The sequence below is a fragment of the Odontesthes bonariensis genome, chromosome 15 (genome assembly GCF_027942865.1).
Source record: "Odontesthes bonariensis isolate fOdoBon6 chromosome 15, fOdoBon6.hap1, whole genome shotgun sequence".
NCBI classification, from domain to species: Eukaryota; Metazoa; Chordata; class Actinopteri; order Atheriniformes; family Atherinopsidae; genus Odontesthes; species Odontesthes bonariensis.
In genome coordinates, this window is record NC_134520.1 from 34,022,950 (window position 1) to 34,093,724 (window position 70,775).

A 70,775-nucleotide genomic window follows, 5' to 3' on the forward strand; every position below is an offset into this window, starting at 1 on the left:
CTGTGAGCAGCAGACTTTTACAAAATAAAAGCCTGTGAGCAGCAGACTTTTACAAAATAAAAGCCTGTGAGCAACAGACTTTTACAAAATAAAAGCCTGTGAGCAACAGACTTTTACAATAATAAAAAATATATAATTTAAAAAAAACTGCGTTAATGCTCGATAAAATATTGATCGGCGTTAAATAATTAACGAGTTAACTCGCCCAGCCCTATTTTTTTGAGAGGAGAAAATTGCTGTTTTTTTGTTATTATCACATATATTATTCACAGAATCTGCAAAGTTAGCGTGACCCAAAGACAAATCTGAGACATTAAAGGAAAATCTGAGAAGATCTGTAGTTCAGGGGAGGATAAAATGTTAGGTTCTTCCTGTCATTAAAGGGATAGTTCGCCTCTTTTGACATGAAGCTGTGTAACATCCCATATCAGCAACATCATTTCTGAACATCTTCTTACCCCCTGCTGCGTCCTGTGAGCAGAGTTCCAGCCTCGTTTTGGTGTTGATGAAGGTAGTCCGGCTAGTTGGCTGGGGTTTAAAAAATAAAGCGTTTTGCTTCTCAAAACAATATGCGTTCAACAGAGTAATACATTTGCATCACAAAATGGTTCTCCAGGAAAAAGTCAGACCTCACAATCGCTTGGCACTATTTTCTCTCCCTTCATATCACTGCCTGCTGCCGCCTGCCGACAGCCGCGCCTGTTACGGTGTTTGCTGCTCGGTCTACACAGCAGGCAGTGATACGAAGGGAGAGAAAATAGTGCCAAGTGATTGTGAGGTCTGACTCTTTCCTGGAGAACGATTTTGTGATGCAAATGTATTACTCTTTTGAACGCATATTGTTTTGAGAAGCAAAACGCTTTATTTTTTAAACCCCAGCCAACTAGCCGGACTACCTTCATCAACACCAAAACGAGGCTGGAACTCGGCTCACAGGACGCAGCAGGGGGTAAGAAGATGTTCATAAATGATGTTGCTGATATGGGATGTCATACAGCTTCATGTCAAAAGAGGCGAACTGTTCCTTTAAACTGGGAGAAAATAACCCGGTCAGGTATGCAACAGGTGGTGCTTAATGAAACTATTTCCCGGAACTCATCACCTCGTCTTTCTTCCTGTTTTTCAGTCGGTCAGATAGCAGCAGCAGAGGAAGACGAGGAGTCTCAGTGAAGAAGAGGAAGGGACGGCGAGGACTTTCCTCCCCATCGAGACGGATCCCAACAGAAAAAGCTCCTTCCACCAAAGGGACTGATGTCATTCCTCCATCCCGTGTGTGTTATGTTTCTGTGACTGACAACAGTCTCTTCATTTCTCTGTATTTATATTTATGATTTGGGGATCGCTGGTTTGTTTCTTTAGACGTGAGGCTCAGACAAACTTATCACTTCCCCGACCCGTCACAGATGTGGTGCCTGTTCTCTGATCCATGATCTGAATCTCACCTCCACTTCAGGACGTAAGAGTCGCTTAAAGTTCTCTTTTTCCTGACCAAATCCTTTCTCTGGAGTGTTCTTTGTGTGTATCGGACGCTGGTGGAGGAACTGAGCGGTCTTACCGTTTTTGTTTAATTTAATTTAATTCAATTTATTTATTTGAATAGGGACAATGCGCATTAATGAACATCAGTATAAAAACAAATGTAAATATGCCGGATTGTAGCTACAAAGCTAGTTTTCATCCGTAGTCCCTAGGCAGGCAAATACACAAGAAAGAAAATACATAAGAAAAAAATATAATATATGTTGATGTTGAATAATATGTTGATGATTTTGCTATGGTGTGTGATTTTCAGACGTGGCAGGTGCAATTCAGTCCGTCAGAGCAGCCTCCTTCCTGCCCCGGCCGACCAATCCCGCCCCAAGAAGTGGTGATGACATCATCCCCTCTGTGTAGTGTCCAGATGCTCGAGTATGGAAGTCTTTCTGTGCCATCAGAGTTTGAATTTGAATTTGTAATATTGAATTTTTACAGCATCAAAATCAGACTTTGAATTTGAAAAACCAAGTGTAAAAAAAAAAATCAATTTCTAAAAACAAAAATCAGTGTAAAAAAATTAACATCTAAAAATTCAACTTAAAAAAATTCAGTTTTGAAGTTGAAGTTTTTTTCCACAGAATTTTTTTAAGTTTATTTTTTTTTTTACACTGTTGGTTTTTCAGTCTGATTTTGATGCTATAAAAATTCAATATTACAAATTCGTATTCAAACTCTGATGGCACAGAAAAACTTCCATACTCGAACCATAAATATTGTCCTTGTTCTAATCAAGTATTTTTGGAGAGTAAACCTAACCAAACAGAAAACAAAAGGGATAAAATCTCCGGTTAAAAGTGCTGCATTCGTTCATTTTCCACCACTGTCCCCTTCGTCTTTCTAAGGCAGATTTCTTGCTTCTGTTCTTCCTCAGTTGGAAGAAGGAATCCATGTATCCACCACAACAAATCAACAAACATCACATTCTTAGTCCCACGTCTCATCACATTCTGCCACTTGGCCGAGACAAAAAGTTTGGGAGATGCTCTTTTTCTACCCGACCCTCTCGGCCTCAGCCGTCACCGTTTAACCCACTGACTGTGGAACCTTCCACAACACTGTTACGTCTCAAACTTTTCCGTCTTTCTTTGCTTCTCCCTCAACTTTTTTTGAACATGTTGCTGGGATAGAATTTTAAATCTGTTTGTATTTTCTTAATGAAGGGAAGTTAGTCAACGAAGGCACTGAAAATCACTTCTCTGGACTCGAGTCTGTTCAATAAAGGATCAAATGAATTAACAAATCTGAGATTAAAGTTTTTATTGCTTTGGTCGCAGCAGTACACCTTTTCTTTCATTCTTAACTTGTTTGTGCTGATTAAAGTCCTGCTGAACTCCAGCTTACACTTGGTTTTATCACACTGAATGGCCAAAGAGCTCTATGGTTTCTTCTGTTTATAGAATATTATCACAGACGACTGTTGTGCATCATTAGTTTTGTTTTTGTACCTTTCTGTCAGTTCCAATGTCCTCCTTGGCATTTGTCCACGGAGACCTACTTGGTTCAATTCAATTCAATTCATTTTTATTTATATAGCGCCAAATACAACAAATGTCATCTCAAGGCACTTAGATAATAAAGTCCAATTCAAGCCAATTGGAATTCAATTAATTGTAATTATAATTATTAAAAAAATAATCCAATTCGTTCATATAAAGCCAATTCAAAAACAATTTCCTAGCTAAGGAAACCAACAGATTGCACTGAAACTTCACTGCTTCACTGGTTCAGTGTGAAGTAAACATCACTTGTCTCTGTGCATATCTTAAAAGTTCTTAAAGAACAAGATAGATTAAAGGAAAAAAACAGGGAAATGTGGTAGAAATGAGTTTAAAATGTGTTTCAAATTGAGCATGCAAAGACAAAGACACTCCAACACTGTAGGTGGCGATAATGCGCCCTCACGCTGGTTGTAACCCATGATTAAAAACATATAGCGTACGTACTTACATGGGATTAATGAAAATGATTTAATATATATATGTATTTTTTTATTATTATTTATTTTTTATTATTTTGTTTTATTTTATTTTATTTTATGTTTTAGTTTTTTATTTTATTTTATTATTGTTTATTTGTTGGTTTTGTTTTGTTATTACTTATTATCTCAAGCTTTATTTTGCACCCTCTTGACTGATCAGATAAAATCGCCATACTCTACACACTTCTGTACAGAAGGTGGCGGTATACAACAACCAAAAGATGTAATTTGCCAATAAACGAAAGAAGAAGAAGAAGAACTTACGTGGCATGTGACGCATTGACGTACGATTGTTCGGTTGCGTCTGGCCGTGTTTGCTGACAGCGGTCGCTTTATCCACCAGGATCGGGACACTTTCTGTCCGTTACTTCAGTTTATGTCGGAGCAGATAGATTGAACTGCAGCTGAGACCCACCGGAAGCCTTACCGAGACGATTCAAGTTGGGTAAGATGCGAAGAAAAAGAGCAGCAGCTAATGATTAGCTGCTAATCGTTGTGACATCTTTGTAAACAAAGTGCCGAACTTCGTTCAAACAGTCCGTAAAATGAGATTGTAATCGGTTGCTAGCTAAATGAACACCAGTCACTAGCTTCAAAACATACCTCAGAGCAATCTTTATGGCTTTTTAAAAAGTTCGGCACAGAAATATTTAATTGGGCTGCAACGATTTTCTTTCGTTCAGACTGATTTAGCCAGATGTTGACGCTGACAGGGAAGACAGCTTCATTAGTAATGCAAGTTGAATTTGTATGGATGCATACTTATTTGTTAATTTGACATATGCCGAATTGTAGAAATGTTTTTTAATATATATCCACCAACTGTGGACAATCACTGCCATATAACTGTAATTTTTATTAATGAATAAATGAACAAGGATTCCTGGCCGGTGAATTTGCCTGTTTCCCACTCAAACTTGCCCTGATTTGTGCTTCAGGTGGAGGAGGTGGAGCTGTCTCCAGCAAAATGAATATTGTCTCTAAAAGTAAGAAACGGGTGGTGCTTCCGAGCCGCCCTGAACTCCCTACAGTGGAGCAGATCCTGGAGGACATCAGCAGAGCTGCTCCCAACGACCCAGTCTTCAGTATCCTGGAGAAAACTGGACAAGGTGAGTCCACACAGGTGCTCAGAACCCATGAAATGATCACCGGCTGCACAGGCGGTCCTGGCTAGATTTACGCCCTGGGCGGCGAACCATCCCCCCCCCCTCCAACACAACAACATATTATATTATTTGTATTACTTTATTATATATAATCTTAAATACAAAAAGGTACATAAAGAACTGAGAAAAAACACGATAAAGAAATTAAATACAGTATATAAATATCAATCACAAATCCTTAAATAACATCCTAATAAATAAAGGCTACTCTATGGAGCATTAAAAAAAGATTTCTTTAGTTATGATAACATCAGAGCTCAGACTGTAGCAGCTGTTTTCACCCTGTTTACAGCTGGCATTAACATTAACTTGTTGTGTTTCAAACACAAACCAGAGCAGGTTGCCTTTGGGTGAAATTAGCTGCATGACATGATGCCTCAATTCTAATTCTAGTTCAGCAAAACTAAAAATCAAATACAATCGTGGCTAATAGCAACATATTAGCAAGAGGCTAACAGATAGCCTTTAGCTTACGCCACTAACGTCCCTCATAGAAATCTGCATCCCTTTATCTTTTGCCCTTCTCTCCTCTTCTTCTTCTTCTCTGTCTAAACTGGGCACCTGATGGCTTCTTTGGTCTTTCACCATGATGATGATCCATGATGACTCCACATTATTACCTTTGCTTTCCCCATTAACGCCGTCCGTTCACCCGTCAATCAACCGGAGTCACGTGACGTAAACAAAATCACGTAGATGACTGCACAGATTTTTTTATTTTACATTTTTCACATAACCCAATTAATTACTTGAAGGTATATGGGTCTATGTTAATTTTATGAATGAAATACAGTTTATTTGGATAGCTATTTAAGGTTACTGTTCCTCACGTCATGCCACACCGTTACCCTCAAATACTCAGAAACACATTTCACTACAGAACCTGAGTCTCATTTTTATGTTCAAGGTATCTGTTGCTTACTGGTTGTTGAGCCGGCTGCTGATTTCCAGTTCACTGGTTCTTTCCTCAGACCCGTCCCCAGCTGCTGACAGCGAGGTGGAGCTGCGGTTCCAGCAGTGCCGTCGGTACCTGGAGCTCAGCGAGCAGCTGGAGGAAGCTAAAGGCCGTCTGCAGCAGCAGAGGGAAGAGCTGCAGGCGGCTGGAGAGCAGCTGGACAAAGAAGTGGCCGAGGTCAAAGATCAACTTCTATGACCCGACACTTTTTCTGGCACAAACTGAACTATTCTCTTTCCCATCAAGAGCAATTGAGCATGATGCTGGTGGAGCCACAGTGTTGTTTGACCTCTGACCTCACAGCTGAGAGATGTGTGAGTCTGAGGGCCTTCAAAAGCTTTTTTAATGTGAAGCTGCAGGATGTTTTAATGATTTAAAGGAAGAACTTCGACAGAAATGACACTGTTGAATCGAGTGATGCTCGACTCAGATGTTTAGATTATATTCTTTAATCTGATGACTTTGACTCAACTTAGTCTTAGTGTGGCATCTCTGAGCATTCAGACTGTTTGCATAGCTGATGTATATACCAGTAAAAGAAGGTGAGGGAGCATTGAGTTTAACAAAACCTGCATTTTTCTTCATGTAAATTCTCTTTTGTTTTTAATTTGATGTTATTTTATTCATACAAGTGGTATGAATACCACAAGTCATCTCATATGAGACTTTTCTGATGCTTTTTGTAGACCGACATTCACTCGTTGTTCTGCACTGAGACACCAAATAAAGACCATTTCTCCAACCTGTGTGAAACACAAGCCATTTATTGGAAATGAAACAGAACTTGAATGAGATAATCTGCCTTTTGTGATCTGATTTATTTAATTTGTGATAATTATAGGGCTGTACTTACCTTTTCCTTGTTGCTGATTGTGTTTTTAACTCGTGAAAATGACTAAAACATGTCTCTGAAGCATCGTTTGGCTGAGCACATCAAAATTATTAAAAGTCATCTTTTCAAGAGAGTCAAAAGTTTGTTCAAATATGTTGAGTAGACATTAATTTTCATAGCATGTACTTACTTTTCCAGCCCTGTATGTAGATCCATATCCATATCATATGATAAAAACTGACAGAACGAACATTTAAAAGCATTAATTTAGAATATTGTTGCAACCTGTTAACAGTTAAAAGTAGGGCTGGGCGAGTTAACTCGTTAATTATTTAATGATAAAAAATAAAAATGTTATCGCGCATTAACGCAGTTTTTTTTAATTTATGTTATTATTGTAAAAGTCTGTTGCTCACAGGCTTTTATTTTGTAAAAGTCTGTTGCTGTCTGCTGTGGAACCGGAAAAGAAAGTAATCGGCGGATCCACCAAACATGGAGAAGGGTACGGAACTTTTACTCTGCCATTTTCATTTTAAAGTTCTTCCAGACGGCGGAGTCGACAGAACCAAAGTCATCTGTAAACACTGCCAAGTTGAATTATCTTCTCAGCGTAGTAGTTCCAGTCTAAAATATCACTTAAAGGCAAAACACACAACTGATAGCAGCAAGTCATTCAAGGAAACAGACAGTGGAGCGAGGCTTCTACATTAAAACTACAGAAAGATGCTGATGTTAAAAGTGTGTTTGCACAACAAATGTTATGGCACTTTCATTCATATGGCAGCACATTTAAAATAAAGCTAAATGCTAAAAGCTATACGCTACTTTTGGATTCATTTTTGGATTTTGCGTACAAATGCGATTAATCGTGATTAATCAGGGAAATCATGTGATTAATTAGATTAAACATTTTAATCGTTGCCCAGCCTTAGTTAAAACACATCAGCGTCTGTGTGAAACAAAAAGCCAACACCTCAGTTTAAGGAAACACGTCACTTTTTATTGGAAGAAGACATTTATAATGACACACGTCTGTTGTTTTGCTTATTTCACATGGCACCATGACGGCGAGAAACTGTTCTCCAGCCGGACGCGAACAAAGCCACCGATAATGATGGAGAAAAAGCCCAGGACTCTGTTTCTGCTGTACATCGTGTTTAGTGTTGAAGCGACTCTCCACCCTCAATCTGTCTTTTAAATGTCAAACACTCTAAATCCACCTGTCAGTCTACAGTTTAAGGCTCGCAATTGTTCAGAAGTTACTCAAACTCTGTGGCTGTTCCTTATAGATAGTTTGAATCACTATGACCCTGCCTCAGAGGTCATAGGTCAATTTAATACTTACTATTATGATTAATCATCTAGAACAGGGATGTTCAAAGTCGGTCCTGGAGGGCCGTTAATCCTGCAGGTTTTAGACGTTGCCCTGTTGCAACACACCTGATTCAGATGGAATGGATCACTTCTAAAGATTGTTAAGTTCTGGACAAGCCTGTCTAATGATGCCTGGACCTGAATCAGGTGTGTCAAAGCAGGGAAACGTCTAAAACCTGCAGGACAGCGGCCCTCCAGGACCGGATGTGGAACGTTAGCATGACTTGAGGAAAAAAAGATGTTAGTCCAACTAAAAAGGGATTTTTTTTTTTTTTTTTAAATTGGACGAGCACACCAAGAAAATTAGTCCAATTCCTCCTGCTGGTATATGTTCACTCAGTGGGGTCACATGGCTCTGAAAGGATCGGATAATTGGCTAAATTACAATCAGAATGAGCTGAGCGAGGGTAATTCTCCTTGGATATATGGCGGTGAATGAATGGGATCAGAGGCACAAAGCGTGTCATACCCCGGTATGATAGGTGGCGCTGTACCCATTCCAGCTGTTGCTAATAGAGCCACTTCCTGTTGACCTCTTCACCACCAACAACAACAACAAACTCAGGCATTGGAGAAAGATGGAGAACGCAGAGCCAGATGAAGCTACGTCCCTCTACATTTGGTCTGTGATGAGCTGCTTGTTGCACAAACTCGATGCCCAACGGAGCATTCTCCATCGCGTTGTTTGTTTCTTTCTGACGGCGACAACAACAGGAATATCGTCTCCTTTGACTTCCGGGTCACGACCCCGGGAAAACATCTGGAGCATGCGCAGAACGCAAAGTCTGATTCACGACGTGCTTCAGCGTCTACAAGCAGGTTTAGAGCGACTTTCAACCCAGTTATCTCGGGGTCTGAATCCGATCCGATCCAATTTATAGTCAGATTAAGGTGTCTACATGCACTTAATAACTCAGTCTGATGTAATTTAGCCAATAATCCGATCCTTTCAGTGCCATGTGACCCCACTGAGTCTGACTCAAACTGGTCTAAGCACATGCTGTGAACAGAAAAAGCCTATGACTGTAGATCAACCCAACTGTGCATGGAAATATCCAGTGATTAAAAACTGTTTTTCCTTTAAATTTGCTCCCATAAACTCCTGAATGTTTGACAGTTAAAAGACAGATTTCAGTCGCCTTCAGATCTCTAAAAGGCTTTATTCCATGCATGCTTTGGGGCTACGGCGGGGTGGTTTTTGTGAGTTGACGACCCCCTCGATGTACGTTTCAATCCATCCAGCTCTGCGGGTGCATATGAAAGAACGATGGTTTACAACTACAGAGAATAATCATTGTCTTTATATTCTTCTCCACCTATCGCTAGTTTTACAGAAACACAGTTAAGCAGATATCAACACGTTTTATAGACTTCCAGAGAACTCCTGTGAGGACACACACGTCCATCCCAGCGACACCCAGCCACCAATGATAAGATCTCGTTGATATACTCATAGCAAACGGTACCTGAATCTAGTAGCAAACACAAATATAACATCATTGTATTAACTGAGGCGTGTAGTTGCGTTTTTCAACTACGGTGACAGTTGGTGCATTTACAGGTCTTTGCGGCACAAGATTACGGATGGCGTCAGGCTTTGGGAAAATATCTCACGGCCGAATAACATCGGTGTCATTATTCGGTGCCCATGATGTTCACAGGTGTGCATAAACAGTCAGGAAATATATTAGCATGCAGTCAGGAAGCAACGCCCGCCGGGAAGCCTCTGCATACCTGCATGGTATTTACAACTGATTGACACACAGGACCGTGGAGGGCGAAAGGAGCCCGAGTTATTCACAGTTTTCAACATGACAGAGTCAGCTGTCGTATTTTCTGTGGAGGAAACAGGGTTAAAGCGTCACTTTAAATTAATATGGACTGGAAGTAAGGATCTAAACCTCAGGATCATCATCCTACAGATCGTGTTAGCAAAAATTAAAATGCAGAAGCTTACATCAAGAAATTCATGGCAACCTTTCGTTGATTTGCACTGGATCACACAATTAGGTGCCGATAAATCAATGAATGCTAATACTGTAACATTGAATTATGGATACAGTGAGATTTTATCCACAGCTCTCACTCTAAAACATTAAGGCAGTAGCTATGTCCCTAAAACGGATTTCTATACCCCCAAAATACTGGATCGGATACTGTAATAATGCATTTTTACCCTCCTGTCAATCTGTTTTACACATGACAAGAGACGTTGGGACATTAGTCCCTTTTAGACATGCAGTGTATACGTATATTGGAAATTTGAGAATAAAAGAGTAATTTCACGTGTGTTTAGCTGGAGTATTCATTGAAGAAAGAAGGATGGCATAATCGTGATGCTAATATTAACTTCCCAGACCTACTGGGCTTGTAACATTGTATTTGGTTGAGTGATGAAGCAAAGGGCTCAAAGCTTTGATGTATTTCATGTAAAAAAAAAAAAAAAGTTGAATTTGGTGAGAGTCTGTCTACAATCCACCACAGTTTGAACCTTTTTGGGCAAAAATCCAGTCGAGTAGTTTACTCAAACATTTGCATAATACGTGTGTCCAGGAAACTGATGGTGAGCCATGTGGTGAAATCGAGTTCATTGTCTTTTAGCTTCGTGTTTTCACTACATTTCTACCAGGCAATTATTATTCTACAAATACAAAAGAAAGTACAAAAAAAATGCACTTTTCAGATGAGATCTTTCTCTGAATGGCATCTCTTAAAAGTTACCGGCGGTCCGTTCTTGCCAGACCTGTCTGGAGGTGTACATCCAACTTCGTATGAGGGGCGAATGGAAGCTCTGATGCGCTGTTCAGAGAGAAAAAACAGGAAAGGAGTGTATGGGGTCGGTAAAGGGTGAATACCCGAGGTACAGGACCAGCGCACCCATGTGTCCATCTGAGTTTTATTTTGGAGTAAATCCACAAAAATCGCTTACGACTCGCTTTTCCCCCCAGCTTTCTCGCTGACTGCTGCTGTTTGGCTCTGCGTGTCTTGCAGGCAGCAGGACATCGGGCTGGGGGTGTAATTAAACGGAGGGACTCGGGCAGACTTGCTCGGGGATCCTTGGCGGAACGTGACCACTCCACTCACGTGGCTGTCTGACGTTCCTGTGGTGCAGTGGCTCCTCGGTGAGCCATCCGACTCCGCCTCCTGGAGGTTATTCCCAGAGCCGGCGCTAATCATTCTCAGGAGAGCCAGTCTCGCTGCTTCCTCGGACATCGCCGGAGCCGTCTCGACTGTCGGAGAGGTGCTTGAGTTGGTCTTGTTGTTTGCGAAGTCTTCCGTCTGGACTGTCGCGTCGCTCGTCTTGCGAGACGCGAGCAGGATGGTTGGCAGTTTTCCTGGAAGAGCTGGTGGTTTTGGCTTTTCCTCGTCAGGAGAAGGCACCAGAGGTAATGCATTGGCTGGCAGAGTGCTTTTCAAGATTTGAGGTACGTCTTCGTCCCTGATCCTTCTCCAAGTAACTCCATCGTTGTGCCGAGACGTGGATCTCTGCCCTTTCTTTTTCGTCTCATCTTCACTTTTCGCTCTTCCACTCGAATCGGATGACGATGAGCGCAGAGAAGAGCGGCTGGTCACTCGACTTAGTACGTTTATGCTCGGGGATGAGGCATGGCGTTTAAAGGTGTCCTTATCCTGCTGCTCCCTGACTCCGGGCATCCTGCCAGACCCATTCCGCTTGGCCACCCTACAGGGACTTTCAGAGCTGGTTCTCCTGGCCGGCCGTCTTGCAGATAGATCCCTTTCACTGGATGTCGCTCTCGACAGGGCTGCAGTCTGCTTCTGAAGGCCAGGGGTTGGCCTCTGGGCTTGCTGTGCTCGTCCAGAGTCTTTTACTTGCACCTTTCTTGGAACTTGCACTGAAACCTTTAGCTCTTGACAGCGTGATGAACAAAGGAAGACAGCCGAGGCTCCAGGAACTGCTCTGCGAGGGGATCCATTCTGTGATCCCGGTGGGTTCCGGGCCGAGCCCTCACGTCTCAGCCCCGTCTTTGATTCTTTAATGAAAGTCAGCTGTCTGAGGAATCCACTGCGATCAGACTCACCACCACTTGAGTGGGCCGAGGTCATTCTAACCATGTCAAATCGATTGCCCGGTGGAACCCTTTTTCCGTTGGCTTGATTATTTTGCCTGCTGATTGTTTGGTTTGTCACCAAGGGTGACAGAGGTCTGGCTTGCCTGACTGCATTCTGCATGAAAGGGATTCGGACAGGTGACTTTTGAGTTTTAGGAGGTGGAGATTTCTCATTTGGATTGACTGCGGGAGACCGTCCTTTTCTCTCAGGGGGGCTACTAGCTGGCGGGCTACTCGCTGGCGAGGCCGTCTTTTTCTGGATGGATCTATTTGTCTGAGTCGGGGACGATATTTTCCTCTGCGACTGTCTGGACGGTGTAGAGCTCTGCGACGATCCGGAGGAGGAACTCTTTGGTATCCTTGGAGGTGGAGTAGAGCTCCTCTTTGGAAGAGACAGTTCTATGTCCTGGGGACGACCAAGGCGGTGAAGGCTCTTTGATCTGTGCTGAGCAAGGTTTGGGTTCTTTGGAGCATCCGTCTTGGTTGGCATTTTTCTGGGAGGAGGTCTTTGTGATGGCGCCGTCTCTTTTTTCGGTGTATAGATCACGGTCCTGCCTCTAAAAACAACGGGCAAGTTTGGAACTGGCTTGCGCTGTGCAAAGTCTAGAGGTTTATTAGCGTTTTTCTCTTTAGCAAACTTCCTTTCTTTGGGTGTAAAGCTGGACGTTGACATGAAAGACAGGACTGACTCAGTTTCTTCAGAGGACGGCTCTTGAGACTTCGATGCCTGCAGCCCAGTTACAACACAGTTAGCACCTTCCTGTATGGCTCTCCATTCAACGCTATTGAGGTCAGAATCTTTATCCCATGCCGTATCATCACTATCCATTTCCTCATCTATGTCCCACCCATCTGAGACCTTTTGTTTTTGTTTTTGAGTATTTTCTGCTTTTTTCTTCCTGGCGGCCATCTTCCTTCTCTGCCGAGGCATCGCGGACGTTATGCATTTCTGCAGGAGGTCGTCCTCTGAGTCCATGCTGACAGAACTGGGCGAGCTTTGCTCTTCGTATTGGCAGTGAATAGTCAAAGGCTTCGCTTGTTGCGCCATGTTCAGCGTTTTGTTGTGTCTGTTCTTGTACCATATTTGCTGGGCATTTGATTTATGATCCTCAAACTCAGCGTCACTGAGCGAACTGAGAGAGGAGCTGAGCGAGTAACACGCCAGGGATTCATCCTTCATCAGAGTTTGTTTGATCCTGTGAAAGCCTCTGGGTTTTCCTTGGGGATTATCTATCCTGCCTATATTTGTCATGCTTCGGGAGAGTGTATTTCTACTCGCTTCCCTCATCTGTTTCCTGCTCGTTCGTTTGATTACTTCCTCATTTGCATCATCATATAAGCTGATGCTGTCCTCCGATGAATGAGTCATTTGTCGACACATTGCTTTTTGTGACCTGGCGTTGAGGTTACCTTCTACGTCTTGCTTTATGATTGGCAGTTCTAGTTTTCTATTAGGGCCTTGGCCTTGTCGCCTCTTCTGCTGATTAGGAGACTGATCACGATTTTTTTGGCTAGCCACTCTATCAGCTACCTCTTTGCTCTGCATCAGCACTCTCTGAGTGGGAATCACATGTTTAGTCATTCGACTCACTTGCGCCTCAGACAAATAGTTTGTCCTGTTGGGTTTGTGGAAGTGCGAGAATATCCTCAAGTCCTCTATCCTCTTGGCCTCGTTGTCGATCATCTCCTGTTTATTCAGGCCATTGGCTGTGCAGTCTTTAGCCCCTCTGTCCCTCACAGGATACTGAAGAGTTTCATCGCTCAGTGATGTCGTGCTGGAGAAGTTGACCGGTGTGCCCTCTGCAGAATCAGTAAATGACGAATCATCGAACTTGAAATCTTTTTGTGGGATGACAATTCTTCTCCCTTGACACATTTGGGTTTTTCCATTTGGAAGCATCATGTACACTGGTAGATTTATTGGTTTTCGGGAGCTAAGTAAATGAGAAGGGATAGTGGTCATCAGGGTAGGTCTTACTTTTCTAAACTTTGAGGGCATTGCCGAGTTGATGCATTCCTTTAGGATTTCTATATCGTCGTCTGAGTTGCCCTCGCTGTATCTCTCCCCGTTGTCGAATCCTTGTTCGTCTTCATCGGGGAAAGGGAGATTCTTGTCATTTTGCTGGAGTAGGGGGGTTAGCTTAAGTTCAACTTCTTTCTGGATGTAGTGTTCGTGAAGAGGCAGAGCACTTAAGCTGGAAGCACAAGAGAAGTTCTCAGTGGGCTTTTCCACTGTGAAGTAGATCATGGTGTCGAGGTCAGGAGGAAGGTTGAACCTCTCTTTGGAGTCTGTGATCTCCATGAATTTCCGCAGGCTGTTTTCCCACTGCCCTGCCATCCCTGCCGTCTGTGTTTCTGGTCCACTCGGCTCAACACAGCACGGAGTTTTACTCCGACTCGGGGGCATCGTTTGTCCTGGGCTGTCTGGAAGATCACTTGGGCTTATCGTTCCATCAATCATCTCACTGCATGGATCGCTTTGAATTGAGCTGGCAATAGAGGGAGACTCGAAACTGCCCAGCGAACTGACTGAGCTGCAGCGGCTTAATACCAGAGGAGTTTCATGGATGTAGTTCTCAGATGAACTGGAGGGAGATCTGTCTTCCAGTGTGGCAGGTGAAGCCCCCCTGAGGAACACCTTTTCCCTCTTAGCGGCACAGGGGATCTCAATGGGATCCGTCTCTTTGCTCGGGAAGGTTTTCGAATCGGTCATCAGCAGCTGGCTGTCACTCAGATCCTCTAAGGTTTCATCCTCTTGCGCCGTCTTCACCACCTCTCCGTCCTCCACTTCAATGATCTCTAACGATGAGTCGCTCTCCAGCTCATTCTCACTCTGTCCTTCCAGCGCTCCGTCGCCGGAGGAGAGCGATGACAGTGAACTGCAGCGGGAGAAGCAGATTGGAGTGTTTTCCACCGAGTACTTCTGGATCGTCTCCATTGTCCCTATGGTTGGACTTCTGCTGGATGTGACTGGGGAAAATTTTGCAATACTCCCCCCAGTCATCACAGTAGGCACCCACGCTTGCCTCCTCATTGCTTGGGCCGCCTGGACATTGATGGATGTCTTTGCGACCCCAAACTTGGCCACACTCTGGATAAGTGGCACCGGCTGGTAAGAAGGAGACAGTTTAATGGACGTCATGCTGACATCAGATGAGACTTTAGTACATGCACTGTTAGGTGTTTGTACAGGTGGATCTTGGTTCTTTTCTGGGTCCATGTTGCTGAGCTCCACATTTTTCACATCTTGATTGTCCACAGAATCTCTCTCTGGGATATCCTGCTGGTTGGTCTCGTTTAGAACAGCAGGCCCAACATTGAGATATTCTTGATGAGCAATTTTGAGGTCGAGCTGGTTGGGTCGTTGCTGTTGCATCGTCAGAGCTCTCGTAGCAGGTCGCATCTGGTCTTTGCTACCACAGTAGCCATCACTGGTGCTGCCGCTGTTCAGGCTGTCCGTGGAGACGCTGGTGTGGGCCGTTTTGAGGCGTAAGAGGGCGTGCGCTCTGCTGAGGCGTTCTCTTTGGGCCAAGCTGCTGGTGTCAGAAAGATGGCAGGGGGAGCATGAGTTTGCGCGGGCTTCGTTGTGTTCGTCCATCCCATAAGGCCAGTCTGCCAGGTGGTCTTCAGAACTCAGGCTCAAACTGTCCTCAGAGGACGTGTGCATGGTGATGTCCTCCACCAGCCTGTCAATCTTAGCTACTGTGTTGGTAATCTTTTTAGCCAGTTTCTCTGCAGCAGCAGAGACCACGTCATCAGGAGCAGCGCGTCTCTTCTCAGCCATGTGAGGCGGGTCTATATCCCGCTCAGGCTCGCTGTCCCTTTTACGAGGCTGATTCTGCAGGAAGTTAGAGTTGGTGAGAAACATCGACAGCATGGAGAAGCTACCGGTATCGAGGCTGCTGGAGATGTTGGGAGCCTCGTCGTCATCGAAGCAACCGGAATCCGAAGCGTAATCCTTTGCCAGACTCTCGATGTGTCGTAGTGGCTTGTGGAGGGTGAGGTGCTTGGGGCTCTGTTTCTCAAGTGTGTCAAAGGTCTCTGCTAGATGTTTGGCATCCAACTCTGCCTCCAGAGCCTTCTGCTTCCTCATGTAGAGTGAGGGCATGCAGGAGCCAGGGGACACCACTGCAGCGTCCTTGTATTTCAGGGGTCGGTTGGTGAGGAGGTTCCTTAAAGCTGCAGCGCTGCCCATGGCTATCATCTTGTGCTTTGAGTGGATAAGGTTGCGCAGCATGCTGACCGCCCCCAGGTCCCACAGCAGCTCCTGGTCTTTTGGACTTCTGGCTGAAAGATTCCAAAGAGTGCCGCAAGCGTTGCTCACTATCGTCAGGCTGTGGGAGCGCAGGTGCTGCAGGAGGGTCTGCAGGCAGTTGTGGTCCCTGAGGATTTGCCTGTGACGAAAGAAAGAAAGAAATCAGAGTATATACTTTATAGCATCCCAACAGTCAGGTGATGCTTTCATTGTATCACTGAAGGTCCTTTTCCAATCGTTAAAGTGAACGTTTCTCATTCATTTCATCAAAGCTGTGCCGAAGCCCCAGCTGGTGTGTTACACCCTCACCCAAATAAAAACTAGTCCTGACAACATTGTTAATTTGTTTGTCCAACCTCAGGTCAAAGGTCACTCCCAGATTTCTGACGGTTGAACTGTGCTTTGAAGACGAGGTGCCAAAGTCAACCGTCACAGTGTCCCCAAACACAATGCATTCAGTTTTGTCATCATTTAAATGAAGAAAATTTTGGGCCAAACCACTGCTTAATATCAGCAATACAATTAAAGCAGGGCTCAGTAATACGGGGTTTGTTTACCATGCAATACACACCCCAAAGCTGTAGGGGGAGCTCCGTAGAAAATAGGCGACAGTCTAGCCAGACTGTCGTAAACCCACCGGAGGCAATTTACGGTTTATTTTTCAAGACACTGGCAGAGAGTTGGAGAAGACGACGGAGATTCGTGATGTCTTCAAAGGTATGTAGTAAAAGTAATTATCAAAGCAGTATAAAAGCAAAGAATGAATTGTAAACCATATGTGCATATTTGTCTCGGCTCAGAGCCCTTTATGACCTGCCGTGAAGCAGTAGTTCTCGGCTCTCGTGTGTCGCGAGACTTCCAGAGCTAAACAAAGCATGCGGCGCCACAGGCAAAGTTGCAAGCGCTGTTTCGGACTAGGGCCACCAGATGGAGTGGAAATGTCACCGTTTTCATCGGAACGGGTCAGCCAAGCAATCTGATGATTGCCAAGCAATTTTATGACCATGAAAAAGTTGCATAGCATGTCTTTAAACAAAGAACATTGTGCACTGTTACTATTTGGCTTCAATAGTAGATAAATTTGTAAATCGTCTGCATACCAGGGAAAAGAAAGGTTGTGCCTGGCTATAATTGACAATGCTGATGCTTTCATTGTATCACTAAAGGTCCTTTTCCTATCGTTAAAGTGAACGTTTCTCATTCATTTCATCAAATCTGTGCCGAAGCCCCAACTGGTGTGTTACAAACCATCTTCACTTTTATACACAAATGAATTACAAACCAACCTGTAGTCCTCCCGTGTGGCAATGAGACTGGACACATTTCGCAGGATCCCTCCACCGCTCTCAATGATGGCGAGCGAGTTAGTCTGACAGCGATATGTCAGCGTGCTGACCAGGAAGCCCAGAGCACTGTCCACCGAACAGATCGCTACCTTGTTGTCAATACTGTGAGCCGACAGGTTCCACAGAGCGCTCAGAAGACTCTTTAAGGTCGACTCCTGCAGAACAAGCAAAACAAAACACACTTTGTTAAACACAACCTGGATAATCTGCGTATCCACGTGTCCTTCCTCTTTCTCGGTGCTTCCAAGCCTCTCTTTTCTCTGCAGGTCGGCTTGTTTTTGGTACCTTGGTGGCCTGCAGGGAGCAGGTCATCAGTGCAGATACACAGCCGATGTCTCGCAGGACTCTCTTGCTGGTGATGTCGGCCCTCCAGGACAGGTTCCTGAGGATGCTGGAAACCACCTGATGAAGCTCCTCACTGTCAGAGGCCAGCTGGGCCACCAAAGCCTGGAGGCAGCTCTTCTTTGAGCACAGGGTGGCCTGCGTGATGTGGAGAGGCACATTAGCATGGTGAACCAGTTAGCATGTTGAATCAGTTAGCATGCCTGAGATGTTAAATGCTAAAGATGCTAAATGCTAAAGTTTTAAGATTTGTTCATTTTTGTAACGGACATGTTTTCAGAAAACTTGACTGTTTTTTTTGGGGGGGGGTTCTCTATGGTGTTTGTCTTTTTTAATTAACAGGAAGCTCGTATGAAGCTGAGTGTTTATTTCAAGGTTTTCTAAAAGCTGCTACAGATTTTATGATTTTATCAACCACTGAATATTAATTTCCTTTTTATAAAGGACTCAGTTTGAGTAGCTTTGCATGAAGTACAATTATAAACAATTTATTTATCCTACATTGACCCCATATGTGGTCCATTCCCTGATTTAAACAAGCAAGTTTTCAAGTCTCGTCCCTTTATGAGAAAAAAAGCAATGGAAAATGAAAGATCTTTTTCTTTTTGGGCCAATTTCTGGAAGCCTTTTGAGGCACTAGTGAACTGTACCTGAAGGCCATGATGCTCGTATAGCAGACAAGCAGCAATGTAATGTAACCAGACAGAAAGCCCACTGTAGGAGCTGTTTGTAAAGTTAGTTTTTGTTCTTTGGTTCTAGTTGTAAATTTAATTTGCTAATTATGAGTAACTTTATTTGATTCATTTCAGTGTTTTATTTAGATTAGATTTTTTGCTAATATTCCTTGTTAGTTATTTGTTTAGAATATTTTTGGTAATTGGGTCACACTGGGCACCTGGAGTACCAGCATGCACCTGGGTGGGCCGATGGTTTTTTACCAGGGAAAAGGAGAGAGCAGCAGGTTTTATTTGTTCTTTTGTTTGTTTTAATGTTTGGAAATAAATCATTAAAAAAATGCAAGAATTCATTTTGGACATTCATCTTCTTTTGCCTGCGTTAAACCACATCCCCCATGGTGCATCAGTGGCCTTTTGATTGTGTTTGGTTTAAGTTTAATTGTTTTTTTATGGACAAATGGCCACTACACCCACATTAGACCGAAGTAAAAGGACGCCTCTCCAACAGCCGCCTCCACCGTACCTTGTTGACGACGTCTCCGAAGGTGAGGTTGGTCATGGCCATGCCTGAGTAGCGGCGCAGAGCCATGTTGATCGGGTCGTTCTGCATGCCGTACATGTCCTGGTCCAGGTGGATCAGATCCGCCACCACCTGCAGACCGCCTGGAAGGAAAGACCCAACTCTGCTTTCAGACAGGTGCACATCAACACACTTTCCACTCCAATAAAAGTCCCAAAAATAAGTCAAACTTCTGCAATATCATCGGTTAAATGTGTTCAACGGCTATTAAACCAGTGTATCCTCTGACGTGGGCAGAAGGATTATTACCGCGACCTGTAAACTGGTGATGTGGCGTCTCACAAACCTAATTCGTTCATCGCTCGCCGGTACTCCTCTTCGAAGGAAAGCTTCATGATGGCACACATAGCCTGACAGATCTGAGGGTCCACAGGTTCAGGAATATCTGCACAACAGAGCAGCACAGTAGAGGGGGGGTGGGATTTCAGCTACATTTATGGAACAAGAAGAATAGTTTAGAGTTGCTGTTTTGTCCATATCCTCCTTTTTCTGGTTCCACCGGTTTAAAAAGGAACACGCCGGTCCTTTTATTTCCTCTGTTCAAAAAAGGCTGAACACAAATAAAACATGTTCCAATAAAACATCTGTGGTTGGACGTAAAGAGGAAACAAATTTAGGATTTCCAATATGAGCTGGAAGCTATTTCAGAGTTGCTTGTTGGTCATTTATACGGAGAAAATCAGTGATGTTGGAAATGTTTTTTAACTAAATCTATCGTGTGTGACATGTATGTTGGATGTAAGAAGATCTTTGGGAGTTTTGATCTGTGGGTTGGTCCCCTTAAAGGGGAAACTATATATCTAAATGTGTCTGAAATCAAACAACTTGGCATTTAGTTTGTGGGTTTGTCTTTTTTTAATGGCTCCAATTATCTGAAAATGTGTCTTTCAGATTTGCAGGGGAACTTTCTGCCACTCTCCAAGGTTAGCCACCTTTCTTCAACTTCAGATGAGTCCTGAATTCAGTTCTGGACCTCAGAAGTTGGAAGTTGAAACTTGCTTTTTTTTTGCTATTAACGTGAAATCCCTTATTAGTTGTATAATTTACTTAACTGAAGAAATAAGAACGCTTATAATGCTCTAACGTCACTTTCTTTAATGTTTTATTTAGGGCTGGGCAACGATTAAAATCTTTAATCTAATTAATTGCATGATTTCCCTGATTATAATAATAAACCAAGTTTTGTTTTTGAAAGAATTCATCCTTCCTCGCATCCACCCTACCTGACAATCATATGTATCCTTGAAAGCCAAATTTATGGTTTCTGCATGTTCGCATGAACATCGTTCATGTGTTGCATAAATTCTGCCAACTGCACCGAGCCACCAGGACTGGTGGGCGCCACACATACCCCCGGATCAGGCCACATTCAGGTGAAAAAAAGTGCTGATGGTGCAGGGCTGTTTCGTGTTCTGAGGGGCCTTGCTCACCTGTAGTTTTGGTGCCTCCGGGTGAAGGCGTCACGGCGTGACTCTCGATCCAGTCCCAGCCGCTGTCGCAGTAGGTGCGGACCTGCTCCAGCATGTGCAGGACCCTCATCTCCCGGCGGGCCTGGCCCTCGTCCTGCTGGGAGTAGATGATGTTGTGGAGCGCGGCGCTCGCCCTGGACTTGGCCTCGCGGCTGCAGCCCGCCGGGGCGCCGCCTGCGGCCGTGTCCCCGGAGCCGCCGCCTCCGGCCGGAGCTTCGTGCAGGATCTGAACGAGCAGGGGGACGCAGCCGGACTTCCTCATGGCGATGCAGCTGTCTTGGGAGCTGGACAGGGCCAGCAGAGTCCGGGACATCTCCTCCTTGTCTCTGTTAGCCAGCATGGAGAGCAGCCAGAAGACCATTTCCACCTGAGGGGAGAACGCTGTCAAAAGGCTGCAGCTCAAGGTGTTCCAGGCAGAGGAGCTTTGCATGAAGTACAATTAAAAACAATTTATTTATCCTACATATGTGGTCCATTCCCTGATTTAAACAAGCAAGTTTTCAAGTTTTGTCCCATTATGAGAAAAAAAGCAATGGAAAATGAAAGATCTTTTTCTTTTTTGGCTAATTTCTGGAAGCCTTTCGAGGCACTAGTGAGCTGTACCTGAAGGCCATGATGCTCGTATAGCAGACAAGTGTAGAAGTAAATATGTAGTGAGGTCAACGTGTCACAAAAAAGAGCTAAACTAAATCTTTGGCTAACTTGTAGCCCTTTGTGACAAAGATTAACCCTGTGCTGGTTCATCAATAAAACCTTCTGTGAAGCTGTTTTTAATGTGGAAGCAGAGCAACCCGACACACAGCCCACATTAGACTGAGGTAAAAGGAGCCTGATTTACTATGAATAAAGAAATAATCATTCTGTTTAAATGTGTGATACAACTGTTGAAATACATTATAATAATAATACGTTCTGCTGTATCTTTAGGGCTTAAAGATGCTAAACCTAGTCTATTTCAATGTGAAATTTTAGTGCCAAACTTTTATTTCTCAGTGTATTTTACAGATATAAAACCAACAAAAACTCGTTTTTTTGCAACAAGCAACTGCTTGTGACTTAACCTGAATAAATGAAGTTTTCTGAACAGCACAGAACTTTTAACATTACTGTTTATTGTAAAGTGCTGAACGGAGAAACACAGTCAGGGTGTTAAACTCCTGATTCGCATGTGAATCTTACTTAATTTGGCTGAAATGGGATGTTTGGTGGGATTTTTTGGATCTTTGAGCTCATCTTTAAGTCTTTATGAGTTTTATGAAGTTAAATTCTGCAGATGGGGGATGAGTTGTTACCTTGCTGCCTCCGTCTGCAGCTTCTGTTCCTGCCGCGGCTGACGATGAGCTGCTGTTCTCCGGCTCTCCAGCAGGGGGCTTCTCGGCTCCAGAAAGCTGCGCACAGAGAGGAAGAAGACATGAGGACGCCGTCTTTGACCCAGATGCATTCCTGCTGGAATCCCTGTATTGTGATTTTTTGTTTGTGTGGAGGCTCCATCATTCAGCGTGGCTCTAAAGAGACTGCTGCTCTGTTTCAGGGTGTATTTAAACCTCCAGCAGTGCGGCTACATCTCTGTAGGTGGAGGTTTATTTTGTTATGAGGGTTTAATCACACAGAAAAACAAGGAAGATTAGATTAAAGGCAAGTAATTCTTGCAATTCCAAGTTTAGATTCTGATATTTGTTTCTTTTTGCAACCTTTTTCATTATATTCATGTGTCACCTTGCAGATGAACACAATTTCACAGTCAAATGTTCATCTTCTGCTCTTTTAAAAACAGGCAGGCAGAGTTTAATCATCCAGATCTTTGTTAGGATGAACAGCAAAAGCTGTAAAAAAAGGTCCATTTTACCGCCTGCTTGCTAATCCTGACACACACGTTTCATTTCACTGATCTTTGTGAGGACCCGGCCTTATTGATGTGATGTAATCCAAGGCCTCTCATCCCGTCCTCCTGCAGCCTGACATCAGATGACCTCACAAGGTTTGAAACTTGAACTGGTCCTCACAGACACACACACACACACAGGGCTTCATTTGGATTCACAGCCTGCAGTCCTCAGAGACTCATATCAAAGCTTTGCCCCCCTCTCCTCCATCCCGTCACCATAGCAACGCCTCGGGGTGTGATGTGAGTGCGAGAGACGGAGCCAAAGACTGTCTGCAGACAAAAAGCTGTGCGCGCCTTCTGCATTTTTCCCTCCCGCTCACAAAGGAAACCTGAATTTTTTTGCCGTCGTCCTTTTTTGTTTTGGACAGATTGGCTCCGATCCAAACCTCCTCCATTAAGCACGAGCAGCTACAGCGTGCGGACAAAATGGATGCCAGCGAGCAGACGCAGCCCCGATCAGCTCAGTTTGTCTGCTGGGAGAGAGGCCGGACCACCCTGAGAGGGGCCCAGATTCCCACCCTCATCTAACTCATCCATAAGATGTTTTTATGTGTTACAACTTTAGTAATCAATGCTATGATTGATGATTTCTGCTCTGAAGCTGTAGAAAGCCGGGTATGTTCCAGCTGAAACATTAGAGGAACCAATCCTGGCTCCAACTGCTTTGGATTTGCCGTTCGGAACGGATTAAATGAGCAACTAAGTGGAGAAAAATGCAGACTAGGACTGGGCCGAGTTCCAGCGAGTCGCTGCCACTTACTCGCCCATCCCGGGCCGAGTTCCAGCAGCTAGGGTATAATACAGAGACCAGACATCTGGGGAATGATGTGCAGATTTGAAACTGCAGCATCACATTTGCTGATGAAGATGAAGACAGAAAAAGATTCAAGCGAAGTGTTGAAAAAATTAGCTTTTTTTTCTGGAAAAATACCAAAGATACAGTGAACTGGGGCCTTAAAGGCATGGTTGGTAATCCTGGAGAGCTAGCAAGAGAGCTAGCAAGAGAGCTAGCAAGATTTGAAAGTGGCACCTCCGCTAAGTTCCACCCCCCCCCCACAAAGCCACGTGTTATTATCGCGTTAACTCGCTAATTATTTAACGCCGATAAATGTTTTATTATTTATTTTATTATTGTAAAAGTCTGTTGCCCACAGGCTTTTATTTTGTAAAAGTCTGTTGCTCACAGGCTTTTAATTTGTAAAAGTCTGTTGCTGTCTGCTGTGGAACAGGAAAAGAAAGTAATCGGCGGATCCACCAAACATGGAGAAAGGTACGGAACTTTTACTCTGGCATTTTCATTTTAAAGTTCTTCCAGACGGCGGAGTCGACAGAACCAAAGTCATCTGTAAACACTGCCAAGTTGAATTGTCTTCTCAGCGTAGTAGTTCCAGTCTAAAATATCACTTAAAGGCAAAACACACAACTGATAGCAGCAAGTCATTCAAGGAAACAGACAGTGGAGCGAGGCTTCTACATAAAAACTACAGAAAGATGCTGATGTTAAAAGTGTGTTTGCGCAACAAATGTTATGGCACTTTCATTCATATGGCAGCACATTTAAAATAAAGCTAAATGCTAAAAGCTATACGCTACTTTTGGATTCATTTTTGGATTCTGCGTACAAATGTGATAAATCGTGATTAATCAGGGAAATCATGCGATTAATTAGATTAAAAACTTGAATCGTTGCCCAGCCCTACTGTTAAAACAGTTACGAAACACTGACACCATCAGGACAAACTGTGAACTACAACCTTCTCTGCGACGTTCATCTGCAAACCAGAATAAAATAACTTTTTATCCTTCTGTCCTGTAGGAACTAATTTCTTCTTCTCATTTTAACTCGATGCAAACTCCCTCTATCAGTCAGATGCTTTGAATAAACGATGATCAGGATAAGTTTGACTCCATTTATCCAGAATGTTGTGTTGTGGAGGCAGAAACCTCCAAACCTGGGCACATAAAACCAGGACGGACACTGAATCACTGAAGAGGAGGAGGTTTGTTCTGCTCTAATTTGGGTGAAACTAAAGCAAAAGTAACCCTTTAAGGAGGCAACCATATCTCCTCGTTATTCCCACAGGGAGGCAGAGCAGAGAAAAGAAAGACCAACTCGCTGTCTTTATGTCGGACACACTGCTCCGTGCCAGCTCTGCAGCCTGGCAACAACCAATCACAGAGCAGCTCTGTTCAACCATGAGATGAAGCCTAATGGATGGAGACAGAAAAGCAGGAGATCCGGGCTCTTAAAATCTGATTACAGACACACAATGTGTGGCAGGTTTTTCACTGATTGAGCTAAAACTGTTAAAAAATGTAAATGAGATCAAAGTGAAGTCTTTAAAGTGGTTATTGGGCCTAAAACAGAATATAAAACCAGCAGAGCTCCGAGATCCAAGGACTCAGGTCAGCTGGTCCAGTCCAGAGTCCAGACTAAACATGGAGAAGCAGCATTTAGCTGTTATGCTGCAAACAAGTGGAACAAACTGCCAGTGGAGATTAAACTCTCACCAAACACTGGAGAAAATGCCCCTCCAAAAATAAGTAAAAAAACAACAAATAAAAGACGTTTTTGCTTGAAATAAGCAAAAAAATCTGCCAATGGAACTCGTGAAAATCGGCTTGCCAAGATTTCTTGAAATAAGATGTGATATTTGGGACTTTTGAGATAAAAGTGATCTTGAAATTAGCTTAAAAACCTCTTCAAATGGAAAAAAAAGCTTGTTTCATATGAAATCCGACTCAAAACAATTTGTTTTCAAGACTTTTTCATTTAACAAGATATTCCAGATGTATTGTCTGCAAACAAGTCCCTATATCTGGCTGAAATGGTACTTGTTAGGCAGTTGTGTCTTATATTAAGTGTAATGAGATATTTTGACTAGAAATGAGACAAATATACTTGGTAAGACTTGATTTTTTTTCCAGTGAATGGAGACATTTTTAAATCCAGGTTAAAGACATTTCTTTTCTCACGTGTCTATGCATGAAATCTGCACGATATATTTGAATTTATCTGGACTGTTGATTGTTTTTAAATTCATTTAAATAATTGTATTTGTTTCTCTCTATATTCTTTTATGTATTTTTAATGCTTCTTCCACTCCCTGCTGCAATGCTTTTATTTTATGTAAAGCACTTTGAACTGTTTTGTACATGAAATGTGCTAATTTGATTTGATTTGATTTAGGTGGATTAAGAAGAGTGAGGCCCCTTTAACGCATCTTTGCTTAAATATAATTGAATCTTTTTATCTTGTAGCACTTCATTTGGTTGAATGTTTTCTCTTTTTTTAATTTCTAGGAACAAAAGTGTGCAAACAAACTTTTATTAGAATAATTTCAGCCATAATGCCCCTGTGTTTTCCCAGTTTTAGCCTTTAGTTTTTAATAGAGTAATTAGACTTTGGTGCCCACGATGAGGGCAGACAGAGTCCAGCTGTGCACATCCTGCAGGTGTTTGAGCTTCACAGGTTGCGTTCAACATGCAGAAGATGTTTGGTTCTGTTCAAAGCAGGAACCAGAAGTGCTGCTCCCTGCAGCTGGTGGTTTCCTGAGCTGTCAGACTGAAATATGGAGCCAAACTGGTCAAACCAGAAAGTTGAACGTCACAGACAGAGACTACAGATTCCAGCTCTGACGTCCGTTTTTACGGAGTCCTGATCTGTGGGCTGTCAGCTCGGTTTGTAATGGAAGCATGAAGAAAGTGGCGACTGTGAGTATCCGACCGACACGAGGTTTAACTCTTAACAAGCCTGAACACGAGCAGACTTCTGCCTCCAGAAACTTCATGTTTGTATCGTTCCGTGTTGAATCTGCTTGGGTCACGAGCCGCTGCTCAGATGGAATGAGCTGACATGGTGAACGAGTCTTCTATATAAATATATAAATACCGGCTGATTCTTCTCAGGATATCAACTCGTAGCCTGAAAAATACTCGATACAGTTTCTGATGAAGGATTAAAAGATCTTAAATCTGAATCTCAGACCTTTTGCGGACCGTTAACCCACATTGAATGTAAATGTAAATGTATTTTATTTTATTTCTACAGCCCTTTACAGACAACCCTTACGATGTACCAAAGTGCTTTACAGCAGGTAATAAATAAAGAGAAGAAGTAAAAACAATAAAAACAATAAAAGAACAGTGAAAGCAATAAAATATAACAAAATCGAATAAGATAAAAGTGTCATCATGCTACTGGGTATTAAAAGCAATCCTAAATAAGTAGGTTTTTAGCCTAGATGTGAAGAGGCCCAAGTCAGAAATAAGTATAATAATAATAAATAAACAATAAATAAACAACAAATAAACAATAACAAATAAATAATAATAATAATAATAAAAATAATAACAATACGGTGTACCAAAGTGCTTTACAGCAGGTAATAAATAAAGAGAAGAATAAATAAAAACAATAAAAGAACAGTGAAAGCAATAAAATACAACAAAATCGAATAAGATAAAATAAGATAAAAGTGTCATCATGCTACTGGGTATTAAAGCCATCCTAAATAAGCAGGTTTTTAGCCTGGATCTGAAGAGGTCCAGGTCAGAAATAAGACTTAGCTGGACGGGGAGCTTATTCCAGAGCCTGGGTGCAGCTTTGGGAAAAGGCTCGCTCACCCCAGGGTTTGTATTCTGACCTGGGCACTTCCAGCAGAAACTGATCTGCTGACCTCAGAGCTCTACCAGGACTGTTAAAAGCTCAGATAAATACGACGGGGCGAGGCCGCTAAGAGCTTTAAAAACAAACATTAAAAGTTTAAAATCAGTTCTATAAAGGACAGGAAGCCGATGGAGGGAGTTAAGAACAGGAGTGATGTGCACACGTCTGTTGGTGTTGGTTAAAAGAAGGGCAGCAGCGTTCTGCACCAGCTGAAAGGCAGGAATCTGTGGAGAAGTCCCAGTTAATGGAATTTATTCCCATTTCTCTTGTGTTTACGGAACAAATCGTCTTGTTCTTCGGTGACTTGTTCTGTCAGGCTTCAGGTGATCCCACCTCCTCCCGCTCTAACTGGGATATTTAAATGCATTCCCAGGCTGGATGGGGCAGAAGATGCAACCCGGAGGCCTCCATGGGGAGAGTTTCAGGATGAACAACATCAGATAGCTCCTAAAACACTCACCATGGCTGTGTTCGAAACCGCATACTACTCATACTACTCATACTAACTTTTTGAGTTCGTATGCGAGTTTGAGTAAGCGAGAAGTTCCCGGATGCATACTAGATTCTCTGAAATGTTGGGTATGCATCATGAGGTTACTACTCATACTCAAACTACCCAAGATGCAACGTAACGGGACGTCGCCGATCGTCATTTCCTGTCAAAACGGCAGTTTCAAGCTAGCTACAACGAGGGTAGGTTCACTTCCTGTTTTCAAAACAAAAGCACCAATTGTATGGTAATGGCTTTCCCTATGATAAAAGGCAACGGGTATTTTATTTTGTGAAAATAACAGGAAGTGCGTTGCTCACTGCGGCTAGCTTTAGTAGCGCTGAATTCGTGGGAACAAAATTGTAAACAGCCGGTATTTTGTCAGGTTTTCAACACGTTGGGGATCTAAACGACTACTTTCTCACCTGAAAATGTTTCAAATGTTGCTAAAGTTTACAGAGTTTAGAGCTTAAGCGAAATCAGCTTCAGGCCGGCTGATTTCGGCTCGGGAGGAGCGAAATGCATTGTGGGTAAACACTCTGCATACTGCCTGATCGATGAGTATGCAGTATGGAAGTATGGAGTATGCAGTATGTAATATGTAGTATGTAGTATACATTATGCAGTATGTAGTGTGTAGTTGCGGTTTGGAACACAGCCATTGACAGCAAATGTGGATTAATGCACCACTTAAAATAGTCCCTCAGACACATTGTCTCCTCCTGTTTGCTTAGAGCTGCAGTCGCACTCTAAATGTAATAACACGATGATGGTTCAGCCAGTTTGAGTTTGTGGAAAACTCTCCTCAAAAAGAGTTTGATCACTAATTCCACATATTTCTGATTGTACAGGTGCTCTCTGCTCTGATCTCTGTGAACACGAAGCTTCAGAACAAGATGTCTCGGTGAGTTTTAACGAGTGAAAGAAGCTAAAATGAGTCATGAAACGTGCAGCCAGGAGCCTGAAATCCAGGAGGAAGCGCCCAACCCGGAGGGCCGCCACAATAAAGATGTGAAAGTGAAAGAGTTTCAGAGTCAGACGGAGAAGCAGACGATCAGCCCGCTGACTCTGCTCAAAGAGGACCTCAGCCTGTTCAAAGAGGAAGTGATGAAAGTGTTTAAGGACAAGGACACGAATCCGAGAGCGAGCCAGTCGGGAGAGAAACCCAGAAACACTCTGACGCTCCTCAAAGAGGACTTCAATCTCTTCAAAGAGGACCTCTCCAGCGTCTTCAAAATCGGTCAAAAGGACAGCAAAGAGGTCGCTGCGAAGGAGGAGTCCTCCGGCACCTCAGCGGTAAAAACCTCCAAACCCGAGAGGGCCGAGGAGCCTTTAAGGGGCCCGTTCAGAGGAGACCGAAACCTTTTAAAGACCCAAAGCGCTAAAAAGAGAGACGAGCACAGTTTCAGGAAACTTAACCGAGAGATGGACGACCATGAGGAATCTGAAAACACGGACGACGGGGCGGATGAGTCGGAGCCCGGTGAGCTGGATGCGAACGAGTGGAGTCAGACGCTGTCAGCATCAAACACAGGTCAGAATCCCACGCTTCAGCGATCAAATCCAGCATTAAACGTGTTCCCATCACTGAGGTATTCCTTAAAGGGACAGTTCGCCTCTTTTGACATGAAGCTGTATGACATCCCATATCAGCAACATCATTTCTGAACATCTTCTTACCCCCTGCTGCGTCCTGTGAGCAGAGTTCCAGCCTCATTTTGGTGTTGATGAAGGTAGTCCGGCTAGTTGGCTGGGGTTTAAAAAATAAAGCGTTTTGCTTCTCAAAACAATATGCGTTCAACAGAGTAATACATTTGCATCACAAAATCGTTCTCCAGGAAAAAGTCAGACCTCACAATCACTTGGCCCTATTTTCTCTCCCTTCGTATCACTGCCTGCTGCCGCCTGCCTTTGATTTAGACTTAGAAGCGTATACATTAGAGGTGTGAATGTTTCTTTAGCCAATAAACAGGGATGGATCAATCTAAAACCTGATCCTGCTGACTTTTAAAGGTTTAGAACTAACATTTATGGCTTTATTAATCGAACTCATCACTGAAATATAACAGATTTCCTTGCCTTTTCTCGTACATGATACGAGTGTACGATCTGCTCGTTTATCTTCTAAAGTGTTTTAAATATATATTCAAATCATTTGACAGCTACAAACATTTTCTTCATCATTTTAGAGGCTGAATAATAAAAGAAAATTTACTTAGTTATACATTTGCATCACAAAATCGCCTGCCGACAGCCGCGCCTGTTACGGTGTTTGCGGCTCGGTCTGCACAGTAGGCAGTGATACGCAGGGAGAGAAAATAGGGCCAAGCGATAGTGAGGTCTGACTTTTTCCTGGAGAACCATTTTGTGATGCAAATGTATTACTCTTTGGAACGCATATTGTTTTGAGAAGCAAGACGCTTTATTTTTTAAACCCCAGCCAACTAGCCGGACTACCTTCATCAACACCAAAACGAGGCTGGAACTCTGCTCACAGGACGCAGCAGGGGGTAAGAAGATGTTCAGAAATGATGTTGCTGATATGGGATGTCACACAGCTTCATGTTAAAAGAGGCGAACTGTCCCTTTAAGCTTTCACTGCCTGCGCTTCTGTTTCATTTGAAGCAGAATTTCATGGATTCAACGCCAGCACGTGCACCACTGGTCCAAAACAGCGGAGCGAAGACTCCCCTGTGGTGTCCGGAGAGGCTTCGCTGTCCTCTGGCCTCGTCTTGTGGAGCCTGACAGACGACCTGAGGTGAGTCGAAGCAGTTCACGCACGAAGTCTGCAGCCAGGCGGGAAGCAAAAGCAACATTTATTCAAAATTCAACGGCAAAGTTGAGGATTTTTGGGATGTTTGTTTCTGATTTGTTCTTGCAGGAATCGGTCGATGGGAGACGTTTGGTCGCTGAAAAACTGTAAGATCACATGGATTTCTTTCTCCTTAAAAATCTGGTTTGACTTTGTTTCTTCTGTTACTTTAATAGAGTTAACATACTTTATCAAGCTGTCGCCATAGTTACCGAAGTTCCTATTTTTAAGAGGCTTCACTTGAACATTTCCACACATAATAAAAGACGACTTTAGCTTCTGTATCGTGTAGGGCTGGGCAACGATTACAATTTTTAATCTAATTAATCGCATGATTTCCCTGATTAATCGCAAAAATCGCAAAAAAAAAGACATTTTTTTTACCCTTCTCCATGTTTGGTGGATCCGCCGATTACTTTCTTTTCCTGTTCCACAGCAGACAGCAGCAGACTTTTACAAAATAAAATAAATAATAAAAAATGCGTTAATATATAATATAATATAATATAATATAATATATATAAATATTCGAGTCCGTATCGGACGGCCCTGTGCTGCGTGTTGTTCCCCCTTTCTCTGCCCCCTGCTTTCTGTCTCTCTGAACTTCCCTATCCATTAAAGGCCCAAAAGCACCCCCAATTGAAATTAAAATTTTTGAAATTTTGAAATTTAGAAAAAATGAAAAAATAAATAAAACCTGCGTTAATGCGTGATAAAATATTTATCGGTGTTAAATAATTAAAGAGTTAACGCGATAATAACGAGTTAACCCGCCCAGCCCTAGTATTGTGATAATAAATCATAATTATGATGACACACAAATCTAAATGTGAGCACTTGGAAGGCTCAGACAGTAAAAGTACATTTATTCTGAGCATATTTCCATGATTTTTTTTCTAATCGGGTACAATTTCAACATATTACCTAACTAAATAAACACCGGACGATCGCTTTACAGAAACACGATTCATTAAATTACAGTTATTTACTTAAAGTCTATCTTATAAAACAATTACTGATCAAAGAATAATTCTAAAAACTCGATAAAAGCAGCTTTGAGTTTCTTTTGAACTATTTTAGTTTAACTTTAACAGAGTGTCTCAGTGGAAACTGATGGCTCATCGGCTGCTCTCTCGTTTTTACCAACAGTCGCCTCCTATCTGACCTTTGACCCCAACACGGCGAACCCGGAGCTCCACCTGTCCGAAGGCAACAGGAGGGCGACCCGCATGTGGCAGGAGTATCGGAGCTCGGAGCACACGGAGCGGTTCCGGCGCTGCCCGCAGGTTCTGTGCCGGGAGGGGCTGCTGGACGCCGTGTACTGGGAGGTGGCGTGGTGCGGCGGCGCCGACGTGGGCGTCACCTACAACAGCATCTCCAGAGACGGGGAGGCGGGGAGCTGCCTGCTGGGACACAACGAGCTGTCCTGGAGTCTGGAGTGCTCAGAGGGGGGCTACACGCCGTGCCACAACGGGAAGAGGTTCAAGTCCACGTGGCCCGAGCCCTTCACCCGCCGGGTCGGGCTCTACCTCAACTGGCCCGCCGGCTCGCTGTCCTTCTACGGCGTCTCTGAGGACGAAATGGTCCACCTGCACACCTTCACCTCCGCCTTCACGCAGCCGCTGTACCCGGGCTTCTGGGTGTGGGCCGGCGACGGCTCGGTGGCGCTGTGTCAGGTGGAGCTGGGCTGGGAGCGACTGCTGAAAGAGTGATTCATGTTTCTACGTGTGATGGCCTGAATGAGCTCTTAATAACCATCGGGGCTGGGCAACGATTAAAATGTTTAATCTAATTAATCACATGATTTCCCTAATTAATCACGATTAATCGCATTTGTACGCAAAATCTAAAAATGAATCCAAAAGTAGCGTACAGCCTTTAGCATTTAGTTATATTTGAAATGTGCTGCCATATGAATGAAAGTGCCATAACATTTGTTGTGCAAACACACTTTTAACATCAGCATCTTTCTGTAGTTTTTATGTAGAAGCCTCGCTCCACTGTCTGTTTCCTTGAATGACTTGCTGCTATCAGTTGTGTGTTTTGCCTTTAAGTGATATTTTAGACTGGAACTACTACGCTGAGAAGACAATTCAACTTGGCAGAGTTTACAGATGACTTTGGTTCTGTCGACTCCGCCGTCTGGAAGAACTTTAAAATGAAAATGGCCGAGTAAAAGTTCCGTACCCTTCTCCATGTTTGGTGGATCCGCCGATTACTTTCTTTTCCTGTTCCACAGCAGACAGCAGCAGACTTTTACAAAATAAAAGCCTGTGAGCAACAGACTTTTACAGAATAAAAGCCTGTGAGCAACAGACTTTTACAAAATTACTTGTCAAAAAGTCAAAGTCTTACCAAGTATATTTGTCTCATTTCTAGTCAAAATATCTCATTACACTTAATATAAGACACAACTGCCTAACAAGTGCTATTTCAGCCAGATATAGGGACAATACATCTGGAATATCTTCAAACAAATTGTTTTCAGTCGGATTTCACATTGAAGAGGTTTTTAAGCTAATTTCAAGATCACTTTTATCTCAAAAGTCCTAAATATCACATTTTATTTCAAGAAATCTTAACAAGCCGAATTTCACTAGTTCCATTGGCAGATTTTTTTTGTTTATTTCAAGCAAAAACTTCTTGTATTTGTTGTTTTTCTAATTTATTTTTGGAGGGGCATTTTTTCCAGTGTACTTACTTACTTACTTACTATTTAACAACCAACATCAGACCACCCAAACTGACCAATCACAGCCCCTGTTTTCTTCACATTACATATCTTTATATCCATTTAAGCAGCAGCCCAGTGTTTGGCCTTATCGTGCACAGTATGTCTGACCTGGAGCTGGCTCTCCTGACTCCCTCGGACCTCCTGCAGCTCGTTTTCCAGCTGTTCCAGGCGGGCAACACGCATCTGCAACGCACACACGGTTCAGACACAAGTCAGATGGGCATTTTCCTCGGTTATTTAGTCTTGTTGTATTGTGCATTGAGCAGCACAACACTGAGCCTACAGCATCAGTGTAAAAGTACCCAGCTGTGGTGCGTTTTTACCTAAAGAATGACTTATTTATGCTGAACACACCGTGATGTAAACGGAACTAAATGTCTCACCTGCGTCCTCTGCACCATCTCATTGCTGCTGCCGAAACGTTCCTCCATCACAGACCGAACCTGCTGAACTTCGAACTCCAGCTGCTGCCGGATGAGATCCATCTGCAGAGAAAACTGCGGCACACAGAGGTCGGAGGTCAGCCTGAGGCACGCCCGTTTAACAGCTGCTTTTTATGTCAAACAACTTCCAGTTTAGAGCCAAAGAAATACGCATCAGACACGTTTTAATTAACTGCTTTGAAGTAAATACATTTATCCCTCTTGCCTTTAAATAAAAATGTTTACTCTCTGGAAGCAGAACAGGGGATCGTCCCTGTGAGAAATGATTTGTTTCCATCTGCCCGACTGAGTTTTAAAGGGGAAGTTTGTTTTGTGTTTTTAAACCTGGATCTTATTTCTGGCATAAAACACCTTCATCTGCTCACCGATAACAGTTTGGTGAAAGTCGGCGTCCTTCTGAAGATATTTAGATCACTGGAGATCGGTGTATATCCATATAATGAGAGAGAACAAGGCAGAGACAATACAGCCTCTAAATAAGGCATTATCTGTCTTTATTTCACCAATACTTTAAGACCAATGAATGAATGAATGCGGCGTACTATTGCATTGTTAGCAAGGACGCCGACTTTCACCAAACTGTTATTGGTGAGTATTTTATGAAGGTATTTTATGCTTCCCCTTTAAGTCTTTTTGTCAGAAAAGGTAAATCTCGAGCTATCAGGTTTCCATTCGGTAACCAAAAAAATCTGAAGTGATGTTTCATGTTTCCATTGACTGGTTTGAAGCATGTAAGTTAGGATGCTACGTTGCTCGCTGTAATTCAGCAGAAGAAGTAGCTGTGCTATGCGGAAACAAAACTCAAGGTGGGTATCCAGATATTTTGAAATGAAATCATCTATTCTTCTTTTTCCAAAAGGCTCAGAGAGTTGTGTCCCACATCATCTACATGCTGAGTCTCACTTATTAAAGTTACACATGACGGCGTTTGCTGGTCTCACCGTGTCGATGCGCGGCAGCTGGGACAGCTTCTGGGACAGCGCCTCCAGCTGGCTGAAGTACCAGCAGCGCTCCCGCTCCTCGCGGTCGATCTCCCCCAGCAGAAGGTTCCTGCAGATGTTCAGATCTCTGTTAACTTCTGCTTTTCATTCAGTAAAAACAGTCTGACAGGCTGATAAATGTTTCATCACTGCACTCACACAGTAAACATGAGGGTATATCAACCTTTATACGGATGATGTCTAACTCTATATCCTCCCTGCTGTACTTTCAGTGCCTCCACAGTGGTTTTGCACCTCTTTAAAGGGATAGTTCGCCTCTTTTGACATGAAGCTGTATGACATCCCATATCAGCAACATCATTTCTGAACATCTTCTTACCCCCTGCTGCGTCCTGTGAGCCGAGTTCCAGCCTCGTTTTGGTTTTGGCTTTGATGAAGGTAGTCTGGCTAGTTGATGTCACGCCAATTGGGATTTTCCCCATGTTTTTAGTTTTATGTTTTATCCTGTTTTTGGTTGTTTTATGTCTTGTATTTAGTTTACCATTGTCTTCCCCACAGTTTCTGTTTGCTCATTGTTCCCAGCTGCACTCAGTAACCTTTCTATCACTCCCAGTTCCCTATTTAGTTTCCAGGCTCCCCTGTCTTTTTGTGAGATCTTTTCCTTGATTTTCACCCCTTCATGTCACGAAGCCCCAAACCATAAGACAAGTCTTTTGTTTTTCTTTTGTCGTGTTCATGTTCTTGTCCCACAGTTTAAGTTTTTTGTTATCTGGCTTAGCCGAGCCTTTTGTTTTGTCCTAAGTTAAAAATAAAACCAAGTTTGCTTTTTACATCTCAGGAATCCGTGTCCTGCCTTAATCTTTAATCTTTTAATCTAGTCGAGTTGTGTCTCTAGTCTTTAAACGACTATTCCAAATCATATCTCAAGTCTGTAAATGCTCTAGTCCAAGTCATGCCTCAGCTCTTCAGAAGTCAAGCCATGTCTTGAGTGTAAAGAGGACTGGTACAAGTAATGTCTAAATGTTTTAAAAGACTCGTCCAAATCATGTCCAGGGTTTAAAGAATGGGTCAAAGTCATGCCTCTAGTCTTTAAATTACTATTCCAAGTCATGTCTCAAGTCTGTTGAAGACAAGTTTATGTGCCCTGTTAATTTCTCAGGTGTTTAGACAGATGTTTCAAGTCAACGCTCTAGTCTTTGAATTACTGTTTTAAGTTGTGTCCCAAGTTTTTAGACACTTCAAGTCTAGATGACTGGTGAACATTGTGTCTCAACTTGTCAGAGGACGAAGTCATGCAACTGGTATTTCAAAAATATTCCAAATCAAATCTCAAGTGTGTAGATGTTCTAGTCCAAGTCATACCTCAAGTCTTTAGATGACTAATCAGAGTAAACACCGTAACAGGCGCGGCTGTCGGCAGGCGGCAGCAGGCAGTGATACGAAGGGAGAGAAAATAGGGCCAAGAGATTGTGAGGTCTGACATTTTCCTGGAGAATGATTTTGTGATGCAAATGTATTACTAAGTCAATTTTCTTTTATTATTCAGCCTCTAAAATGATGAAGAAAATGTTTGTAGCTGATTTGAACATATATTTAAAACACTTCAGAAGATAAACGAGCAGACCTTACACTCGTATCATGTACGAGAAAGGGCAAGGAAATCTGTTAAATTTCAGTGATGATTTCGATTAATAAAGCCATAAATGTTAGTTCTAAACCTTTAAAAGTCTGCAGGATCAGGTTTTAGAGGGATCCATCCCTGTTTTAGGCTAAAGAAACATTCCCACCTCTAATGTATACGCTTCTAAGTCTAAATCAAAGGCAGGCGGCAGCAGGCAGTGATACGAAGGGAGAGAAAATAGGGCCAAGCGATTGTGAGGTCTGACTTTTTCCTGGAGAACCATTTTGTGATGCAAATGTATTACTCTTTTGAACGCATATTGTTTTGAGAAGCAAAACGCTTTATTTTTTAAACCCCAGCCAACTAGCCGGACTACCTTCGTCAACACCAAAACGAGGCTGGAACTCTGCTCAAAGGACACAGCAGGGGGTAAAGGCCTCGCAAACTATCCCTTTAATGTTTCTCTGTTGGACGTTTGGTATATTATGGAGCCTTCATAGCATCCCTCCGCTCACCTTTCTTTGTACAGCTCCTCCAGGTGATAGTCGCTCAGCCGTCCGTCTGCTCCACTAATCACGGCCGTCTTGGGCGGGGCTCCGTCCAGGAAGTGATGCGGCAGCATGATGGAGGCGGCCTCCCCGCAGGACGCCATGCTCTGACGGGACGCAGCCCGGAGCGGGCTCCTGGCTCTGCTGACCGCTGCCACGGAGGAGGAGGAGGAACAGGAGGACTGAGGCAGAGCCAGACGGTCGTCCAGCTCCACACCTCCACCCACACCTGCCCCCGAGACGCCCGGTAGCCCCGGCCCTCCCAGGCCGGCTGTCAGCAGTCTCAGGTTGTGAGGTTGGTGTTTGAGTTCGTAGTAGTTGGTGAGGTCCATGTGGAGCTCTGAGGGAGGAAGAGGAGAAATCAGGGAACATCTGGATTCTGTCAATTCTTTCAGGTCATTCTTTGTCTGATTAGTCCAGACTAAACATGGAGAAGCAGCATTTAGCTGTTATGCTGCAAACAAGTGGAACAAACTGCCAGTGGAGATTAAACTTTCACCAAATGGAGACATTTTTAAATCCAGGTTAAAAACATTTCTGTTCTCTTGTGTCTATGCATGAAATCTGCACAATATCTTTGAACTTATCTGGACTGTTGCTTGTTTTTAAATTCACTTAAATTATTTTATTTGTTTCTCTTTATATTCTTTTATGTATTTTTAATGCTTTTTCCACTCCCTGCTGCAATGCTTTTATTTTATGTGAAGCACTTTGAATTGTTTGTACATGAAATGTGCTACAAATAAATATGATTTGATTTAGGTGGATTAAGAAGATCTTTTCTTAAATATAATTTAATCTTTTTATCTTGTAGCACTTCATATGGTTGAATATTTTCTCTCTTTTTTTAATTTGTAGGTACAAAAAACAAACTTTTATTAGAATAATTTCAGCCATAATGCCCCTGTGTTTTCCCAGTTTTAGCCTTTAGTTTTTAATAGCCTAATTAGACTTTGGTGCACTTTTAGGTGTTTGACACTAGAACGTGAAACAGCCATTAGCACTTAAAAATGCCCCATAAAAACATCCTGTCCTGTGACCTGTGCCTCAAAATGTCTCCGAGCAAAACTGAAAATCGCTCCATACTCTGAACACTAGTTTAGTTTAGTCATTTTTATTAAAGTTAAACACCTTTAAGCTCGGTTAGGGTTAGGTCAGCTGGGTCTGTGGCAGACTGAAACAAAGGAAACTATCGACCAAAGAGCAAAAACTCTTCCAGTCTCAGAGGTTCAGACCCCATCGAGGTAAAACCCAACATCCCAACAAATCAGTGCAGGATGGATTATCATTTTTATCTACCTGTTCAGTCCATTTATTGATTCTTATGGACGCCTTTAAGGTTTTTCCTTGTTTTGTTTTCCACTGCAGTGATTTACTTTCATTAATTTCATTTTTTCACCACCAGCATGCTGAACTTCCTCAGAAAGTTTTGTTTGTGGCATGTTATGGGGAAAAGTTTCCAGTTTAAAACAATTTGCTGTGTTTTCAGCGTCTTCAAAACGTCCCGTTAGATCACTTCTGGGTATAATATTGCATGCTATCGCGCTACATATTGTCATTCTATCTATAACAATCTATAACAAGCAGCCTGATACAAAATAGTCGAGAATCTCGTTAAAAGATAGTTTGATGAAGGACATACTGTAAAAATGTACAGATATGTTTCCATAAAGCATTCATCAGTATTTACCTGGACCTCATGGTATTTTCAGTCACCTTTAAAATCCAACATGTAGCTCTACATTATCCCAAATGAGAAATAAAACAGCAGATCTTCGTCTCGTTTCAGCTGATTTTAGCTGCTTTTAAACATGTTGCACGAAACAAATTTCTGTTTGATTCATTCGATTTGTGTCCCTGTGCTGTCAAAAAGAACAAAGCTGCTGCTTTTAATCTCAGCTTTACTCTATTAGATTCTGGTCCAGATAATCTCATTGGCATTAATCGGTTCCTAATGAGGCTCCGCCTGCTGCAGCCAATCGGGTTAGCTAATTGAATCGTTGACAACTGGTCCCAGTGGATGCTGAAAACCACTCAGCATCCCGCAGAATCAGCTGGGACAGACTGTGGAGGAGGGTCACAGTCATTTAGGGCAGAGTTTTGGGTTCTCAGATGAAGAGATTCAGGGTGGATGTATTTATGTGTTCCAGAGGCATGACAACAACAACAACAACAACAACAACAACAACAACAACAACAACAACAACAACGTAAGACAAATGACTAAAAAACTGTCTGCCGACGTGTCAAAAAGTCTCAGATTCTCTTTGCAAAACCTAACAAAAACACTCAGCTTAAGAGAAATCAGCTTCAGGCCGGCTGATTTCGGCTCGGGCATGAGCGAGATGCATTGTGGGTAAACGCTCTGCATACTGTCTGATCGAGGAGTATGTAGTATGTAGTATGCGGTTTCGAACACAGCCAGTGTCTTAGTGATAAACTTAACTTATCTTGACCGTTGCTTGTTTTTAAATTCATTTGAATGATTTTATTTGTTTCTCTTTATATTCTTTTATGTATTTTTAATGCTTCTTCCACTCCCTGCTGCAATGCTTTTATTTTATGTAAAGCACTTTGAATTGTTTGTACATGAAATGTGCTATATGAATAAATTTGATTTGATTTGATTTGAAAATAGCCTGTTGGCAGTTAAAACTCTGCAGGAAGGGCCAAAATACACCATCAAACAGCAGCTCAAACATATCAGAACAGATAACGCGCCACACTGAGCATTAAAACAGTCAAACAGAAGCTGACCTTTGAGTTGATGCAGCACGTCGCTCCTCCCTGACGAGGCCAGGGTTCCCGCCTCCTGCTCCAGTTTGCTCTGCAGCTGCTTCAGCACCTCCTGCATCCCAGAAGAAAAACCCCGGTTAGCCTCTGGTTAAGTTAAGTTTGGTTTCCCCCCTTCAGACAAACCGAAGAAGCAGCAAACTAAAAAAGCTGTTGGTCCTGCAGCCTCACCTGCTGCAGGGGGGTGGGGGGCGTTCTGTATTCTGTGCAGATGTTGACTGCAGCTGCATGTGAGCCTGTTCTGTCCTGATTCTGAGCTCAGCCAGATAATCCAGCTGTTCAGCATCTGGACACGTGACTCTGTGTTTGCATGTGTGTGTGCACATGTGTGTGTTTATGTGCCAACAGATGATGGGATTTACGCCCAGGAGGCTTTGAGTCTCTTAGGGCTTTTTATTGACTATTTTTGCTGCCGGGGAAGCTGATTTGAGTGAACGTTGAAGGTTTGATGCTTTCAGGGGTGAAAAGTAAGATTCTTAAATACTAGTTCAGAAGCATTTGTGTGTTAATTATAATCAGAGGTGGGTAGTAACGAGTTACATTTACTTGAGTATGTTTTTGAAAACATTACACTTCTAGGAGTAGTTTTAAATCTCTATACTTTTTACTTTTACTTGAGTCATATTTTTGGCTACTTTACCCACCTCTGGTTACAATAAACGTGAGCTTGAAAATTTATTTTTGACCTTATAAGATCGGTAAACAACATCTTAATTCAAAATAACCAAAAACGAGGAAGTAGTGCGCCTCCACACGGACCTTCATGCCGAACGTCTCCGTCTCCAGTTTGGACAGGTGGTTGGAGTTGTCCTCCAGCTCCCTCCTCAGGTGGGAGTTCTCCTTCCGGAGCGCCTCCACCTGATGGGCCAGGTGGTCGTAGGAAGCCAGGGCGTTAGCCATCTTCACACTTTACAGCGCCACCTGCTGGAGAACAAACACACAGGAGGAGGCAATTTAATAAAGACAAGCAAAATGAGAACAAAAGCAGCGCTGAAGTGGAGGCGGAGGGTTCATATTCAACACAGACCGGCTGGCTGTGTTCCTGCTGTCACAGACTGTTGGAGGTGTAATTGTCCTGGGGTCGGTTTCATAAAGCAGGTTCAACAAACTCTGAGTTGATCTACTCTGATATAGAAAACTCTGAGTTTTTCGGTTGCAGAAACGCTGATTTGAGTGAGTTTAGTCAACTCTGAGTCGTTTCACCTTGAGTTTAGCAAGGCAAGGCAAGGCAATTTCATTTATAGAGCACAATTCGTACACAAGGTAATTCAAAGTGCTTTACAGCTACATAAAATCACAAGAAGGCAATAAAATCATTAAAAAAAAAGAATAAAAAATAAAAAAAAAACGTTAAAAGCATGTGCGCCACAACTTTAAAAAGCCAGCATCAATGGAGCCCCGATTCGATGAGTCACCATGGCAACGGGGAAGAGGAGGGGCTACGTTTTTCACCAACCTCGAATTGGAAATCTTAATGCGCTCATACGGAGAGCTTTAATACGTTTTTAGAAATAAGTGCAACACCGCTGCAGCAGCAAAAGTGTACGTTTAAATGTAGTCCTTTGCATTCACAATAATATTACATATAATATTTATAAACTGCTTGAATGGTAGCCCATTCATTTATTTAATTTAGGTGCAATCCCGCAGGGGAGAAGCGCACTCTGCATCAGTTTAAGATGAAATATAAAAACATTGTTCAAACAGGTGAGACCTCGGCATGGAGGTACCTCATTTTGATCATGTTTTACACTGTAAAATAAATATTAAGTGGCTATTTCACTGTGCAGTTGTTTTATCCCCAACATAATGCTGTTTTCACACACATAAACTATGTCTTTTCATCTATATCATGTTCTGTTAAATAATTAAGCCTATTTAAACTAACACAGACTTCTACTGAGCCAACAGAGAGAAGGCAGATGCCCGTAAAACGGGTGGTGGCCCAAAGAGAGTTACCTCTCTTTGGCATACAGTTACCCCTCTTTCTCGGGTTTGAGTTACCTCCCTTTTTGAAACGGAAAACTCAGAGTTTCCCTCATTTCAGGGTTAATAAACTCAGAGTTTTCACTAAACCTGCTTCGTGAAACGGACCTCTGGTCTCTGTGCAACATTCTTGGAACGTTTTCTTATCTTTGGATTCATAAAAACCAAAATTCAGGGTACCGGGTAGATCAGCTGAGTTCCCCACGAACAGAGGCTGAAGATCACCGAGGCCTCTGCCCACTTTCCTGTCAAACTGTTTTCCAAATAAAAGCTCATTTATGTTCTCCAAAAGCCAGTTCTTGTCAGTTCAAACTCTGTAGAACTCCAGGCTGATGAAGGTTTTGTGCTTTCTGAGATCAGCTGCGACACACAAACTGACACTAAAGGCAAAGTTCTGCAGGGTATATGTATATAAAGACATTTATTCATCATTTTTACATGATACGTCCACTTGTTTGGGGTCATGTGACACAGTGTGTTAGAGTTCAGAATGAGAGGTAGAAAGAAGCAGCTAAAGGAAGAGGGTGGCTTTAGGTTTAGGGTGCATGATTTTTGAGCTGTTCTTCTTCTGAGAATCGTCGGACAGAATAGATGAAAAACTGCATGCGCACACGCAGGAACATACAAAGAAAGCAACATATAGAGCAGGGGAGTCAAACTCACAGCACACTTTAGGTCCGAACAGGACGAACAACACACTGAAAATAAATGTTTTTTTAACATAAATATGAATAAAACAGACAGGAATATTATTCCAGAATAAATAAATTTCAACTTTAAATAACTATATTCAAATATTTTGCTCTCCATAAAGAAATATCCTGACAAAATTATTAAATTACATAAATTATATAATATTATAATAAATTATATTAAGTTAGAAATATCCTGCAAAAAAACCCGGAAAAAATGAAGTTATGAAGCAGCTGGAAATTCTTTTTCTGTGCTTCAAAGTCACCAAAGCTCAGTTTATCAGCAAAGTGTGCGTTTGGGAACACCGCTGCGCCGACTTGGTTCAACATTACTTGGCAACAGGGAAAGTGAGGCAGGGCAACTGAAGCACTGCATTATGGGATCTGCAGTTTGTGTGTTATCAGCGCTGTAATAATAATAATAATAATTGATTATATAAAATAATCTTGCAGGCCTTGAGTCTGACTCATATGATATAGAGGGATGCAGCTCCGGCTGAAGGCCTGAGGAGGTGAGGTCGTTGGTTTAGGGGTCAGAGCTGCACATGCTCAGTTTGCTCCTTAATTCTGCTCACGGGACTCAGCCAGCGTGTGACCTTCAGACGAAGGGTCAGAAGCTGCAAAGGCAGGCGCTGTCGTTTGTTTGTTAGTTTGTCTGTTTGTTTGTTTGCGGCTGTAAACACGACAACAACCCCGCGGTGAATCTGCTTCCCGTTAGTTTTCTGATGAGTTTCTGTCCCTGCGGTCAGATTTCTGCTGTGCTCAGCAGATCTGCTGTCAGTGCAGCTAACGCCCCCCCCCCCCTCTTCGGGCTCCTCCTCCCGGGGGATTGTGGGAAGGAGGACGGGGCTGCAGGTCAGGGAGGAACGACAGATCTCTCCGGACTCAGTCCCTCCGGTTCAGCGAGTGATCTGATATTTCTGTAAACTCGTGTTTGTATTCTGTGAATTTAACCAGCCAGTCGGCTCCAATCCATCCATCTGAGGGAAGTCAGTGAAAGCAGGAGCATCGTTAGAGTGAATTAAGGCTTGTTTGTACATAATTAGGGTCTCTTTGTGATGGGTTCTGCTTTTGAGGCTCTCGGTGGATGTTTTGGAGTCATTTTCTGTAACTTATTATCATATTTTGCCTCTCGTTCTCCTGCGGTTTTGTTTAGAACTGGGACTTCTGCTTCTTCTCGTTGTCGTTTTATCTCTTTGTGTCTCCGGTTTTTATCGACATGCTGCCACATGTTCTGATTCTGTTGTTTTGTTGCGTCTCTACTCCGTCGTTTCTGCATCTTTGGGATATTTCTTTATTCTTATTCTGGCTGTTTTGTGTCTATGAAAGGACTTTCTTTGCCATTTTTAATTTAATTATTTTTTTCTATTATTATTATATTTTTTGTTCTTATGGCACCAAACAGACCAGGCCAAATTCCTCATGATGTAAAAATTACTTGGCGATAAAAACTTTTCTGATTCTGATTCATTTCTTGGAAATGTGTCCTTTTTTTTTGCGTTCTTTTGTTTTTTTCTGACCCTTTCTTCGTGTCTTTGCTTATCCTTTATGGTTATCTTGGGTCTCTGAGGTGATTTTTCTGTTTTACTCTGGTTATTTTCTCACCCCTGTGCAATAGATGAACTCAACACGACACACAAAGCTTTTAATAGCTATATGTAAATGTTATTACACTGCCATCCTCATAACTTTCAGATCTTGGGACCATCTGTAGTTCTATTATTTTCTCTTTTCTTTATTGCTTGCTGCTGTGACAGAACAATTTTCCTGGCCGATCAATAAAGCACATCTCTCTCTAGTTGTTCTGCATCTCTGTTACTGAATATCTGCAGTTGATTTAAAATCTATTTCTTGTCCTTTCTGTTTCTTTGCAATAAATTTCCGGTCGTGTATCTGAATCATTTTGTTGTCACACATTTATAAATCATTGCGGTTCCAGCATCGGGAACCCCTGAGACTGTGCTTTGCATTAAAAGTGGAACTCCAGCACCAACAGAGCCTTCATCCACTGCAGCTCCATTCTTTCTGCAGGACACGGCAGTGCAGAGTTCCTGCTGTGCTCAGTGTGGGGGCTGCCATCATTTGATCACTGAGCTGTGTTTATTTGTGTTCCACACGTTCCATAAAATGTACTGGAACACACTCCCACATGATGAGGCACAACTCTGGACACATTTTCATCAGCTGGTAACTCAATCGAAGCACAGTTGATGCAATCAAACCTTCATCATCTGCCTCAGAATGCACCGGGGGCTTTAAACTGAGGAGAAAATCAAAGAGCGGTTATGAAACCGACGAGCAGCTGAAAGGAATCAATTCTACCCTGAAAGGACCTGCTGCTAATCAATGCTGTGATAAACTAAAAACTGCTTCATCCATCCATCATTGGGACTCCACACGGCCCCTGAGAGATCTCACATGTTCCTGAACTGGAGCCATGAGGAACACCAGAAAGCAGATGGTCCACTTCTTGTGTCCTTTGGCACAGCTCAGCCTTTTCTCCCTGTTTCCCTTCCTTAAGAACGGCTTCCTGACAGCCACCCTTCCATGGAGCCCATTTCTTTCATCCATCCATCCATCCATCCATCCATCCATCCATCCATCCATCCATCCATCCATCCATCCATCCATCCATCCATCCATCCATCCATCTATCTATCTATCTATCTATCTATCTATCTATCTATCCATCCATCCATCTATCTATCTGTCTGACTCCACAACTTCCCAGCGGATCATCACAGAGCTTCACAGAGACGCCTTTAAGAGTGACTTACTCTGATATCTGTTCTCCTCATATATATGGTAATGTGTGCATGTCCTCACAAGAATAGAAGTCTGAATGTGTGTTTGAAGTTCCCCTGAGACTGCAGACCTCAGCTGGTGTGTGTGTGTGTGTGTGTGTGTGTGTGTGTCTTTAATGTTCCCATCAAAGACCTGGGATATATTGATGTTCCCCGTTGCCATGACAACGGGCCCACATCCCTGCCCAATTACCATGGTGACACATTTAAAAAACGAGTGATGGCTCTTTCTGCTCTCCGACACACACACACACACACACACACACACACACTGCCGCAGTCGCTGCAAAGCATTGTGGGTAGAGGAGAGGAATGCGCAGCCTCCACAGAGCCCAGCGAATCAAACGGAGAGACTTAACGAGCGTTTATGGAGCCCGTTAACGGTACAGTTGCCATGGAAGCCACCGACCCCGATATGAGGAGATGAAAGCGTTTAAATCTAAGGCTGAGAAACGCAGCATCAAAAGGAAACAATTAATCCTGGAGCTGGTGACGCGTCTCCAGCTAAAAAAAACAAACATAACACACACGGCTAAGAAATGATGCGTCACAAAGTCTGAGGCCAACGCAGCTGAAGCCGGACCACCGTCACAGAGCTCAGAGTACACTGGGAAAAATGCCCCTCCAAAAATAATAAGAAAAACAACAAATAAAAGACGTTTTTGCTTGAAATAAGCAAAAAAATCTGCCAATGGAACTAGTGAAAATCGGCTTGTCAAGATTTCTTGAAATAAGATGTGATATTTAGGACTTTTGAGATGAAAGTGATCTTGAAATTAGCTTAAAAACCTCTTCAAATGAAAAAAGAAAGCTTGTTTCATGTGAAATGTGACTCAAAACAATTTGTTTTCAAGACTTTTTCATTTAACAAGATATTCCAGATGTATTGTCTTTAAACAAGTCCCTATATCTGGCTGAAATGGTGCTTGTTAGGCAGTTGTGTCTTATATTAAGTGTAATGAGATATTTTGACTAGAAATGAGACAAATATACTTGGTAAGACTTTGATTTTTTCCAGTGTGAAGCTCAAACCAGTTCAACCACTGATGATTCGGTTGCATCGAGCCTCCCAGTAACCTCCTGAAAACTGTTATGTTCATCCTCAGTCACATTATTGCTCCTCTCAGTCTGCAGCAGCAGCCAGAGATAAATGTGCTGGTTTCAGAATGGAGTCTGGTGCTGCACGGATGCAGAAAGACTTGGAGACTTGGAGACCGACGCCATTTTCCTACCCTTCCTCTTTCTCTTCTACTTCCCTGCCAAGATGATGCGGTTGCCCCGGCAACCAGACAGTCTCAAGGGGGGAAAAGAGATGGAAGAGGAGAGAATGTGGGGGTGGAGCGGGTGATTGACGCTCTTTGCTCGCACACACATGAAAATGTTTTTTTGAAGTAGGTTACAAACCTCAAAATTCAACCTCAGGCAAAAAAAAAATATTTATGAAAACCAACAATGCACAAGCGGGTCGGTCTGATTCAGGACTCAAAACTGGATGATTTTACACAAATGGAGGAGAAAAACTTCAGTAATATCTTAGCAATTCAATCTTTTATCTCTCAGGCACAGCAAAAAAAGGGCTTTTTAGTCACTTTAAATGTTGATCACAAAGAACTAAAAGCAGTCGGAAGTCTTTTCTGATCCCAGAGGCAGATCCCGTGTTATGATTCCCAAACACAGAACTGTTAAGAGACATTTCACCGCTTTTCATGCACATATACCATGTTGGGAGATAAGGAGCAATCCAGGAAGCCATTTTACATGAAAAGTGAGAGGCGGGAAACATGGCACGGAGGTCAACCGCACACACAGAAAGAAACAAACTTTAACTCTCTGGAGGAGAACAAAAGGGGGGGCATTTAACTGATGAAACACACAGCAGGGCAATTAGGCAGCTAAACACAGGTGTAAAAAGCAAAACAGGAAGTAGCCGTGACGCGGAACATGGGAAAACAAAGGACAAAGTCAAGCTAACATGTTCACGCGATAAAGAGTCAGACATTTTGTAGTGTTGTTCAAATTTTTAGATGAAAATTCTCATAAGATATATATAGTTTACTAATTTTCATCAAGTTCAAAATAGACAATCATGCATTTCACTTAAAGCCAGGAGCTAATGGAGTCTGCTACTAATCTGCTCTGTAGTCTGCTCATAATTAATGATTTTATCGCCTTCTTGTGATTTTATGTAGCTGTGAAGCACTTTGAATTGCCTTGTGTATGAATTGTGCTCTATAAAAAAAAATTGCCTTTCCTTGCCTTGCTACCGCTAGCTGCCGCTAGTTAGCCGCTAGCTGGTGCTAACATTTTGCGGCTCAGTATTTTCATTTTCTTGAAAATGCCTGATGAGCATCATACTCATGGCACCATGGATGGTGTTATGGATGGTGGTATGAAGCCCACTAACAATCTTAATCTCAGAATATTCATTAACCACAAGGACCCGACGTACAAATGCTGTGCTGAGAAAGTTGGTTTGATCTATAGGGACACAGCAATAAACCCAGTTGAAATAAACTAGAAGGAAAATGTAAAGTTTACTTTAAACAAAACAACAAATCTAAACAGAGTTAAAAATAATAATAAAGTAATAAAAAATATTTCAACGTTAAATATACATACGAGACATTTTTGTGTGTCTCTGATGTGTTTCTTTATGCCTCTTTGGGAATTTTGAAGTCTCAACATCTTGACAACATGTAATTGTAATAAATAAAGCTGAAGCCTTTACTGGACGCTTCTCACACAGCTTCGACTGACCTTTAAATATTTCAGCTCTTTGCTCTCATGACCGAGCTGGGTGTTGAGAAGTCTGTCGGGCTGATTGTGTCTGAGATGAATCCACCGGAGGCCCAGCAGGAGCAGCAGGAGCAGCAGGAGCAGCAGGAGCAGCAGGAGCAGCAGATGGATGAATGATGGAAGAAGCTTTTACCGCCTCACTTTATCCTCCACAATGAGTCGCCAAAGTTGCTGTTGAAAGCAGGATGAAATGTGAAATGTACTGCTGAATCATGGAAAGCAAACATGAAACAGATGGAAATGGAAATGATTGATCGAATGTCGGCGGTGTCACACTGGGACAGAGCTATGCAGATAAAATAAAAACTGCCAGAGATGGGACCAAGTCACACATGTGCAAGTCTCAAGTAAGTAACAAGTCTTAGCTTTCAGGTCTCAAGTAAGTCCCAAGTCTTAGCTTTCAAGTCTCAAGTAAGTCCCAAGTCTTAACTTTCAAGTCTCAAGTCTTAGCTTTCAAGTCTCAAGTAAGTCCCAAGTCTTAACTTTCAAGTCTCAAGTCTTAGCTTTCAAGTCTCAAGTAAGTCCAAAGTCTTAGCTTTCAAGTCTCAAGTAAGTCCCAAGTCTTAGCTTTCAAGTCTCAAGTAAGTCTCAAGTCTTAGCTTTCAAGTGTCAAGTAAGTCCCAAGTCTTAGCTTTCAAGTCTCAAGTAAGTCCCAAGTCTTAGCTTTCAAGTCTCAAGTAAGTCCCAAGTAAGTCCCAAGTCTTAGCTTTCAAGTCTCAAGTAAGTCCCAAGTCTTAGCTTTCAAGTCTCAAGTAAGTCCCAAGTCTTAGCTTTGAAGTCTCAAGTAAGTCTCAAGTCTTAGCTTTCAAGTCTCAAGTAAGTCTCAAGTCTTAACTTTCAAGTCTCAAGTAAGTATCAAGTCTTAGATTTCAAGTCTCAAGTAAGTCTCAAGTCTTAACTAAGTCTCAAGTCTTAGCTTTCAAGTCTCAAGTCTTAACTTTCAAGTCTCAAGTAAGTCCCAAGTCTTAGCTTTCAGGTCTCAAGTAAGTCTCAAGTCTCAAGTAAGTCCCAAGTCTTAGCTTTCAAGTCTCAAGTAAGTCTCAAGTCTTAACTTTCAAGTCTCAAGTCTTAGCTTTCAAGTCTTAAGTAAGTCCCAAGTCTTAGCTTTCAAGTCTCAAGTAAGTCTCAAGTCTTAGCTTTCAGGTCTCAAGTAAGTCTCAAGTCTTAGCTTTCAAGTCTCAAGTAAGTCTCAAGTCTCAAGTAAGTCCCAAGTCTTAGCTTTCAAGTCTCAAGTCTTAACTTTCAAGTCTCAAGTAAGTCTCAAGTCTTAACTTTCAAGTCTCAAGTAAGTCCCAAGTCTCAGCTTTCAAGTCTCAAGTAAGTCTCAAGTCTTAGCTTTCAGGTCTCAAGTAAGTCTCAAGTCTCAGCTTTCAAGTCTCAAGTAAGTCTCAAGTCTTAGCTTTCAAGTCTCAAGTAAGTCTCAAGTCTTAGCTTTCAAGTCTCAAGTAAGTCCCAAGTCTTAGCTTTCAAGTCTCAAGTAAGTCTCAAGTCTTAGCTTTCAAGTCTCAAGTAAGTCTCAAGTCTTAGCTTTCAAGTCTCAAGTAAGTCCCAAGTCTTAGCTTTCAAGTCTCAAGTAAGTCCCAAGTAAGTCCCAAGTCTTAGCTTTCAAGTCTCAAGTAAGTCCCAAGTCTTAGCTTTCAAGTCTCAAGTAAGTCCCAAGTAATTTTTTCTTGGTCAAGTCAAAGTCAAGTCACCTTATTATTGCAATTTTACCTGCAGAATCTGATCTTAATAAAGTGAAAACACAAAGATATAAGTAACTGTCAGTAAACATCATTGGCCAATGTGTCCAACCTGTCCACCCCGTATCATATCAAGCTAACGTTAGCTAACTACCGACTCGGCTAACAGGATAATATTAGCTAATTTGACAGGCACTTACTGGTCAGAACGGATCTTCAAACGATGAACAAAGTTGGAAGTTATGCTAGATGCTTAACACTCAAATCATTCAAGTCATCGTGTCTCAAATCAAGTCAAGTGCCGAGTCTTTAACTTCCAAGTCCGAGTCGAGTCTCAAGTCTTTTATTTTTTGTCAAGTCACAAGTCATCAAAACAGCGACTTGAGTCCAAGTCACAGTGACTCGAGTCTCCATCTCTGGAAACTGCTTCCTGTAGTTCTGCTGTTTTAATATGTGGGGATGAGCAGCATTGTCCGGCGGAGGAGAGAAGAACATAACTTGCTCCTCCATCTTATATCCATCCTATAAGCTGTGTTACAGTTGCCAACCTCCCACTAAATCTACAAGCTCATAAAATCACAACTTCAAGGCGAAGGGAAAAATTCAGAATTAGATAATCAGTTAGTTCTGAATCATTCTGAAGTCATAAATCCCTCTTATCTAACTTCACGTCGTATCAAGGTCAACCTCACAATAAACAGTCTTTAAAGCTCAAAAAGCAGCAAACTGCGACGTCACACGCAGCCCACAGGACGAGAGGCGAAGGTCAGCTCAGACACACCGAGGCGATGCAGCAGACCCTCCCAGCCTGTTCGCACATGTTCGGGTGCATTTCAGTCAGCTGCACGTTGTTCAGAAAACTCTGCGTTACGTAAAGTGAACGGCTCTGCCTCCCGGCGGCCTTTTTCCACCTCAGTAAGTATGAACTTCCTGTCCCCGAAGCTCGCTGAGTCACCCACGGAGAAGGGAAAATACTGCGTTAACCAATGAGGACAGAGAGTCAGACAGACTCCTCACAGCCTCCTTAAGGCAGGAAATACCCCTACAGGACAGTGTGCATTGTGTGGTAATAACATTCATATAAGATTATTTCTAACCATTGCTGAACAGTCTGTATGTTTGGAGCTCATTTTCAACTTCCAGTGAGAGCTCAGGAGACTCTTGGACTTTAAGATCTTATTAACGAGCTCCTCTGATACCTGAACCACAGGTACGTCACTTACAGGCACTTGCAGTCAGTATATTGCACAGAGAAGACTGAAGGAGCCGGTCCTCTTTACTTTGGGGGTCATGCTTTATAGCAGCGGTCTCAAACTGATCTGTGAAAGGGCCGGTGCTGCTGCGGGTTTCTGTTCCAACCCTGCAGCAGCACAGCTGACGTGGTTCATTCAATCAACTGAACTGGTTAAGACCTTGGCTGTGTTCGAAACCGCATACTTCTCCTACTTCTCCTACTACTCCTACTAACTTTTTGAGTTAGTATGCGAGAAGTTCCCGGATGCATACTAGATTCTCTGAAATGTTGGGTATGCATCATGAGGTTACTACTCATACTCAAACTACCCAAGATGCAACGTAACGTGACGTCGCCGATCGTCATTTCCTGTCAAAACGGCAGTTTCAAGCTAGCTACAACGAGGGTAGGTTCACTTCCTGTTTTCAAAACAAAAGCACCAATTGTATGGTAATGGATTTCCCTATGATAAAAGGCAACGGGTATTTTATTTTGTGAAAATAACAGGAAGTGCGTTGCTCACTGCGGCTAGCTTTAGTAGTGCCGAATTCGTGGGAACAAAATTGCAAATAGCCGGTATTTTGTCAGGTTTTCAACACGTTGGGGATCTAAACGACTACTTTCTCACCTGAAAATGTTTCAAATGTTGCTAAAGTTTACAGAGCTTAGAGCTTAAGGGAAATCAGCTTCAGGCCGGCTGATTTCAGCTCGGGCAGGAGCGAAATGCATTGTGGGTAAACGCTCTGCATACTGTCTGATCGATGAGTATGTAGTATGTAGTATGCAGTATGTAGTATGCGGTTCTCTAACACAGCCCTCCACACTGGAAAAAATTTAAGTCTTACCAAGTATATTTGTCTCATTTCTAGTTAAAATATCTCATTACACTTAATATAAGACACAACTGCCTAACAAGTACTATTTCAGCCAGATATAGGGACTTGTTTTAAGACAATACATCTGGAATATCTTGTTAAATGAAAAAGTCTTGAAAACAAATTGTTTTGAGTCATATTTCACATGAAACAAGCTTTTTTTTTTTACATTTGAAGAGGTTTTTAAGCTAATTTCAAGATCACTGTTAACTCAAAAGTCCCAAATATCACATCTTATTTCAAGAAATCTTGACAAGCCAATTTTCACTAGTTCCATTGGCAGATTTATTTGCTTATTTCAAGCAAAAACGTCTTTTATTTGTTGTTTTTCTTACTTATTTTTGGAGGTGCATTTTTTCCAGTGCCGTGCAGACAGTTCAGTTGATTGAATGAAACAAACCTGCAGCCACACCGGCCCTTTAACGGATCAGTTTGAGCCGCTTTATGGCTAAAAAGCATCCTGATCCGCTAACTGCCAAGTGAAAAAACATCAGAACTTCACTTCTGTTCAGACCCAGATTCCCTTCGATGCACCGGAAACAAACATGTGTCTCTTTGTTGGTTTTGTTTTTAGATTTTCTGTAGTTTTTGCTTTCCAATTATTTCTGCGTTGACATGTGGACGAGGGGCCCCCCGGAGCCCCCTCATGAATCTCTTCATGCTTATCAGCTATAACACCAAAGCAGCAGGGATCCTATTAGCAGGGCGCTCCTTCAGATGATGTTTATGAAGAAAAAGGAGCTGAAAGCAGCCACGCCCTCCGTCTCTGCCTGCAGCCTCCATCACACTCAGGCTCCTCCATCAGCAGCACCAACAAAGCTTCAGCTCAGCCCTTCCTGGAATCTTCACGCCATTTTTATCAACATTTTTTATAATCTGGATAATCTCACCACGAGTTCAGCTTTGAAAAGATGACTCAGAGACAAAAGATCAACACATCTTGAAGGTTAACATCTTTATCTGCGCAGATGTTGAGCTAAAAGGCACAAAGAAAAGCCGAACAAATGTCTCATTGCTCAAAAGATGAGAAACGAGTTTTATGAACCTCCCTGTTATTTCTAAACCCACAGGCCAACAAAGAACTGTCCTAACTGCCTGATTCTGTAGATTAAACTGAACTCTGATGATAAAGATCAGAAACTCTCTCGGTTTGTCTGTCCAGCAGCGACAAATTTCAGAACAAAATCTTGTTTTTCATTCAGAAACTCTGAAATTCACATAATTTCATCATTCAAACGATGTGAAACTGACAGAAGCTCATCTGTTTTATATTCCTGCTGTTTGTTGTTTCTGTTGTTTTCTGATTGTATGCTGATGTGAAAGAGTCTGGATGCAGCCTTCATTTCTTTCTGTTTCCTTTCAAGCAGCCAGACTTTCACCTAATCTTTTAAAGTGTCCTCATCAACAGTTCTGCAGCTTTCTTTGGACATTTTCTGCTTTTTCCTCATCTTCAGTCCAGTTTTTCTTCGTTAAACCACTTAACTCTGAGCTGTGAACCATTCAGGCAGGAAAAAGGCTCCTAACTCAAGGGATGAACCAGTTTTGTGTCCAACTTAGCAAAGAAGCCATTTTAAACTGGATCTTTAGGCACTTTGTTCCCAGCAGCCTGTCACAGAGACACATCATTTGTTCCCATTTCTTTAGCTGCATCTGTGAAAAACAGCTTCACAGTTTCAACTTTTTTGTACATTTACATTAAAACTGTTTTCAGTTACCAAAAGAGTCAAATTAATATATGAAGTTCAGTTTAAAAAAAATCCTAATCCCAAAATAATGAACGTTATCACGTCTAAAAGTAGAAAAGTAGGAAAAAAAACAGACAATAATAAGAATTATATGTTATACAACATCAAGAAAAAGTAAATAAGATTCCATTTAAAGCTTAAAAAAGGAATATAAGATATAATCTAATGACTAATTATGGAACGATTAATATAAATGAAATGATTAAACTGTTTTATGCCTCCAGAAATGAATAATCTAGAAGCTCTTTGTGGGTTTTAGACTGGAATTAAGATTTGTTCCCATTTCTTTAGCTGCATGAGTGAAAAACAGCAAAGATAACACAGTGTGACAGACAGAAAACAGGATTTCTGCAGCAACAAGGTGATTCCCAAAGAGCTGTTAGCTGAAAACTTGGCATATCTCAGCATGGTGTGCAGTGTGTCCTTAAAACATTTGAGGAAACTGGACAAGTGGAGGACAGAAGAAGAAGTGTCAGGCCTAAAGAACTATCTACAGCAGATGAACAGGATCTGAAAGTGATGTCCTTAAGAAAGACTCAGAACTGAACTAACTCTGGTTCTGACTCAGATTCTGGGTTTAGATTAATGTTTCCCTGACAGTTCATGATGAAGACCTTTCTTCAGTATATTCAATTTTCTTTCAACGTTAAAAATCTGCCTGTTCTGTATCACAGACTGCAGCCTATTAAAGATCAAATCCAGACATTTTATATTCATAACCTGCAACATTAACCAGCAGGGAGCTTCCTGAAGGCCCTCCCAAAGCTGCCATGCTTTCCATGGAGATCAAAGACGTTTATCACACAAAAACAGAGCGTTTGCTGCTCAGACTGCAGCAGGTTTCCGTCCTGATGAAGAACCCAAGGTGGCAAAAAAAACCACACAAACGGTTCATAAAAGGTCAAAACAATCAATGAATATTTAACAGCTGTTAATAATGAAGAATGGAGCAGAGGAACCAGCACAGACTGGGACAGACGGCGCGAGGCCGGATACCCAAATGACAATGAGCTCAATGTGACTTTCAGCTTTAAATCCGCAGCTTGCTGCATCAGACCCGTGGGAGGAAAATGCTTTAATGCATTTATTTGGATTTATTTGACCTCCTTTAGGCCGTTGCTTCTTTTTTTTTTTTTTGTGACGACATCTATGATTCATCAGCGCCTCCATCCTCCATCCTTCTGCCTCCATGAAGGAGAGAAAGCAGGGCGCACCCCCACCCAAAAAAAAAAACCCGCATCAAAGATGAACAACTGGGGGAAAAAAACCTGCAGAATTACACCTGAAATCTGCGCCACAAATCTGCCCTCCTCCCGTCCTGATTCGCATCGTTTTTTATCAATATGCACAGCGCAAACCGAGCCAAAACCGAGCCAAACCGAGCCGGACCGAGCCGGGCAGAACCGATGCGGGCCGGGAGGCATCGGGTCCGGATGGAAAAGCGCAAAAAATGTCAGAAAATGTGAGAAAGACGCGAGGAAACAAGGAGCGGTCGGTCCTTACCTCATGACTCCGAGCCGAGCTGAAGATCACTGCCGAAGAGGAGGGAGAGGATGGATGAGAGGAGCCGGGGAGGAGGGGGCAGCTGCACGGGATAATGGGGACGGGAGGGGGGAGAAATCTAAACCTTCAGTTTGTGTCAACATTAAAGGAAATCTTTCACATGGATGATTTTTTTTATATAACCTGATATTCTGATGTTTTTTTATTTTTATTTAGTTGTGTAATCATTATGTAAGGACAATAAAAGGCTTTTGACTTGATTATCAAACAGATTATCAAAGCCACACAATTATCAATCACATGATCAATCATCAGACTCTCACGCAAAACCTGGAAAATGCGTTTATCTTTATTATCTGGAGTCTAAAGAGAAGAAAACGAGGTTACAGCGGCCTAAAGAGAAGCTGTCACGGACTGTGGGTGATTGCATGAAAGCGAGATTTAGAGATGAATCATCATCACACTGGAAAAAATGCCCCTCCAAAAATAAGTAAGAAAAACAACAAATAAAAGACGTTTTTACTTGAAATAAGCAAAAAAATCTGCCATTGGAACTAGTGAAAATCAGCTTGTCAAGATTTCTTGAAATAAGATGTGATATTTAGGACTTTTGAGTTAAAAGTGATCTTGAAATTAGCTTAAAAACCTCTTCAAATGTAAAAAAAAAAAAAAAGCTTGTTTCATATGATATGTGACTCAAAACAATTTGTTTTCAAGACTTTTTCACTTAACAAGATATTCCAGATGTATTGTATTAAAACAAGTCCCTATATCTGGCTGAAATGGTACTTGTTAGGCAGTTGTGTCTTATATTAAATGTAATGAGATATTTTGACAAGAAATTAGAAAAATATACTTGGTAAGACTTTGATTTTTTCTAGTGTTGGATGAGGAGATGATGCTGGAACTGAAGCATCTTCTCATGAAATGCATCTTTCAAGTTTAGTTTAGTTTAGTTTATTTGTTTATTTCCTTCATCAAAACTTAAAACAAAACAAAACAAAAAAAGAAACAATAATGCAAATGCTGAATGAAAGGGGGCAGAAAGAAGCGAACTTGTGTTGTCTACCCCCGTTTTCAATAATCATTTTACAGATTAAATTATGATAAGGGCCCAAGCAAAAAAGAAATGGAAAAAGAACAACAACAATAACCAAAAAGTTGCATAAAATAAGTTTAGGTGATGGCTCCATCTACACACATATCTGCATACTGAACCCATACAAACATATAAACTTTCACACACTGAAAAAAGTGACTTTATGGTGAAGTAAACTCTATTAAAGTAATAATTTCTACCTTGTATTTTTAAGATTCAGTAAGAACTAGAGCTTCTTAAGTAAAATTAAACATTTTATTAACGTAATACATGAATTATGGGGGAAGAGTAAGTTTTACTTAGGTTTCCTCATACAATTTAAATGTTTGATAGTTGTATGTACATAAACCTAGAAATACTACATAAACTTTACTCTGAAAGTGTATCGTTAAATCTACTAAGTTACTTCATAACAGCAAATACTACAGATATATAAATTTACTTAAAATTTTGAGTAAAATGATGTTCGTGCCTATGAAAAACAAGTTTACTTAATTTGTTTAACTAAATATAACTTAAAACTTAGATGTAATTAAGTAAATGTTACTTAATATCTTCAAAACTGTTATGTTTTATGGTGAGTACAATTTACTTGATATTGCGGCATTAAATATTACTTAAATCATTTGAGTGCAAATACTTACAAAGGTTTTTTTAAGTAAATCTTATGAGTTGTTTTTTTCAGTGCATGTGCACACAGAGTCACATGTGCACATGAATACATACACCTGTACATTCAGTGTCCCATTTAGCTCATGTTTCTTTATCATAATAGTTTGGACATTTTTTTTTTAAATATAATGTTTGATCCCATAAACTGACTCCTCTCACAGAGATGTTTAGTTCTGAATCTCGGTTTATTAAATATCTCTGTTCCTTTTAAGTTACAATGACTTTATCTTTTTTCAATTTTTTTTTCTGGATGTTAATTGGCAATACATTTTTATGAGCTTTAAACATTATTTGGAGAAATAATCAACAAAGAAATAACCAAAGTATTAACATTTTATGCATCCTATCCCTCCTTTATTCAGCCTGATAAAAGACTCTCAACCTTTTAAAAAGCAGCAGTTAGATCAGCAGTGATTCACTGGATGAAGGATGAAGCCCTGCAGGAAAAAACGGAAATGAACTAAAAAATATAAGAATATATTTCAATAAAATTATGTGATTGAGTTAACAGGAGGACAAAGTGGCCCATGCAATGTGCTGCTGTGGTGTGTGGGCTTTAGATCCACCACAGAAGAAGAAGTCAGTGCATGTCATGTCATGTTACTGTGTGGAAATTCATTCAAGTGTTCATTTTTCATTCTGAGTTGTTTCCGTCTGTAATGACCATTCATCGCCACTAGAGGGAGACAAAATACTTCAACTTAGAATTCTCACTTTCTGTTTGACACTCGGTGAGGGAAAACCAGAAGGAGATTCAGAAGAACACAGAGAATAGATCAAGTCAAGAAAAAGAGAGTAAAAAAATGTGCAATTTGTTTGAAAAATATTTCCTAAAACATGTAACAATGTGTAAAAATGTAGAAGTTGGGACAGCAACACTCAGTGAAAGTTGTTCTGGAGACAAAGAAAAACTTTATAGAATCTACAGGAACATCATTCTGGAGGATTCTCCAACCAGCAGGTTACCTGCTGACAGGTGAGGGTGTCAGGATCGGGTATAACAGCAGCTTCCACCAAAGGTTCAGGCTCTCCAACAAGGATGGGTCGGGGCTAACCGCTTTGGGCCAAACTCCATCAGAGAATCATCAATAAGTTCAGCAAATGTTTCTCAAGAAGAGACCAGGAAAAGTTTTGGAAATGTTTACAAGAAAATCAGGAAATGATGGTCCGTGGCCTAGTGGGCTGAGCAGGCGCCCCATGTACAGAGGCTATAGTCCTCGCTGCAGTTGGCCCCGGTTCGAGTCCCGCATCGGACGGCCCTGTGCTGCATGTTGTTCCCCCTCTCTCTGCCCCCTGCTTCCTGTCTCTCTGAACTCTCCTATCCATTAAAGGCACAAAAGCCCCAAAAATAAATAAAAAAATAATTTAAAAAAACCTGCGTTAAATAATAACGAGTTAACTCAATAATAACGAGTTAACATGAGAATAATGAGTTAACTCAATAATAACGAGTTAATGCGAGAATAATGAGTTAACTCAATAATAACGAGTTAACGCGAAAATAATGAGTTAACACCACAATAATGAGTTAACGCGAGAATAATGAGTGAACTCAATAATAACGAGTTAACACGAGAATAACGAGTTAACTCAATAATAATGAGTTAACTCAATAATAACGAGTTAATGCGAGAATAATGAGTTAACTCGATAATAACGAGTTAACGCGAGAATGAGTTAACGCGAGAATAATGAGTAAACGCAATAATAATGAGTTAACACGATAATAACGAGTTAACGCGAGAATAACCAGTTAACGCGATAATGACGAGTTAACGCGAGAATAATGAGTTAACACCACAATAATGAGTTAACGCGAGAATAATGAGTTAACGCGATAATAACGAGTTAACGCGAGAATAATAATGAGTTAACGCAATAATGACGAAACTCAATAATAACGAGTTAACGCGATAATAACGAGTTAACGCGAGAATAACGAGTTAACTCAATAATAACGAGTTAACGCGATAATAACGAGTTAACTCAAAAATAATGAGTTAACACCACAATAATGAGTTAACCAATAATAATGAGTTAACACGATAATGACGAGTTCACGCGAGAATAATGAGTTAACTCAATAATAACGAGTTGACGCGAGAATGAGTTAACTCAAAAATAACGAGTTAACGCGAGAATAATGAGTTAACTCAATAATAATGAGTTAACACGATGATAACGAGTTAACGCGAGAATAATGAGTTAACGCGAGAATAATGAGTTAACGCAATAATAATGAGTTAACATAATAATAACGATTTAACGCGATAATGATGAGTTCACGCGAGAATAATGAGTTAACTCAATAATAACGAGTTAACGTGAGAATAATGAGTTAACTCAAAAATAACGAGTTAACGCGAGAATAATGAGTTAACTCAATAATAACGAGTTAACACCACAATAATGAGTTAACGCGAGAATAATGAGTTAACTCAATAATAACGACTTAACGTGATAATAACGAGTTAACGCGATAATAATGAGTTAACTAAAAAATAATGAGTTAACACCACAATAATGAGTTAACGCGAGAATAATGAGTTAACGCAATAATAACGAGTTAACTCAATAATAACGAGTTAACGCGATGATGAGTTCACGCGAGAACAATGAGTTAACGCAATAATAACGAGTTAACGCGAGAATAATGAGTTAACTCAAAAATAACGAGTTAACGCGAGAATAATGAGTTAACTCAATAATAATGAGTTAACACGATGATAACGAGTTAACGCGAGAATAATGAGTAACTCAAAAATAACGAGTTAACGCGAGAATAATGAGTTAACTCAATAATAATGAGTTAACACGATGATAACGAGTTAACGCGAGAATAATGAGTTAACGCGAGAATAATGAGTTAACTCAATAATAACGAGTTAACGCGAGAATAATGAGTTAACTCAAAAATAACGAGTTAACGCGAGAATAACGAGTTAACTCAATAATAATGAGTTAACACGATGATAACGAGTTAACGCGAGAATAATGAGTTAACGCAATAATAATGAGTAACTCAAAAATAACGAGTTAACGCGAGAATAATGAGTTAACGCGAGAATAATGAGTTAACTCAATAATAACGAGTTAACGCGATAATAATGAGTTAACTAAAAAATAACGAGTTAACGCGAGAATAATGAGTTAACTCAATAATAATGAGTTAACACGATGATAACGAGTTAACGCGAGAATAATGAGTTAACGCGAGAATAATGAGTTAACTCAATAATAACAAGTTAACGCGATAATGACGAGTTCACGCGAGAATAATGAGTTAACGCGAGAATAATGAGTTAACTCAAAAATAACGAGTTAACGCGAGAATAATGAGTTAACACGATGATAACGAGTTAACGCAAGAATAATGAGTTAACGCGAGAATAATGAGTTAACGCAATAATAATGAGTTAACTCAATAATAACGAGTTAACACAATAATAACGATTTAACGCGATAATGATGAGTTCACGCGAGAATAATGAGTTAACTCAATAATAACGAGTTAACGCGAGAATAATGAGTTAACTCAAAAATAACGAGTTAACGCGAGAATAATGAGTTAACTCAATAATAATGAGTTAACATGATGATAACGAGTTAACGCGAGAATAATGAGTTAACGCGAGAATAATGAGTTAACTCAATAATAACAAGTTAACGCGATAATGACGAGTTCACGCGAGAATAATGAGTTAACGCGAGAATAATGAGTTAACTCAAAAATAACGAGTTAACGCGAGAATAATGAGTTAACTCAATAATAATGAGTTAACACGATGATAACGAGTTAACGCAAGAATAATGAGTTAACGCGAGAATAATGAGTTAACGCAATAATAATGAGTTAACGCAATAATAACGAGTTAACACAATAATAACGATTTAACGCGATAATGATGAGTTCACGCGAGAATAATGAGTTAACGCGAGAATAACGAGTTAACGCGAGAATAATGAGTTAACTCAATAATAACGAGTTAACTAAAAAATAACGAGTTAACGCGAGAATAATGAGTTAACTCAATAATAATGAGTTAACGCGAGAATAATGAGTTAACTCAATAATAACGAGTTAACGCGAGAATAATGAGTTAACTCAAAAATAACGAGTTAACGCGAGAATAATGAGTTAACTCAATAATAATGAGTTAACACGATGATAATGAGTTAACGCAATAATAATGAGTTAACTCAATAATAACGATTTAACGCGATAATGATGAGTTCACGCGAGAATAATGAGTTAACGCGAGAATAATGAGTTAACTCAATAATAACGAGTTAACTCAAAAATAACGAGTTAACGCGAGAATAATGAGTTAACTCAATAATAATGAGTTAACACGATGATAACGAGTTAACGCAAGAATAATGAGTTAACGCGAGAATAATGAGTTAACTCAATAATAACGAGTTAACACAACAATAACGATTTAACGCGATAATGATGAGTTCACGCGAGAATAACGAGTTAACGCGATAATAACGGTTTAACTCGCCCAGTGTAAAGCCAGCGTCTGTGATGGTGTGGGGGGGCATCAGGGTCCATGGCAGGGAGGGCTTCAGTGTGAAGGTGCCCCTGATGCAGAGCTGGATGTTGGAGTTCTGCAGAGACAGATGCTGCCATCCAGGTGACGTCTTTTTCCAGGAGCTCCGTGGTTATTCCAGCAGGACGTCTGAGACCTCATTCTGCAGGACCTCCAGCAGCTTCACGCACACAGAGTGTGTGAGCTCCATCGGCCGGCCTGCAGCCCACATCTGTCCACATCTGTCCACATCTGTCCACATCTGTCTCCTGCTGAACATGGACGGAGCATCAGGAGAACCAGACAACAACAACCAGGGACTGCTGAGCAGCTGAAACCTGGGATTCAGCAGGAATGGACCCAGATTCCTCTGAAAAACTGCAACAATCAGTGTCCTCAGTTCCCAAAAACACGATTAAGTTTGATTTAACAGATTTAGGTTTTATTGCATTTTTAAAAAAATGTGCTTCTTTCTATATTTCCTGTTTTCTTTTTGCAGATTTATTTTGCATAAGCGACTTCCTCCCTGAGTGCATTACTCACCGACTTAATCTGAACACCTTGAACAAAGGCACGTTAAAAAATGTACATACAAATACATTTTTGATGTTAGTAAAGAACTGCAGCAGTTTTCAGCTGATCTTTATCTGTAGCATCACCTTCTTCATGCTCATCATTCAAAGCATCCATTTTATAACGACTCTGTTGAGAAATCTAGCAGCTAAAACTATTCAGCCGCATCATTTAACTCATAAATGTTAGTATATGTTGTATTTAATCACATTTTGAGTGATTTCAGCCTTCTTTCTCTCAGTTTTCCATCTAATTAGATGCATTTTTCGGGGGGATTTAAGTTAAAAGTAAACACTTTTTTTTATGTGGGTGTAAAATGATTTGAAATCATTAATCAGTTAACAGTCGGAAAGGTTATTTTAGAGAAATGCAGCCTTTTTCCCAGCATCCTTCTCAAGTAACCTGACATGAGTCATGTGAGATGTTTTATCATTTTCTGCGCGGTTCTATTTTCTCCCCTGATGACGTGTCTGAGTGACGCTGGTGGAGCTGAAGGTGTGAGAGAAACTGGATTTTTTTCCCCCCTCAGAGTGACGCTGGAAGTGAGAGTTATCCAACTAAAAGGCAAACATACCTCATTTCCTCTGCTCTCACTTTTTAAGGCCATCGCTTTGCTTCCACTGCACACTTAAACAAACCAGTCAGAGCCATAAAAGACACCGCTGGAGTCCCGCGAGGCAGAAATAATCTAACTTATATTATTGCTTATTTGTTTACAATAATGTACGCACGTGTCTCATAAAAAAAAATATTGTTTCTTTCAGCTGTTTGGGTTTGTGAAGTAAAAATGTTCATTTTGGAAATTAAAGGAAAGAAATCCGAGCGGAAGTTCGTTTCTTGAGGAAGGGGGTGATGGAGCAGGGAGGTGCGGAGGAGGAGGAGAAAGAGGAGGAGGAGGAGGAAGAGAAGGAGGAGGAAGAGGAGGAGGAGGAGAAAGAGGAGGAACAGAAGGAGGAGAAAGAGGAGGAGGAGGAGGAGAAAGAGGAGGAGGAGGAGGAGGAGGAGGAAGAGAAGGAGGAGGAGGAGGAGAAAGAGGAGGAGGAGGAAGAGGAGTGTGCCGATCAGAAGAAGATGATGATGATGATGGTGTGAGTCAGACAGCGGAGGATTCAGGATGCTCACAACTGCTCCGGACTTGACAAACCCCGCACAGATCCACAGAGAGGAACCCGAAGGACCCGCAGAGCCTCGGTGAGTCCGCAGAGATCGCATCCTCCCCGGCCACACCGCCGACGCTCACACCGCCAGCCACGCACCGTCATCCGGGTAAGGTTCGGTAAATGGGTCGGTGTGGTTTCACCGTCTGGCTCGGTGCTGGACTGTCTCTCTCACCACCGCATGCATGTATGTGTGTGTGTGCGCGCATGTTTATGTAATGGGAAGGGGGTGCACGTGTCCAGCTGCGCGCGTGCTCCAGCCACCATCTGAGTGTGGTCACACAGATTAACATGATGTGAGGAGATAATGAGACTGTGGAGCTGCAGCTGACTGAAAGCGGAACAAAGCAGCAGGTCGGTGCGTGTGTGCGCGCGCGCGTGTATGTGTGTGCTGTGTAAATACCGTCACCACAACACAAATGTTACAGCTTCTTTTGAGTATTATAACAATGTTACAGCCAGCTGTGGAAGAGGAATGATTTAAAAGAAAGTTAGAAATAAAACAAAATGCTTTCAGAAAAATGTTCCAGCATCTCAGAATTTATCCTGCTGTGCTGCTTCGTTGTAGTTGCTAATAAAGTAAAAGTTCTGCATCGAAAAGCTTTGTTTGAGTCGGAACATTTGAACTCGAGGGATTAAAAGTAAATGCAGAAAAATGCAGTGCGAGCTGTGGTCCTTAACATTCAGACCGGCTGATCGATCGTGTTCACAGCAACAGTCGGCTTGAATCATCCATCATCCTCCACTAAAAGGAAGTTGGGTCACTGGGGCAACAGGTTCAGGAGGGAAACCCAGCGACGCTCTCCAGTTACCCCTGGGGGATCCCGAGGTGTTCCCAGGCCGGAGGGGGATATAACATCCCTAGGTCTGCCCCGGGCCTCCTCCCAACGAGACATGCTTAGCAAACCTCCAAAGGGAGGCGACCAGGAGGCGTCCGGACCAGAGGAACCTCAGCCGACTGCTTCCTATGTGGAGGAGCAGCGGCTCCCTCCAAAAGGTGGAGCTCCTCCATCTATATCTAAGGCTGAGCCCAGCCAACCTCTGAGGGAAACCTGTTTTAGATGCTCGTAGCCACGACTTCATTCTTTCAGACGACCACAGGTGGAGCAGTAAATCAGAAGCTTCGCCATTCAGCTGAACTACATCTCTACCAGAAGAATAGCATCCTCGCTACGACTGACGAAGCCCCAATCTGTCCGTCCATCTCACGTTCCAACTGGCCATCACTTCTGAAACTGCATCTTAAAGGGATAGTTCGCCTCTTTTGACATGAAGCTGTATGACATCCAATATTAAGGCCTCAGTATGCTTCTCCATGGTCACGGAGAGGCTCTCCGTCCTTTCGAAGCTCTCCGTCAGGCTGTCTGATACGAAAGGCAGTTCACCTCCCGATCAGTAGGCGTCGCTACGTTAAACGACCCAATCTCGCGACGACGCTTGTTGATGTTGAAATGCAAATAATTTTGACCAAATGTTGCCCGGCACACAGTAAACTCTTTCAGAAATGGCGGTTGTTGTTGTTCTGAGAGGAAGGAGCTAAACCGGGAAAGTGATTCCGGAAATGGTGTTGTTAGCCGACCAATCACAACCCTTGCGTTCTCCGCGAGTCTCCGCCTCCTCGACGGATAGATAGGAAGAGCGTCTCCGGGAGGGTCTCCGTAGACGACCGTAAATCAGCCTTTAGCAACATCCAACAGAGTAATACATTTGCATCACAAAATCGTTCTCCAGGAAAAAGTCAGATACAAAGGCAGAGAAAATAGCACCAAGAGATTGTGAGGTCTGACTTTTTCCTGGGGAACCATTTTGTGATGCAAATGTATTACTCTGTTGAACGCATATTGTTTTGAGAGGCAAAACGCTTTATTTTTTAAACCCCAGCCAACTAGCCGGACTACCTTCATCAACACCAAAACGAGGCTGGAACTCTGCTCACAGGACGCAGCAGGGGGTAAGAAGATGTTCATATATGATGTTGCTGATATGGGATGTCATACAGCTTCATGTCAAAAGAGGCGAACTATCCCTTTAAGCTCCAGTGCACGCTGGAGGTCACGGCTCGAAGACGCCAAAAAAGAACCACCTCATCTGCAAAAAGGCAGAGATGCAACCCTAAGGTTCCCAAACCAGGCGACCCCCTCTCTCCAGCTACGCCAACACTTCCCATAAACACCTCAAAGGATCCGACACACGGCCCAGCCCAGGTGGGGGCACCGAAATCAGTGCTGGGATTTCCTCTGAATCAACAGTTTATATCCAGAACATGCAGTGGGTTCCATCATCCTGTAACTATGGTGGGCCAGAAGGGACAAACCATTGGGCCTTTAGCCTTTTCCTTCATAGACTAGTTGTATTCTGGCAATTCAAAAGTGGAGAGAAGCTAATGAGTGCATAAGAAGGGAGGCCGGAGGGATGAGAGGAAGCCAAAGTTAGCATCCATGTGGAGCGAGGGAACCGAAGACCAACCGATGCTAACCAAAACTACCTGGAGAACACAAAGAGCCAACAGTTGCCATTTTATTTTATTTCTCCAAACGTTGGCTGTGTGAGGACACTCAGTGCTACTTCTTTATGCTGGTTTGGTGTGTAACACCCCCTAAAAACAGATGTTAGCTCTAGTTTTTAGGTATTTCTTTAGTGTCAAACGTCAGGAAAAGAGGCGATAATCAGCTCTATGGATGGATGAAACATTCAGGTCCTCCCTCCCTGCACCGTTTGAGAAAATGAAACCCAGAGAGGAGAAACTGTCTCTGAGACGCTGCAGCAGCTTGCTGTTGCAGCCTCAGTGTGAGTGGGTGTGTTACATCTGTCGGCTGTTTGTGTCTCATTTTACAAGATTAGAATGTTACATAACTTGTGCTCATTTTTTATTTTTTTTGTCCTATAAATAAGCCGTTAATTAGTTGCCTGATATATCCTGCTGTCTGGGACTAGATTTTTCATCATAAAGTATACATTTTAAAGCCTTCTTTCTGTTTCCCTCCAGGCAAACAGACTTTCTGAAGGTCTTTCAGAGTTCTTCTTTGGACATTTTCTGTTTTTTTTTCACTCATTTTCAATCCAGTCCTTGTTGCTGACCACTTAACTCTGACCTGTGAATCATTCAGGCAGAAAAAAAGGCTCCTAACTTGTTGTTTCTGTTGTTTTCTGATTGTATGCTGATGTGAAAGAGTCTGGATGCAGCCTTCATTTCTTTCTGTTTCCTTTCAAGCAGCCAGACTTTCATCTAATCTTTTAAAGTGTTCTGATCAACAGTTCTACAGCTTTCTGAAGGTTTTTCAGAGTTTTTCTTTGGACATTTTCTGTTTTTTTCTCTCATTTTCAGTCCATTACTTCTTCATTAAGCCACTTAACTCTGAGCTATGAACCATTCAGGCAGGAAAAAGGCTCCTAACTCAAGGGATGAACCAGTGTTGTGTCCACACAGAACAGACAACTTAGCAAAGAAGCCATTTTAAACTGGATCTTTAGGCACTTTGTTCCCAGCAGCCTGTCACAGAGACACATCATTTGTTCCCATTTCTTTAGCTGCATCTGTGAAAAACAGCTTCATAGTTTCAACTTTTTTGTACATTTACGTTTAAAACTGCTTTCAGTTACCAAAAGAGTCAAATTAATATAAGAAATTCAGTTTAAAAAAAATCCTAATCCCAAAATAATGAACGTTATCACGTCTAAAAGTAGAAAAAAACAGACAATAATAAGAATTATGTGTTATACAACATCAAGAAAAAGTAAATAAGATTCCATTTAAAGCTTAAAAAATGAATATAAGATATAATCTAATGACTAATTATGGAACAATTAATATAAATGAAATGATTAAACTGCTTTATGCCACCAGAAATGAATAATCTAGAAGCTCTTTGTGGGTTTTAGACTGGAATTAAGATTTGTTCCCATTTCTTTAGCTGCATGTGTGAAAAACAGCAAAGATAACACAGTGTGACAGACAGAAAACAGGATTTCTGCAGCAACAAGGTGATTCCCAAAGAGCTGTTAGCTGAAAACTTGGCATATCTCAGCATGGTGTGCAGTGTGTCCTTAAAACATTTGAGGAAACTGGACAAGTGGAGGACAAAAGAAGAAGTGTCAGGCCTAAAGAACTATCTACAGCAGATGAACAGGATCTGAAAGTGATGTCCTTAAGAAAGAGGAAAACATCCAGCAAAGACCTGACACAGGAGCTGAGAGATGCATCTGGACCTTCAGCTGATCCATCTGCTGTTGGCCCAAGCCTCATCAGAAATGGGCTCCATGGAAGGATCACCTGTAATCTTTTTCAGAAACAGTTAAAGATGCATTGAGTGAGTTCAGTCAGTTTGTGCAGAGAAAACTCCTGCTGTCTCTCTGCCTCCTTCCCGTCAGAATCGATGCTCAGGCGTCTCCCTCGATGATGGAGATCCAAAATGTCAAAATGTCTATTTTCATAGAATAGAATAGAAAAAATACTTTATTCATCCCCCAATGGGGGAAATTCAAATTAGTCAAGTAGCTCAAAAAAAAATTATTAATATTTACAATGATTGTATATTAACAACAACAATAATAATACCAATTCTAATAAAAAATACTACTACTAACTAATAATAATAATAATAATAATAATGATAATAAATGACTAAATAAAAAAATAAAATAAAAATAAAAAAATCAATCAATTTGAGAAGAACTCACTGTTAAAAAGCCTTCTGGCTGTGGGAACAAAGGACCATGCAGATGATTTGCGTTTTTCTCTCAGACTCAGAGACATAAACACACATTAATGAGACGTATTAGCAGGCTGAAACAGATCGGAATGATAACGCTTCAAATATATTTTGTTCAGAATAGTTTAAGCTATTTTTTTATAGTTCCTTCACGTCGCTTCATTGATTTTTTTTTAAAGGCTTGCGTCTGTAACTGTGACGTTGATTCAACCTCGTGTTGCACTTCTTCTTCCCTGCAGCCACACGTCAGGTCTTTTGTCTTTAGATCCGTGTCTGCAGCTTTTTTTAATTATTTTTTTATACTTTATTTAAACAGAAATAAGTATACAACAAACAAACGAATGAAGTATACAATATAACATGACAGTTAGGTAAACAAACAACCAACCAGGGGTGAAAACATGCAAAGATGTACATATAGAAATTGTCCTTAGAGCCTTTTCATGAGTAAACTCTGTTATTGATGTAAAATATAATTCTTTAAAATAAATAAATAAAAATAAAACTTTAATAAAATGGGGAAAATATGGCGTCTTATTAGCAAATTTCCATTTATGAATAGAAAATTAAGCAAAAAGAAGTTTATTATAAAAAAAAAAACATTTAACATCTTTTCTGGGGAAGCTATAGAAACAAAATTAAACATTTTCCCAGCATAAGGTCCTGATCCGTGTCTGCAGCTCCGGAGCTGCGGTGTTTTCCCTCCTGCCCGCCCGCGCACAGGAAATGACGTCAGGTGATGTGGGCAGCCGAGTAACCACGGTAACGGCCCTTCTGGTGATGACATGTTTGCGCATGAGTCTCTGCAATCCGTCTCTGTCACTGCCGTCTCTCCTCCGAGCTTTGTAACCACGACAACCGGACAACGCACACACTAACGCGCACGCGCACACGCGCACGCTACATTGTGAGGCTGCCACGGTTATGTCAGCAAACACAAGGGATGCTTTCAGGAGGCAGGCGTGCGTTTGTGCGTGTGCCACTCTGCATGGAGGACAGTTAACGAGCGGCTGATTGGTCGCTGGTGCGAGTCTGCTGGGCAGATAAGGAGGCGGTGACGTCAGTCAGGAGGAGAAGCCCCCCTGGTTCCATTAGCCTGGTGTAAATATGATGCTAATGAAAAAAACAACTCATGAGATTTACTTAAGAAACCCTTTGTAAGTATTTGCACTCAAATGATTTAAGTAATATTTAATGCTGCAACATCAAGTAAATTTTACTGATCATAAAGCATAACAGTTGTGAAGATATTAAGTAATATTTACTTAATTACATCTAAGTTTCAACTTGTATTTATTTAAACAAATTAAGTAAAGTCTACTTGTTTTTCATAATTCTTACTCTTCCCCCATAAATTCATGTGTTTCGTTAATAAAATGTTTAATTTGACTTAAGAAGCTCTAGTTCTTACTGAATCTTAAAAATACAAGGTACAAATTATGACAGTTACTCTAATAGAGTTTACTTCTTTTTTCAGTGTGGGAATGCTTTAATCAAAGTAAAAGAAAACTTTGAAATGCACAAAGTAGGATGCTGAAATGGACCTCCACCCGCCTCCCTTCCAGCAGCTTTACTTTGCTCTCTGCTTCCAACAGTTAAAGTCTTAAAACTGAGTTTAAACTAATTGGTTTGTGTAGCCACCTCCACCTGTGATGCAGCTGCATGTTAAACTGATGCACGTATGTTGAAACAAGGGCTGGGCGAGTTAACTCGTTATTATCGTGTAAATTCGTTAATTATTTAACGCCGATAAATATTTTATTCATTAACGCAGGTTTTATTTTTTTCGGGGGGCTTTTGTGCCTTTAATGGATAGGAAAGTTCAGAGAGACAGGAAGCAGGGGGCAGAGAGAGGGGGAACAACATGCAGCACAGGGCCGTCCGATGCAGGACTCGAACCGCGGTCAGCTGCAGTGAGGACTATAGCCTCTGTACATGGGGCGCCTGCTCAACCCACTACGCCACCGACCACCCCTGTTTTATTATTTATGTTATTATTGTAAAAGTCTGTTGCTCACAGGCTTTTATTTTGTAACAGTCTGTTGCTCACAGGCTTTTATTTTGTAACAGTCTGTTGCTCACAGGCTTTTATTCTGTAAAAGTCTGTTGCTGTCTGCTGTGGAACAGGAAAAGAAAGTAATCGGCGGATCCACCAAACATGGAGAAGGGTACGGAACTTTTACTCGGCCATTTTCATTTTAAAGTTCTTCCAGACGGCGGAGTCGACAGAACCAAAGTCATCTGTAAACACTGCCAAGTTGAATTGTCTTCTCAGCGTAGTAGTTCCAGTCTAAAATATCACTTAAAGGCAAAACACACAACTGATAGCAGCAAGTCATTCAAGGAAACAGACAGTGGAGCGAGGCTTCTACATAAAAACTACAGAAAGATGCTGATGTTAAAAGTGTGTTTGCACAACAAATGTTATGGCACTTTCATTCATATGGCAGCACATTTAAAATAAAGCTAAATGCTAAAAGCTATACACTACTTTTGGATTCATTTTTGGATTCTGCGTACAAATGCGATTAATCGTGATTAATCAGGGAAATCATGTGATTAAGTAGATTAAACATTTTAATCGTTGCCCAGCCCTAGTTGAAACGTGTCCGAAGCTCCAAGGCTGAACTGATCAGCTATAAGGAATGAAAAAGATAGATACTATTATGCCCTTTTTTTCCCACAAGCTGACATCATTTCCTGATGTTAAGTGACATTTCTGTGACGTCCTTTGATCAAATTACCACAGAAATACAGAACAGCTGCTCCTTTTTCCACCATGAATCCACCCTTTTGGGGCATTGAGCCTTTTTCACTTCACTCCCTTTCTTCTGCCAGATCAGCCTTTTTTAAGATCAATACAACTCAATATCCCTTGAAGCATTTTATTACCATAAAACAGAAATCTCAGACTAATGGATAGAAAAACTCTTGATGGGCAGTTTTACCCTCAAACACTCACAAAGTAACTTTCTTCATCAAATATCAGCTCCATAAAACCTGGGCTTCACTTTCACACCATTCCTCCGTTTTGTTCAACTTTTGAGTGAATGACATTAAAGGGGAAGTTCGTTTTTTTTTTTTAAACCTGGACCTTATTTCTGGCATAAAATACGTTCATCTACTCACCGATAACAGTTTGGTGAAAGTCGGCGTCCATCTGAAGATATTTAGATCACTGGAGATCGGCGTATATC

At 41.7% G+C, this 70,775-nt stretch overlaps 5 protein-coding genes across 9 annotated transcripts in view; 4 read left to right on the forward strand and 1 right to left on the reverse strand.

Annotated features, from left to right (window-relative positions):
• LOC142399922 (receptor expression-enhancing protein 6-like) overlaps positions 1–2,011 on the forward strand; it is a 14,531-nt gene extending 12,520 nt beyond the window's left edge. For both annotated transcript variants that reach the window (XM_075484482.1, XM_075484483.1), the window contains exon 6: positions 1,127–2,011. In XM_075484482.1, coding sequence (XP_075340597.1) covers positions 1,127–1,138 — 12 coding nt within the window. In that variant the 3' untranslated portion in view covers positions 1,139–2,011. The remainder of the gene's footprint in view (positions 1–1,126) is intronic.
• A 1,775-nt stretch (positions 2,012–3,786) lies between these two features.
• On the forward strand, positions 3,787–6,377 carry c15h19orf25 (chromosome 15 C19orf25 homolog). Its single transcript, XM_075484484.1, has 3 exons — positions 3,787–3,959; positions 4,453–4,623; positions 5,652–6,377. The coding sequence occupies exons 2-3, from the start codon at positions 4,482–4,484 to the stop codon at positions 5,831–5,833; spliced, it is 324 nt and encodes a 107-aa protein (XP_075340599.1). The 5' UTR covers positions 3,787–3,959; positions 4,453–4,481; the 3' UTR covers positions 5,834–6,377.
• A 1,068-nt stretch (positions 6,378–7,445) lies between these two features.
• On the reverse strand, positions 7,446–54,916 carry apc2 (APC regulator of WNT signaling pathway 2). Of its 2 annotated transcripts, none has more exons than XM_075486042.1 (14): positions 54,834–54,916; positions 40,276–40,440; positions 39,481–39,571; positions 36,691–37,063; positions 34,555–34,663; positions 33,554–33,667; positions 33,279–33,353; positions 21,873–21,968; positions 20,542–20,947; positions 19,398–19,496; positions 19,055–19,194; positions 17,798–17,992; positions 17,453–17,667; positions 7,446–16,305 (listed from the first exon to the last, which is right to left on the reverse strand). In XM_075486042.1, the coding sequence occupies exons 2-14, from the start codon at positions 40,414–40,416 to the stop codon at positions 10,767–10,769; spliced, it is 7,593 nt and encodes a 2,530-aa protein (XP_075342157.1). In that variant the 5' UTR covers positions 40,417–40,440; positions 54,834–54,916; the 3' UTR covers positions 7,446–10,766. The 2 variants fall into 2 exon arrangements, with proteins under 2 accessions (XP_075342157.1, XP_075342156.1); XM_075486041.1 differs by lacking the exon at positions 54,834–54,916 and adding an exon at positions 47,756–47,875.
• On the forward strand, positions 26,071–32,228 carry LOC142400818 (uncharacterized). Of its 3 annotated transcripts, none has more exons than XM_075486043.1 (5): positions 26,071–26,179; positions 28,476–29,158; positions 30,250–30,382; positions 30,506–30,543; positions 31,586–32,228. In XM_075486043.1, the coding sequence occupies exons 2-5, from the start codon at positions 28,558–28,560 to the stop codon at positions 32,146–32,148; spliced, it is 1,335 nt and encodes a 444-aa protein (XP_075342158.1). In that variant the 5' UTR covers positions 26,071–26,179; positions 28,476–28,557; the 3' UTR covers positions 32,149–32,228. The 3 variants fall into 3 exon arrangements, with proteins under 3 accessions (XP_075342158.1, XP_075342160.1, XP_075342159.1); XM_075486045.1 differs by having other exon boundaries at positions 30,253–30,382; XM_075486044.1 differs by lacking the exon at positions 26,071–26,179 and adding an exon at positions 27,529–27,827.
• Positions 54,917–62,732: 7,816 nt separating the features above from the next.
• Positions 62,733–70,775, forward strand: part of diras1a (DIRAS family, GTP-binding RAS-like 1a) — a 15,462-nt gene continuing 7,419 nt past the window's right edge. The window contains exon 1 of the mRNA XM_075484485.1: positions 62,733–62,978. The gene's annotated coding sequence lies outside the window, so the exon portion shown is untranslated. The remainder of the gene's footprint in view (positions 62,979–70,775) is intronic.

Coding starts and splice junctions, on each gene's coding strand:
- LOC142400818 (XM_075486043.1), top strand. CDS start 28,558: ATGAGTCATGAAACGTGCAGCCAGGAGCCTGAAATCCAGGAGGAAGCG. Junction 29,159..30,249: donor GCTGTCAGCATCAAACACAG/GTCAGAATCCCA, acceptor TTTCATTTGAAG/CAGAATTTCATGGATTCAAC. Junction 30,383..30,505: donor AGCCTGACAGACGACCTGAG/GTGAGTCGAAGC, acceptor TTGTTCTTGCAG/GAATCGGTCGATGGGAGACG.
- c15h19orf25 (XM_075484484.1), top strand. CDS start 4,482: ATGAATATTGTCTCTAAAAGTAAGAAACGGGTGGTGCTTCCGAGCCGC. Junction 4,624..5,651: donor CCTGGAGAAAACTGGACAAG/GTGAGTCCACAC, acceptor TTCTTTCCTCAG/ACCCGTCCCCAGCTGCTGAC.
- apc2 (XM_075486042.1), bottom strand. CDS start 40,416: ATGGCTAACGCCCTGGCTTCCTACGACCACCTGGCCCATCAGGTGGAG. Junction 21,969..33,278: donor GTCAGGAGAGCCAGCTCCAG/GTCAGACATACT, acceptor CTCTGTGCGCAG/CTTTCTGGAGCCGAGAAGCC. Junction 16,306..17,452: donor GCCACACGGGAGGACTACAG/GTTGGTTTGTAA, acceptor CTTTCGTCACAG/GCAAATCCTCAGGGACCACA.